Here is a 72,089-nt window from a genome sequence, read left to right as displayed (position 1 = left end):
TTTGTACGGAGCAAGCATTGGTGTAGAAGCCTCAATGCTTCGGTTCCGATTCACACATTCAGGTTGATGCATCGGATCCGAGCCTCTCAGTGTTAAAGGATCGGCACTATTTCGGTGTTAAACCTCACAGTCGGGACCTCTGTTGTTGTCGAATCGGCGCTGGGTCGAAGTTGGAGGGCACTATGTCTGTTCCGATCGGCTTAAATGGGTCACTGCATCGAATTTTGAAGAAAACAGGTGCAGAACCCACTTAAGAGGCCCAGGACTTGAGGATGTGGGGCAACAAGAGGCAATGGTAGGACTCATCAATGGCAGAGTGCATCAGCACCAGCAAAATTGCAAGAAGTGTTTTGTGTTCCTGAGACTTCAAAGAACAGGAGGCAAGCCAACTCACCCTTGGGGAAACTTGGGTTCAAGGATGCAGAGAGCTGGTTCAGTCCCTCTCATTCCCAGGCAAGAAGCAGCAGGTCAACACAGCAGAGCAGGTGGCAAAGTGGCAGTCCCTTTTACAGCACAGCAATCAGTAGGCAGTAGGCCAACACAGCAATGCAGTTAGCAAAGTGGCAGCCCCTCCTACAACACAGAAGCTCTTCTTCCATGCACAATGTCCTTGGTTCCAACATAGTTCTGATTTGGTGGTGTCAGGTGTCCAGTACTCATACCCAAATGCACCTTTGAAGTAGGGGAAACTTCAAAGAGGCCTTTGAGGATCACAAGGTCCCTGCTTTTTCTGCCATGGCTCCAGACTCACTATAGAGAGGTACGCAGCTTGTTGTATGGGGACAGGCACAGCCCTATTCAGGATTCAAATGTCACACCCCAGCTTCCTTTGTGTGTGACAGTCTACGGGGAATACAGAAAGCCCAGCTGTCACTCAAACTGGATGTGTATTCCGAGGCAAGCAGAGGCACAAAATGGTTAAAGAAAGAACATACCAACTTTCTAAAATTGGCATTTTCAGACTAACAGTTTAAAATCAGACTCCACCATAAGTTGTGATTTTAAATTGTGAGTCCAGAGACACTACATTCCAAATCTGTCTTGTCCAAATTAGAAATTACACTTAAAAGATATTTTAAGGCAATCCTAATGTTAACCTATTGGAGAGATAGACCTTGCAGTAGTGATAAACCACATTGAGCAGTTGTTAACTGCTAGGACATGTAAAACTCAAAAAAGTACATTCCCTACCTTTTAAATTTACTGCACCCTGCTCATAGTGTTTCCTAGAGTCTACATTTGGGGTGACTAATATGTAATAAAAGGGAAGGATTGGGACTAGCAAGTAAGTTAACTGGCCAGGTCGAAACCACAGTTTAAAACTTACACACAGCCATGTTTAAAGGCTACTGAAGTGGGTGGCACAATCAGTGCTGCAGGCCCACTAGTAGCATTTAATTTACAGGCCCTGGGCACATATAGTGCCCTTTAATATGGACTTACAAGTAAATTAAATATGTCAATTGTGGATAAGTCAACGCTACTATGTTTTGAGTACAGAGCATAAGCACTTTAGCACTGGTTAGCAGTGGTAAAGTGCCCAGAATCCTAGAGCCAACAAAAACGAATTCAGCAAAAAGGGGAGGAGGAAGGCTAAAGGTTTGGGGGTGATACAAAGGACCAAATTCAACACCTCTTTGCTCATATACATTTTTTAACATCATGTTACTTCTGATTTTTGGGTAGTTCATGGCTGAAATGGGCCACGTCATTGATCCAAAAGACAGGTTGTTCCCGTCCACATCTCTGAATGGTTCATTGAAATTTTCCTTATTGCCTACAATCCAGTTTTTGAAGCATACTTATTATCACAAAAATCTGTGGTTGTTCTGAAATCTATCCTCACGATCACTCCAGATACAGTTATTATCCAAATTTTAAGTTAATACACAAGATAGGTGGGGTGACAAAGTCTTCAAGGTGTTAGTCACTTGGTGTGAGTTGGAGTTCTTTCAGACAGCGGTGGCAATGTTCTAGTTGTCAATTGCTCCTTGAGTTAAGGCCGTACTGGGACAAAAAAAGGAAGGCACAATGTCCCAGCCTCTAGAAATGGTAAGAAAGACTTGATGGGGAGTCCCACGATGGTGTTCAGCTGTTTGGAGGTGAACAGTCCCTCATGCACTCCATCAATGCCTTTTGCACTGATATCAGTGAAAGTATTTCTTCAGGGGCATTGGCAGTGAAAATTGTAGAGTTAGAGTCTGTCGGGAAGGATGCAAACACCTGAGCAGCTGCTTGTATTCAACAGAGGACAGTATAGTAGTTTTGGAGACTGCCACTGCTGAGATTGCTATGGAAGTGAAAGATGTGCTGGCCTTCAGGAGAGATGTGGCAGATGCTAGGCCAAAGCTGGAGGGGAAATTAGAGGTCCATGTTAACCTGAGAAGGCTCATTCTATTGCAGGTGTTTGATTTACCGCCAGCTGTTCCCTCAAAGATATTGCAGGTCAAGGTGAATGCTGAGGTAGAGGACTTGCTAGCTGCTCCTCCTGGTGAGGTGGAGGGGCTAGTAAACATGTCCTCCAAATGACCTATGAAATGAATATAGTTTTAGGGGCGTTTGTACGGGAAACATACTTCCTTTTCAAAGAATTCGAGTGATGGTCATCTGAGTCTAGATTTATATACATTGTGTGACACAATCATCAATAGTTTCACAAGTTATTATATTTTGGTAGTCACTGTAAAAAATATACTTCACCAATCAGGAACGCCGCCATGCACAGCTGGGGAAACCATCCTGCTCACAACTTCTTCTAGAACACTTCTCATGTTTTTTTCCCCTCAAAGATCGCTGTGAAGAATAGTGCAGTAATGTAATTTAGTTTGAGCGAAGTCTAATATTTTACACCTTCTATATGGCGTACAGGGAACCTATCCAGCATTAATTTTGTTTTCTTATTAGTAACACTTACCTTCCCGGTATTAAGTACAGCTATGCTCACATGCCTATTAAATATCATCACCACATCAGCATACCCACTGTAAAAATACCTCACTGAAGAAGTAATTGAAGCCCAGCTTTTGAAACGGTAACATACACTCTTATCTTCCAGGCATTGTTCTGTAAATGGGCAGGTTACCTGACAACGTGAAATTGGCAATTTATGTTCATTTACACACTTCTCATTCGAATTCTGGAAACAAATCCCTAAAGACAGGTTCTTTATAGAGCTTTCAACTTTTGAAAGTTCGTATGAGTGTCTAGTTATGGCAGATCTGATGACATCTCAGGAATTAATGTCGCACTACATTTGACAGCTGTGATCAGAAGAGTGGTTAGAGAAATAAGCTAAAATGTTACTCATATCCTATTCTCAAAAATAAACTGCAAAGCATGATTCCACTATTCCTTTCTTCCTTTTCTTGCTTACGGATGTCACTGTACCTTAATCAAGAAGCGCATCCTTTCTTAAAGTGTGATGAAACTGCCAAAGTATGAGCCTGAGCTTACACTCACATATAAAAATGTATTGGTGACCAAAAAAAGTAAGAATCTAACTAGATGCATTTCGATGTATTAGATGAAGCTAAGTAAAGAGTCAATGTTTAAAAAACTCAAAAGGACAGGATGTGGAACCAGCATGGCAAATATATCATTTCATGAGTTTGTGGTTATCTGGTTTAGATACTTGTACTTTCGTTAGTGCTGCTGGGGGCTCCTGTCTGTAGTGCTGCTGGGGACTCCTGTCTTTAGTGCTGCTGGGGGCTCCTGTCTTTAGAGCTCCAGGGGGCTCCCTGTTGTAGTGTAGTTCCTATATCCCTGATAGGCTCTGCACATTGGAATAACATACACTATAGATTTGACATAGGACTAAGTTCAGTATGTCTCTATCGAGTATATTAAACTTAATTACTTGTGTGTGCCAGCTAACTCAGAGGTCACTAGAAACTGCTTGAATATACAAGAAGGGATTAGTCTCTGACAACCGCATAAACATGACAACTTTGTTTCCCTTTAGAATCGGAACAGTCTCAGAATCGTGGAAACAATAGATAAAAGTTTCACTCAGTCAATCGTGCATGCTTCGTTTCTATAGAGTTGCACAGAAATAGAGAGACGGGCGTTTCATTAAAAAAGTTTATTGAACAATCTTATTTCTAATGCAAGAGATATGAATTGCTACAATCGTAAGACAGACTGCGAAGTACAATATGTACGAGGTTAGCAGTAAGATAAAATAATACTGCAATAGCATGATTTGTAGCTATGACATATATTAATCAAAATACATACATAAATAACATAAGCTAAAATGTGATACTCATCTGATACTTCTAAATTGTTCTACCCCAGTGTACCTAACCCAAGTGCAGTACGAGGTTTGAAGTAGGTGCCGTTTATAAAGTATAGCTAGCTATATTTTAGTTTAGCCAAGAGTTGGCAAAAGTTTCTCTAAGTTCTAGTCAGCTCCATACCTTAGAATGAGAGAGGTTGGAATCTCTTTTCTAGACATGATAGTCTAACCCCCCGCAAGGGAAGTCAGAGAGCACTGGAGCTGGATTCTCTGCGACGAGGATAGCAGCGTCAGGTCAGTGCATCAGGCTGGAACTCGATCTCCTTCCGAACTTGCCATGGCGAACCTTGTAGTCTGGGTTGGATCGAGTCCTCCAGGAACCACAATTTGCCAGGGCAAGTGCTGGTATATTTATTTATACCTTGAAGGAGTCTAGGAATGCCAGTATTGACGTAAAAGTTGGGCAAAGGAACGTCCTGAATGAACCCCTAAGGAATAGATGTTCATGCATACTTAATGAGTTCTTGGAGAAATCAATATTCAAGCTGAGGGAAATTCCTAAAGGCTTAAGGGTCTGGTTTTCCAAGAATTCGTTGTGACGTGGATGGACGGATGTAGGTGGCCATGCCTGTATTTGGTTTGTACGGACAATGTCTAAATAAGGGCCGGATTGCTATGTCCAAATAAGGGCAATGTGAATTGTACCTATATAAGGGCATAAATCGGTAAACCTATATACGGAATCTAAATCTGCACACAACACTGTGCTCTATCTCCTGGTACGCCATATAGAGTGGCATGTCGCCCGGTCCTCAAGAGTGTAAGTGAGCCCTGCAAGGGCAGGCCCAAATCTGTGTGTCTCAAGCACTGCATGAGTTCTTTTCCAATACAACCGAGGTCACAGTCAGCCTTTATGTTTTCCAAGTTGCAGTGCTTCCTTTCTCATTCCGGTTGCACTTTTCAAGAAGTGGATGTCCTGCACGGATATACTTTAGCCCAGATTAATTCATAAATTGAATATTTACGGGTGTTATTTTAAACTGGTAATAATTTTACAAATTTGGGACATATTCCTAAAGGTAAATATACATTTGTAGATTTACTCACATGTATATTGACTATTTTGTTGTAGTAGCTTTGCATGTTTTTTTCTGATTCATCATTTCTGAGTGTAAAGATACTCCTATGTCTAGAGTTACATGACTCCACCCATTGGAGGAGTGTTCTACACCAGAAGTTACTGGGGCCAGATGTATGAAACCCTTTTCCCATTCGCAAATGGGCCGATTCTCAAAATCGGCCCGTTTGCGAACGGGAAAAAGCCTTTTGGGATGTATCATCCCAAAAGGCCCTTGTAAAATAGGGAATCACAAAATTTGCGATTCCCTACTTTGCAAATGCATTTAAGGAATCCTTAAATGCAATGCAGGAAGCACCCAAGTTGTGCGATTTTTCTTTACGAAATCCCATAATTACCACCAACTTCAAGTTGGTGGTAATTTGCAATTTCTTTGAAAACTGCACTATTTTTGATTTTTCAAAGTGCCATGTGGCGCACATACATGCCCTTATGACATGTATGTGTGCCACATGTGCATGCATACATATTTTAGGGGTGCTACAGAGTGTCCTTTTGACACTGTTGCACCATTGAAATTGCATTCGCACTTTGTGAGTACCTAATAGGTACTCGAAAATTGCGAAGTCTTTCCATTGATTCCTAGGCCCATAGGAATGAAAGGGAAGGTATTCCTTAATTGCGAATCGCAATTTGCGATTCACAATTAAGGAATAGTAAGGAATCGCAATTATTATTTTTTTTTTTTTAAACCGTTTATTACAAGACTCAAAAATATACAAATATGGGCCTACAACCTTCCGGCCGGCCGCTAGCAATGAAAGGAGCATACGATATACATTTATAAAACACATGGTGCTGCGGCTGAGCTTGCACAGGAGTTAACATCGTTGCGAGCCACACTATCCAGACCCCACTATACGGTTCCATTTTAAACTTAAAGAACAACAAATACAAACAAACCCACAAGGCAATCCTCAATCGGAAATAGCAACACGTGCTCCCCTAGAGGGGGGATCCTAGCCATCCATAGGAATCTCAAGAGGGGGGAGAGATCAGAACTAGGGCTGGGTACACCTAATGCCCAGGTACCGGGGGGATGAGTTGGCTAAGGGGACGGGGCCAGCGATGGATCAGGCAATAACGGTGGAGCACAGATTCCCCCGCGGTAGGCGTTCTAGGGGCCACATACTTTCACCCATGTCCCAGGCTTACCTCTCGCCACATACACCACCTTTTCCCGAAACATGCACCAATCCATATGTTCCTTCCAGGCCGAGACAGTCGGGGGCCTCTGGGATCCCCACAGTTGGGCAATATCACGCTTGGCAACCATATACCCCAGAGTCACCCACCACGTCTGCGGCACCGAGTAATCGGTAGGCTCCCACACATTCAACAGGCATCTCCTCGCTTCGGGTAACAGCGCCACATGCGTAACCACTCGCAGCACCTCATGCACACCACGCCAGAACCCCTCCACCTCCGGGCACTCCCACAAGATATGCAGAAAAGTCCCCAACGCACCACACCCACGCTTACACAAACCGTCCTCAGCATAGCCCATACGCAGGAGCTTTGGCCCCGTCATGTAGACCCTGTGGAGTATCTTGAGCTGGACGAAACGAAGGCGAGCCGGTATGGCCACCTCTTTCGGGGAAGCCACCGCGGAGATCCAGTCTTCGTTGTCCAGCTCCAGCCCGTCGGCTACCCAAGCCTCACGAAGGGCAGTCAACAAGTCTGAGCGGTCGTTGATCAGTTTTTTGTAGATCAGTGAGATCGTGCTGTCAGGGACGTGTCCATCCAGCACTCTATCCTCCAGGGGGGAACACTCCGGGATGGAGGCAACGTCCGGAAAGACGGAGCCCAGCGCATGCCGGACCTGCAAATACCGAAAGTACTCGCTGCCCTGCAACTGAAATTCCGTCTGCAGCATCTCGAACGTTTTAAATCCTCCCCTCGTCCAGAGATCCCCCACTTTGCTAATGCCTATTAAGTCCCACTTCTCAAAGCCCTTCGAGGTCCACAAGGAGCCCAACCGCTCAGACGCGTATAGTGGTGACGCCCGGGTCAAACGGTCCTTCCACCCCATAGCTGCATTGGCCGCGTGCCACACTCGCACCATGACACGCGTGGGGCCCGTTAGGCGAGCGTCGGGCGCGCTAGAGTAGAGCGCTCGATTATGGTCACCACCTGGAAGTAGCATCCTATCCATTTCAAACGCCGGGTTTAAGGAGGGCCCATATAGGCCCTGATTAATCGCAGCTAGCTGGGAGGCCTAATAGTACCGTTTAATATCCGGGAGGGCAATCCCCCCGTCATACCATGGGAGCGTCAGCTTAGCCAGGGCAATACGTGGCCTCCCGTCCCAGAACAGGCGGCGCTGCAAACTCTCCACTTCGCGGAAGTAGCGCGCTGGGACGAGGTCCATAGTGTTCTGCAACGCGTACAGGAAACGCGGCAGCGACATCATTTTAAACAATGCCGCCCGGCCGAGCGGCGAAAGCGGCAAACGCCGCCAGCGCGCGACATCCTCTTTCAGACGCTGGAGGGGGGGAAGCAAGTTCCGATCATACCGAGCCTCCGGGTCCAGAGTAATGAAGACACCCAGGTACCTAAATCCCTGCGGGGCGACCTGGATCGGACAGCCCCGCGGGTGGATAGGAGCCTCCCCGGAGAGAACATACACATACGATTTAGCCCAGTTGATGACCAGACCGGAGTTACGACCGAATGAATGCAAAACATCAACCAGTACTATGAGTGATTTACGTGGGGAAGCTAGGTACAAGAGGATGTCATCAGCGTATAGGGATACGCGGTCCTCATACTCAGGGGTCCAGCGGAGACCACGGATGGAAGGCTCCCACCGCAGCCACTCCGCCAGGGGCTCCAAGGCAAGTGCAAAGAGAAGCGGCGATAAGGGGCAGCCCTGCCGTGTGCCCCGGCCCAGCTCGAACGGAGCCGATACTCTTCCGTTCACCACCACCTGCGCCAATGGGCCCGAATACAGCAATTTGACCCAACTGATGAACCCTGGGCCAAATCCAAACTTCGCAAGCATCGCCCAGATATATGGCCATTCAAGCGTGTCAAACGCCATGGTGGCGTCTAAGGACGCCAAAATGGCCGGCTCCCGTATGAACGGGGCACGTGCGAGCACACCGTGCAAACGCCGCAGATCAAGGGCTGTGTTGCGATGGGGAATAAAGCCAGACTGGTCCTGATGAACCAAATCGCCCACCACGCCGACCAGCCGATTGGCCAGTACCTTGGCGAGAATCTTGGGCTCCGCATTCAGTAGCGAAATGGGCCGATAGGATGTAACCCGGTCCCGAGGTCTCCCCTCCTTGTGGATGACCACGATTGTAGCCAGACGCCGGTCCAGCGGGAGGGAGCCCACCGAGTGTGCCGCCAGGAACATAGCCCGGAGGTGGGGTGCCAGCGTATCCGGTCGCAACTTGTACAACTCGATAGGGAGACCATTCGGACCCATGGCCTTGCCGGAAGCGACCGAGCGTATGGCGAGGGCGATCTCGTCGGAGGTGGGAGCGGCGTCCAGCGACACCCTGTCATCCCCGGAAAGGGACGGCAGCGCGATATCACTGAGCAGGGCACGGGAATCCTCTTCCGAGCAGGGAGACACCGGGGAATACACCCCACGGAAATAATCCGCGAAACAGGAGACGATTTCTTCTGGCTCAGTTACACACACACCATCCGTTTTCTCAATCAGCGGGACCACACGATTCGCTCTCTCTTTTTTGTCCAACCACGCTATAAGTTTACCAGCCTTATCACCCACATCATACAGTCGCCCCTGTTGCTCTCTACTGAGGCCCCTGGCCGCCTCCGTGACGAGGGCCCTATAGGCCGCTTGCTTGAGTTGGAGGACATGTAATGCGGCATCCGTCACCCCACCTTCTAAATTACCCTCCAACTCGGCTATTTCAGCCTCCATCCGGGTCACCTCCTCTCGCTCGCGCCTCCGGGCGTGGGAAATAAGGGATAGGGCCTCCCCTCGGAGTACTGTCTTGAAGGCCTCCCATAGCGGTACAGCCGAAGGCACGGACCCCACATTCTCATCAAAATATCGCTGAAGGGATTTGATCAATTCAGCGCGAATGGTGTGGTCGCGCAGGTACCAAGGATTGATTGGGACCACCCTACCCTCACCCCTCGGAAAGACATCAAAGTGCAGTAGGAGCGGGGAGTGGTCCGAAATACCCCGTGGCAAATGGCGCACCTCTCCCACCCTCCCAACATAGGCCGCCGGGACAAGGACATAGTCTAGTCATGAGAGACTACCATGGGCTCCCGAGTGGAAAGTGTACTGCAGCTGCGTGGGGTGTTTTAAATGCCAGCAGTCCACTAATCCAAATGTATCCAAGAGGCCGGGTAGCCACGCCTGTGCCCGGGGGAGGTCCCTAGGGGGGTGACGATCCACAGTCCCAGATACCACCGCATTAAAATCCCCCCCCCACAACTAAAAGCCCCCCCGGAAGGCCAAGGAGAAGGCGCCCCAGGTCCGCAAAGGTGGTCGACTGCAGCCCCGGTGGGATGTATACTGACACAAAGACAACCACTTTGCCCTCCAGTCTTCCCACCAAGACCGTGTAACGTCCCCTGTCATCGTGGAGCACCTCATCAATCTCCAACGGGAGCGAGTTCTTCACCATGATGCCCACACCCCTTGAGCCAGACGTGAAGCCCGAGTGAGCCACTAGGCGATAGCCACGCCGATTCATGGCGCAGAAGGAGTTGCCAATGAGGTGTGTCTCCTGCAGAAAGACTACATCGGGCGAGATTCGCTTCAAAAACTGCAGGACCACACCTCGTTTGATCCTGTCCCCCAGTCCATTCACATTCCAAGACAACAAAGTTAATTCCCTACCCCCCATCATATACAGAAGCCATCATTCGTCCCCCGGAGAGCACTTTAGAACTAACACAAAAATACGTTTGCCTTGTGATAAAAACGAACAACACCCCATCCCTACCCACCCACCCCAACAGAACTCCCCCCTCCCTGCACCCCTGCATGAGCCCGAACAGCCCCCCCAACGTGCAGTGTGCCTGTCGCCCCATATATAGTTAAACTAACTAGACCCCCTAGAGGAGGAGGGAGAACCCCCAATAGACCCAACACAACCTCCATAGGAGGGGAACTTACAAAAACTGATGCAGAATCGAAAGTGGCATCATTTTCGTCCAGAGTGAGGCCCAATATTAAACCCTCAGTCCCGATCCAGCGTGCCGTCTCCCCCCGCCGCCCCCCCCCCCGCCCCCCCGATCACGATCCCCGGGCAGAGTATCCAGCCAGTCCCTGGCCACTTCGGGACGATCAAAGAAGTGCGTGCGACCATCCACCTCCACTCGCAGCTTGGCTGGGAAGAGCATGGCGTATTTGAGGTTTAGGTCCCGAAGACGGCGTTTGACGCCTAGGAAGCTCAGTCTCTGCTTCTGGACCGCTGGGGTGAAATCAGGATAAAAATTTACCTCCATATTGTCAAGCTTGACCGGTCCATGCAGTCTGGAGGTTTGCAGGATAGCGTCTCTGTCCCGAAAATTGAAAATCCGGGTGATGAGAGGTCTCGGAGGGGCTCCGACCTTCGGCCTTCCCCCGGGAACCCTGTGGGCCCTCTCCACAGCGAAGAGTTGGCTCAGCCCCCGTGGCTGGAGATGGGTAGCAATCAGGTCCTCCACAAAGAGATCCGCCGCCGCCTCCTCGCGTCCCTCGGGCACCCCGATAATGCGGATGTTGTTCCTCCGTGCCCGACTCTCGGAGTCCTCCAGGCGTCGATCCATAAGCGCACTCGCCTGACTAAGCCGGCGCACCTCTGTTTGCAAGACCGCCACATCTGTCGTTAGGCCCGATGCGGTGTGGGCCAAAGAATCTACTCGGTCGTTGGTTTTGGAAAGATCGGCCCTCACCAGGCCAACATCCACGAGGACCGAGTCGATCTTCTGCGCCAGTGTATCAAACCGCTGGCCCACCGAGGCCTTCATCTCGGCAATGGCGCCCATGACATCTCGCAGAGTCAGATCTGCGGGCAGGTCCGGGGCATCAGGAGGGCTCTCAGGGGACTTGCGCGGTCCATCGGGAGATCCCTTCTGGAGGGTATAGCGATCCATACTGTTGGCCTGATGGACGGCGCCACGCCGGGTCGATTTGGTCTTTGCCCGGTCTCCATCTTGTTTCGTGGCCATGGCCACCAGTCTCCCAGTCGCACCAGCCACGTCGTGTAGGGCAGGAAAGCAGGGCCACGAGCTCCGGGGGGGGCCCCCTCAGAGCAGCGGGGTGGATCACAGCCCGCAGGCAGGCAGGGTCTCCCAGCAAGGCCACACCAACACCGAGGGCTCCGCGACCCAACCTCGCAGAGACGACAAGGGGGTGTGAAAGCGAAAGCGAAAGTGCGGGGTACGCGAGTCGCCAGGCCCTGCCTGCCGCTGTTGTTCACTTTGTCACTGGATCACCCCACAGCGCAAATCCGGGGTCCGGCGAGGGGAAGGCCGCAAACCTCAATCGGTGCTCACTCCGGTGTCCGAGGTCCGAATCGGAAGCGGGAAACGGGTGCCACCTCAGCTCAGGTTCACCAACATAGTCCCCTCATCCAGGGCAGGATAATTTCAGGATAATCGTAGGAGGTTGCGGAGGTCCTCGGGAGCCTCGCACCTACGCGGCCATCTTGGTTGCGCGCTAGGCTCCTCCTCGGAATCGCAATTATTATTGCGATTCCTACATACATAACATTTTGCGAGTCCTTAATAGCGATTCGCTAAAAATTGCCATTAATAGCTCGCAAACTGCTAGGATGATACATCTGCCCCTAGATCTTAAACACCTGCTATTCTGCAAGATGGGCAATAGCCACAGTGACAAGCAAAGTTACATAAAATGTAACTCTGTAGTTTAGTGCTGTATGTTAGTGTTAGTACAAATATGTCCTCCCATTAAGTTTTTGCATGAAGATGCATGTTGCTGTAAAAAACTAAATAGCACGAAAAACATAATTGCTGTGAACAGCAGCCGTTCATGCACTGGGTGTTTGGGTTATTCCTGTGCTACAATTTTTCATGAAGGCAGCGTAATCACACAACATGGCATAACGGCATATTTTTGTGAATTTCACAAAACAATCATAATGCAAAATCCCTAACATCAGCATAACTTAAATTTCACCCAGACAGTATCTAACCTCGATAAATATCATCACCAGTGGAGAATTAAATTAAAAGAATAGGTTAATGAGTGTTACAGTATATATATTGAAATGAGAGTTTTTTCAATTGCTTAACATTTATCTTTTTTATTAAATATGCATGAATTCTTGCAGGAAATGTTGGTTTTTACTTGTTTTGTGAGCACTATTTATAACTTTTCACTATTTTCATTTTTCAGTATAGGGATTGTTGTTCTTGCCTAAATAGTTTTTCAGAATATCTATTTTTTAATTTAACTCACATTGAGCAAATCTTGGGGTTATACTTTGAAAGCTTCTTTCATACTAATTTATTGTTTCTGATGCTCTGGAGAGATATTATTTGTGCTGTCCTAGTCAGTCTAATTTGATTAACAATTTCTTACAACATCTTTAAAACCCTAGAAAAATACAAATGACAATCTAACCTTTTTAACTCGATACAGTGGTTGCCTACAGACTGTGATGAGGGGCCCCTGAGTCTTTCATATCACACAGCTGTTCATTAGCCCTGTGCCGAACAGGCCCCATGATGAGTTAGAGTACTTCCTGTGCCAGAGGGGCCAGTGTTATTCTCCGGCTTGACACATGGAACTTGTTTTTAAAACCTTTTGGGAGGAGTTGCATAAGAGCCTGGAAGATACGTGGGTGCAGCTGTGCTGTGCTGTTGGTGCCTTTCTTTCTGAAATGGAATATATTTACTTGGAGAAATCATATGAAGTAGTTGGAATAATGTTTAATTGGGATTTTGAAATTAATCAATCAGCATTTGTATAGTGCAGCATTGTCACCCCAGGGGTATTTGGACGATGAGAGTGCTGTGTTTCCGTTGAAAAGACAGGGCTTGAGTTTGTTTTCTGAACTTTCCCAGGAAGGATGCCACTCGGAGGTAGAGGGGTAGGTCATTCCAGGACTTGGCAATTATGTAGGAGAAGGAGTGGCCACCACTGTTGTTTCGAGAGGTGCTGGAGGTGCGTGCAAGGGCGAGTGAGAAGGAGCACAGATGTCTTGTGGGCAGGTGGAAATTCAATCACTGGCTGATGTAGGATGGTCCTTGGTTGTGTAGGGCTTTGTATGCATGTGTGAGGATCTTGAACTGGCATCCTTTCTGGATGGAGAGCCATTGGAGGTTTCAGAGGTAAGAGGTGATATGGGTCTGTTTGGGAAGCTCCAGGATGAGTCTAGCAGTGGTATTCTGTATGATCTGGAGTTTTCTGAGGTGCCTGGTGGAGATTCCAGCATAGAGTGCTTTGTCGTAGTCAAGGCAGATGGTGATGAGGGCCTGTGTAGCGGTCTTCTTGGGGTTGATTGGGGTCCATCTGAAAATTCTGCAGAGCTCGCAAAGGACTTGGAAGCAGGAGGAGATGACTGCATTGACTTGTCATTTCATGGTCAGTTGGCTGTTGAGGAGGATGCCCAGGTTGCGTGCATGGTTTTTGGTGTGGGTGTTGGTCCGAGTTCTGCTGGCCACCAGCCATGGTCCCATATGGCGGTGTTCTTCCCACAGAAAATGACCTTTACAACACCGTCAAAACACCACAATACACTTACATCGCTGTTTTTACAACTCAAGTCATTACAACGACTTGCGCTGGATGGCACTCTAGACTAAGGAATAGTGTGATTTACTATTCCAACACCTTCCCTACTGTTACGTAGGCTGGAGTTGGAATAGTAAATCATACAATTCGTAAGTCCAGCGCCCTCCAGCGCAAATCGTTGTAATGACTTGTGTTGTAAAAACAGCGATGGAATGTACCGCGATCTAAATCATCATACATCCTCTTCCCACAGATCAGTTGTACAAAAAATGCTTAAGCAACTTTGTATTAGAACGTTATTTTTGCAGCGGGGGCATCTATGAAAGATTACCTGAACCCGAAGGAAATGTTAGATTTCAATAATTAATTGTACTGAAAATAGAAAATTCATAAAAATACATACACTTCAATTATGATCTATAGTTCAATTAATTCAAGCATAGTTTAGTCATAACATTATACCGTAACATCCCTATTGCTCATTCATCCATCATCATTCATCCTATATTTTGAGTTAGATGTTTTTCTTTTGTGCAAACTTGCTGTATTGTTTTTAATATGTAAACATTTACTATTTTAAATCTTGCAATAGTGGCATATTCTTCTGAAATACATGTACTAAAAATACATTTCAACAAGATCAATATTTCAATGTTCTTGGTCCTCAGTCTATACAGTATTGTCTCAAATTATAAAAATTGTATAAATCCTTTCTTATCCATTCCCATCTATGCGCGTTTCGGCTATCCCGCCTTCATCAGGAAGCCATGAATGATGGACAAAAATCCTGGATTATATATGTTTTTGCACCAGTTCAGCTCTCTCTAATTAATCATCAATAAGGAAAAGGAGCAGGAAACTGGATGCACTGAGAAATTACAGGTAGGACCCATTCATAATTCTGGTCAATACAATAGCATGAGGTGAGCACCTAACGGTGAAGGATGGCAGGAAAGAATGGAACTGGTGCATCCGTTCGCGGTTCCTATTATCCCACCGGAAGTAGACCTTCACGCTTGTTATTGAAGTTCCGTCGTTATCGGACCGGTCACGATGATAATGTTCCCTCGTATTCCTTCGCATAATGCACTATTGAGGATGCGATGTTCAAATAAATTGTGTTTATGATCAGTACTTCTGTTTTGTCAGAGTTAAGTTTGAGGCAGTTGTCACTCATCCACTTGGCCATATTGGTCAAGGCGTTGCAGAAGTTGGCTTTGGCGGGGTCCTTGGTGAGTGAGAGTATAATTTGAGTGTCATTTGAATAAGAGATCATGTTGAGTACATTGGATCTGACAACATCTGCGAGGGGGAGTCATGTTGCTGTTGAACAGGGTGGGGATAAGTGTGAACCTGAGGTAATCCGCAAATGATGTCATTGGGTGAGGAGGTGAAGGGGGGCAGTCAGATGCTCTATGTGCGTCCTGTGAGAAAGATGCAATCCACTGCGGGTGTTCTGCTTCATGGCTATGTTATAGAGTCTGTTGATAAAGGTCCGGTGGGAGATGGTGTTGAATGCAGCAGAGAAGTCTAGGACAATCATAGCCACAGTTTCTCCACAGTTGAGGAGAGTTCTGATGTTTTCAGTGGCGGCAGTCAGGGCGGTCTCAGTGCTGTGTCTGTTCCAGAATCCTGATTGTGAGGCATCGAGTAGGTGGTTTTGTTCCAAGTATTCGGTGAACTGTTGTTGATGGATTTCTCAAGAATTTTGTCTGTAGAGAGATTAGTGGTAGATTGTGAGGTGGTTGGGGTCAGCGGAGGTTTTCATTAGAAAGGGTCTGACCTCTGCATGTTTCCATCTGTCTGGGAATGTTGCTGTGCAGATGTCGGTGTTCAGGATGCTGGTGAGTTTCATGTCTATTGAGTTGGCTCCAAGGTTAAAGAGATGGGGGAGCAGAGGTTGGTGGGCACCCCGGAGTGGATGGACAACATGACGGTTGTTGTGGTCTGAGTAGTGAGCAGAGATCAGGTGGCTGGTGTTCGCTGGTTGATTGAGGCTGTCAAGGCTGAGGGTCGAAGGTGTTGTAGATGGTGGCTATCTTGCTGTGGAAGTAGTCTGAGAGGGTGTCACAGAGTTCTTTGGAGGGATGGATGGTGTTCTCTGTGGTTGCCGGGTTGGGGAATTCCTTGACAATTATTAAGAGCTCCTTTGTGTGGTCGCCTGCAATGTTGATGCGGTCGGTGATGGCTGCTCTCTTGGCTTCCTTAATGCGCAGGTGGTAGTCACTGAGGGCTGCTTTGAAAGTGGGTCTGTCAGAGTGATTCTTGGTGATGCGCCATTGCTTCTGGAGTTGGTAGCAGTTATGCTTGGTGGCATTGGAGTGTACCAACTAGCTTGTTTTGAGGTTTTGTTGGCTTTTGCTTTTTTCAGTGGAGCAACTCTGTTGCCGCACTTGGTAATCCAGGCGGAGAAGTTCTGAACGGACTGGTCATGGTTTGCTGATGTTTCTGGTAGTGTGGTGCTGAGGGCCCGTGTCCACTGAGCATCGGTTACCTTGCCTCACCTGCGGTGGGTGGCGCGGTGATGTTTGGTGATGGTATGCTGGGCATCGGAGATGGTGAAGTTAATGATGGCATGGTTGGTCCAGGGGAGTTCTGTGACGTGGACGAATTTGATTCTGTCGCTAGAGGCGAAGATCACATTGAGTGTGCATCTGGTTTTGTTCGTGGGTCTGGTGGCCAGTTGGGTGAGAACAATGATGTTCATGTTCTCCAGGAGGGTGGTGGAGTTGACGTTGTTGATGTGGAAATTGAAGTCATGGGAAGGATGTAGAGGTGGGAGCCGATAGCTAGGGGGGGCATGAGATTGGAGATGGTGCAGCAGAAGGCATTTCCGGTCCCAAGGGGTCTGTAGGCGAGGGTGCCTCATATCATGGCCTTAGCATTGGTCTGTAGTCAGAAGTTGAGGTGCTCCATGAAAGGTGTTAATTCGTCGTTGGTGATGAGATGTTGGATTGATTCCTTGAAAATGATGATGATGCCCCTGTCATGTTTGTTGGTACGGTCACGGTGAATCATCTTGTAGCCATCGGGGGTGGAGGTGATGATGTCAGGGTTCGGGGACAGGTTGAGCCACGTTTCATGATGAAGGCCAAGTCAGGGGAGAGGGGGTGATGGTGTCCCAGATTTCTATGGCGTGTTTGCAGAGAGAGCAGGCACTAGGCATGATGCTTGGACTTCTGAGCAGAGGTGCTGTGGGAGTCATTGAGGGCAGTGTCACAGGAGAAGTGGCAGTGGAGGCAGGTGAGGTGAGGGAAGGAAGTGAAACAGCTGTTGCTTCGGTGTCTGGAGTCCAGCTCCAAGAGCTCCTTCGGGGTGTATCAATTGGTCGTGGGAGTCTTGGCACTGGGTGTGGTCCAGGCGCAGATGGACTTGCCTTTGGTGCATCTGCGGTGCACCAGCGGCGTGGCCATGAATTGGCCTCAATAAGTTGTCCTGGGAGGTAGGAGGGGCTGGCAAGGTGGCGCAGGGTGGGAACCAGCAGGAAGCAGGATCGAAAAGAAAACAGTAGTAGTGGGTGGGCCGAAGAACCTATACAGCAATAAACCAAAGTGGCCTGAGCTACAAAAAACAGACAAAGCAAGTAAAAGTCAGTGAGATGCACTAGAAATGTGCCCCAATGTGCCCCAAAAAACAAACAATAAAATTACACTTAACCAACATAATCAGGGGAATGAAGCCCTCAGCAGGCAGGCTCCAACCGGGGGGTCCTCCATGGCAGGAACCGAGGCGTCATCCTAGAGCTTGCAGAGCTAGACAGTGGTGTGGGGAAGCGGCGCACAAGACCAAGGGTCAATAGTACACCTATCATAAAACAATGTGCAGTACATCAAAATCAAAGTTTCCAAAGCAAGTGCTTATTCTGTAGATACTTTATTTTTATGTAGCATTTACATCCTGCCTGGTCTGAAGTACAATTCTCTGTTGAATGTGATATTTTAATTATTAAAGTCGATCTGTGAGTCCAGTGAAAATTTTCAAATGAAAATGATGGGTGACTTTAATGTAAAAATCTCAAACGCCTCAATAAAAGCCCATAAAATAAGGATTGGGGTAAAGCCTGGTCTAACCCCATCTCGGGCTTGCTGTCTAAGGCAAAGGCATATAAACGAGGAAGAAGGATTTTGGAAATGCTGCACGGAATAAGTGTTGTGATCCTAAATGGAAAGATTGATTGGGATGTTCCGGCAGCTTAAACAAACAAGCATTTGCAATGCAATAGGTCTTGCATTTGTTGCAGTTGGAGCTACTGGCATTGTAAATGGCAGTGTTTTTTATCAATGTTTTTGTTTGCAGTGGAGTGATTATTTAAAAATTACACACTATAACATATTATAAGCTATTCTAGCAACTGTACAGTAAAGCTATGGCTATTTTAACATAAAGGAGTGTGAATGGATGAATAAAAATACAAAAAACAGGATCTAAAAATTTACGATGGAATGTATAGCAGGGGACAGGGACTACCGATCACAACAAATGTACTTGAAGTGATTGGGGCATCATATGCAATAAAAAAATCAGTAGTACGGGGTGTCAGCGACGCTTGTGCAAATGTTGTTCAGCTGGTGAAGTGGTCAGCTCTGTTTGCAGATGCAAAGTGGTGAAAGGTGAAGTATTCAGCTCTGTTTGCAGGCACAAAGGGATGAATGGTGAAGTGGTCACTCTCTTCAGCGGTGAACATGCTCTTTACTGTTGCTCATGGACATCAAGAGACTCTGCCAGGTCTAAGGCATTCCAGAGACCTTATATGATGGCTGGGGTTTGTAAATGAACCTACATTAAACACCACTAAGAGATGAAGCGATTTCTGCAACATCACATTGGATTCCTGGGTTGCTCTGGCATAAAATTCCCGGTTCCACCATGATTCATTTGGTACAGTAAATAAACACAATAACCAAAAATACTCTCAAACTGCAGTTTAACGGAGACGTGGTTTTCTGTGTAACAGACAAACGCCTGACCATGGTCCCAGCAGGGGCACGTGCCACCTAATCTAGAGACACTTCTATCACAGGAGTTGCGCCAGCTCACCTGCAGCCAAAGCTATGGGTCACGGGAAAATGGGATGGAGAGTAAGGGAGGTACAGGGAGAGAGAAAGGGGGCACAGGGAGAGAGAAATGTGGGCATGGTGAGAAATGTTGGACCGAGAGAGAACGGGGGAAGAGAGGCTGGAAGGGTGAAAACGAAAGGGAGAGAGGGCACTAGTGAGGGGGGTACCGGAAGGGGAAGGAGGTGGACAGGTGATATACATTTTAAAAAGCAGGTCTTTGGCAGTAGGTGATGACTGCTGGCAAGGACCAACACCTAGAAAGGAGGTTTGACATCCGAGCCCCCACTATTATAATGTGAAACTATCATGCAACTACAATTTTACAAAAAGGTGCTAGTTTTCCAAAGACACATGACCCGCCTGATGTACACACTACAAGATTCTTATAAGTCCCAAGAACATGAACGACAAATTCATCTGGCACATTGGAAAAAAATTATACTTTTCAAATAGCCCTCCGTATTAAATTTGCTCCATTTCTACGCTCGGTTAACAGATATAACTACTACCCAATCAATGGTATTCAATTGATCCACCTCGGAAGAATGAAGGCTGAGGCAGACTTGCCGGGAGTGTAACCTCTGCCCCTTACAAGTGTACGTCTCACTGAGCCCTTCTGCCGGTATTGTGTTGGACAGCAGGTTACAATTCGATCAGTTAAGCCCCTTATGTGTAGCCTTTAAACAGAAACACAGCAAAGCCCGCTTTTGTATTCGCCAGATAACTAGGAAAACCAGCTATACACGAGGCGCGAGCAGCAACCGGAGTCACAGAGGTAGAGAGACCAGCCTTGGCTCCGCCGGTTATGAATAACTTAATATCCACGTACCTACCAAACTTGAATGTGTCCTTCTATAATGGATGTGGTATACATGTAAAGTGCTCCAATACCTACGGATTGAGTTTGCGCTAAATTAAAAAAACAAAAAAATAAATACAAACACCTAACAGATCTGTTCCAGGTCAGGCAGCGGAGTCATAGTTTGCCCGTCCCTTGTAAAGACAGAGCAGTCGTCCCTGAAAATCAGCAGGGCAAGGGCGAGGATGTGGTCCGTGGGCTAAACTGCCGACTTTGGTGCTGGAAACCAGAGTTTGAGCCCCGAGGTCGCATCAACATCCTGTGATTCTGGGCAAATCACTTAATCTCCCCGTGCCTGAATGTGTAATGTAAATACGGTGCTCGTGTAAAGCGCTCCAATAGACTTCGGGTCGAGTTCGTGCTATATATATATATGCAAAAAAAAACAAGTGCAAAGGCAAGTAACAGTACAAGGACATGTCGCCAGCTAGTCACATGCACTCATAACCACACCTACAGGTGACGCAACAGCACAGTGAACCCATCCGCCCAACACCGGACATTTTGCAACTTGCATTTATATGGTGTACGCATAATTATACATTTGCCACACTTGCCTCATACCATCATCTCCTGCATATTTTTCCTTTTCTCGCATAATTTAGCCAACCCTGCCAGTTATACTATAATAAAGTAAACAAACTAAACAGTTCACAGAACTTACCTCAGTAAAACAAGCGTCTTCAAATAGGTCGTGTCTCCAATGAATGTCGCTGATTCGCCTTCTTTGAAAATGTTCATTGCTGCACGTTTAAATAGAGCATTGGATGCACGAAAGATATCACTAATAGCACTAAGTAAACAAAGTAATTGCTAAAAATGTCCTAAAACATGCCGCCCTAATTATAGCTTGCCATGCAGCTTTTATGACTAATGAAGGCGTGGTGGTGGCGCCAGTAATATGCCTGCTCCCGATCACAACACAGAAAGTGAGAATTATCACAGCATGAGACCCCACAGTAATCATTAGCACAGCATGTCGACAGGCACCCCAGGCTGCTGGAGCACTCAACTATAATTAATGCGCAGCACGTCTTCTGGAGACGAGCACTCAACTGGAATTAACGCGCACAAGCTGTTCCACTGTGAAGCGCGTTCACAGACCAGAATCGGCTTGTGCCCAGACCAGAATCGGCTCGTGCCCAGGTCTGTCTCCCTTGGGAGTAAACACTGCAACAATAGTCTCGTTGGCGGCAGCGCTTCGCGCTGCAACGCCAGCGAGACCTAAAAAGGGGGTTACCAGCTCCTCAATTATTGATTATAATAGAATTAGTTATGATTTATTTCAGAAATGTTCCTTTTTTTACTCTGGGTTTGTTCAAGGCAGTTGTCATGCAATACTTAATACAAAGCTTGAACTGCAATTACAACAAAAGCCTTTCTTGTCTTCAACAGGGGTAAACGGAGAAGCGATGATAGACAGTAAGCAGGGTGGAATGATCTGGAATTCTAACAACTAAATTAGGATGTATTCACTAGTCAAGTCTCTGTGGACTAAACATACATTATACCATATATACCATGGATATAAGGCTCCCTTTAACGCTACACTTAGGGTGAAAGGAGCCTGCAATGGGTGTTGTGGTGGGTTCACCGCCTGAACACCCTTTGGCCTTGTCACTGTCCCTATTTGCAAGGGTGATGCAGCGCCAAAATTACAACCAGAGAAAACCTGGTCTTAACATGGTGAAACGAGGAGAAATGCTTTATTTCTCCTCGTTTATGCTGTTTCTATGTGTGCTGCATTGTGCAGCACACATAGAAACATCAAATTGCCATAAATTATTGTTTATGTGCAGGAAGGTGCTGCTTCCTTCACATAAACTTCACATTGCAACTTCTTTGTGTGCTGCACATTGCAGCACACATAGAAGTTACAAATCACCATTCTGGATTATTTATGTGCAGTAAGGGACACCTTCCTGCACATTAACAATCTTTCCCTCAATGCAGGCACTATCGTGCAAGGGTGCCTGCTTTGGCACTAGGCAGCTGAATTTAGCGTTAGCGCAGGAGAAATGCAGGGGTGCGCCGTATCCCTGGAAATCAGGCGCATCCCTGCGTTTCTAAAGTGACAGGGAGCAATTTTGGAACTAACCCACACTCTGTCACTTTCTAATACTTATGCCTCTTAGTCTCAGATGCTATGCAAGAGATTCAGAGGCGGTGAAAACCTCGACCGGAAATGGTACCTCTCACTGAAGTTCCAAAGGATGCCTATCTCTCGGGAAAGATAAATAAGCTTATTTGATGCCAATTGATTGGCTTTCCTGTTACCAGGGACAACGCAATTCAAGTCCTGTGAAGGAAAAGGAAACAAAATCGCTTTGCAATCATTCAAAGGCAGTAGGAAAAATCCTACCTCGATACCCACCCTTCAAGCGAAATGGATTAACTATCTTTCTGAACTTTCTGCTAATAACTTCACCCCGAAAAACTGTGAGAAACCCCTAAAGCCATTTTATGCACTAGATTGGCATATAATACCACCAATGGGAAAAGAAATCGAGATGTACATAAAAAAAGCAACATTTTACATAGCATGGGCCTGATAAATTAATGTAGACCAGCCCAGAAGGCTGACTAAACTTCTCAGCCACTTTTCTCCTATTGTTTTGTTGCAGGGCAAATTCCAAGCTCGTGGACAGAAAGTATAATTATCTTCTTACATAAAAAAGGCTCTCACCTTTCTCCCAGTAATTATCAAATCGACGTACTTGAAGCACCTGGGAAGAATTTTGCCTCGCGCATTCTGGATCATCTCAAGGAATAGGCATACTTCATGGGTGTGATCCCGTTAGTTCAGGCGGTATTTAGACCCAAACACTCAGTAGCTGATGAAATTGCAGTAGTTCAAACTGTTATTGATAAATACATTGGGGCAGATTTACAAGGTCTGGCGCATCTCTGCAAATCAGCAGGGATGCGCCAGAACACTTGTGACCCGCAAAACCACCCATGCTCCACCACTGATGTGACCCCTTTACAATGCGGCGCACCGTGGCGCATGGATGGGCAGATGCATGTCGCATCCCCCGGCGGAAATGCGGCGCATTGCTGGAGTCGTGTTGCAAGCGTGACGCGGCTCCAGCAAGGCTCGGGGGTGCACTATGCCTAACATGCTGAGTCAATCCTTACGCCTGCTTCAAGCAGGCGCAGGGTTTTGACGCAGCATGGACGTAAAAGTCACTTTTAGGAGGCGTACCTGCGAGCGAACGCCCACCCTACGCTGGAACGGCCACATGAAACTGTTTCATGTGGCGCAGGGGTTTACAATGTGACGCATCTGCCTAGATGCGTCATGTTGTAAATACGGCGCAACATGGCGCATGATTTACGCCGCTGCTGCGTCACAGAAGTGACGCAACGGTGGCGTAAATGTGTCGCAAGGGGCTTGTAAATCTGCCCCATTGTGTTTAAATTGCAAGTTATATACTCTGTTTTGTTGACTTCTCTTAAGCATTTGATATGGTCTATAGACCTACCCTCTGGAGAAAACCGGTGAGTCTGGGGATGCCTAGTGATTTGTTAAGACCTATTATAGTACTTCCTACATCCACCTGTAAAGTTTTAATGGAGGGAACAAAGCCTGGCTCCTAAGATTTTGACACAGAACGGACTGAAACAGGGATATATTTCAGCTCCTCTTTTGTTTTCAATTTATCTTAGTGATTTACCAGCCTGTTTTATTAATATTAATCATTTTTCTCCATGAATCGCACTTCACAATTTGCATGTATTATTGTATGCTGATGACGTAGTCATCTTTGACCTCACACCGATTGGACTTCTGAAGAATCTCGATGCCCTTTATAAGTATGTGGAGGATAATTTTCTGAAAATAAATGTCAGTAAGACTAAGGTGTTACCTTTTAGAGGCGGTATTGCCCTTCTGATTGGTGGTTGGGTGGAAGGCCCCTAGACATAGTAACATCATACACATACTTAGGAAGGGTCTTCTCCCAGTCTCTTGAAAATACATCTTCTCTCTCCCACATATGCCTTAAGGCAGTAGCTCATATAGGTTCCATAAAAATATTTTACTGTTCTTCTGGTTGGCAACATTTTATAACCATCTTGGATTTGTATTGGGCAAAGATACCACCCATTTTATCTTATGCTCTGGAATTTATTCCCATAAGCAAATACTCTGTTTTAAATGTATTCAAAGGGAAGCATCTTCTGAAGATAATATTCCTAAACCAAGCAATTCCAGTGCAAGCGCTTAGAACATTCCCTTTTTACCACCTAGTTAACATCTTTAGTGAATGTAATTAGAAGGGACTACAATTTATTAAACACACCAGAAGGCACAGTAAGAGACTTCCTATGGCAGGAAACTTTTTATGGAAAAGTTGAAACTTATACTTTTGATAACAATCTTAAGGTTGCATTAGCACAGTTCCTATGTACTACTGACAACTTGCAGACATAGACACCAGCACAACTTGAAGTGTTTAAAAGAAATATGGCAGCCAGAATAAGCTGCACTTGTGACATTACACACTGTTCCCTGCTTGTAACATACAAGGCCTATTCTGACAGTATATCTTTTAAACAGAAACAAGAATTTTTAACATTTTCATATTCATATATGGGTGATTTTTACTCATATTAAGATTGGGCACTTTACCTCTAAATAATTTAAAAAGTGCTGGTCTGCCAAAGGACATGAGACTGAAGCATGTGACCTCTGTAATGGTGGGATTCAAGGCATTAAGCACATTCTCTTCGTTTGTCCCTGTATGCCGGTTAAGGGAGCCAGAAATTGATCGTTTAAAACATTTGTGTTTTAAATATAACAAATTCAAAACCAACAAAATGATTGCCTTAGCAAACTCACCTCCCAATGAATTTGTTTGTTATAATTTGTACATATGTTTGTTAAAATATTGTTACCAATGTATTAATTGTTAGGTATGTATTGAGAATGTCTGGCCACTTTCTTTCTGTTCTTTACCATTTTTCTTTTTCTTTTAATCATAATTATTTATAATTGTAAATATTGTTGATCTCTGATAATTTCTGTATCAATACATGTGATTTGATCTGGATTCATGTTTACATACATTTCACCCATCCATCCTTCTCTACATTGTTTTTTGCCTTTTTCCTTCCTTCATGTATTCATCCATCCTTTTTGGCATCCACCCATCTTTCTCTCCATCCAGCATACCATCCGTATTCCATCACTCTACCTTTTATCACTATACATTCATCCTTCCCTACTTGTAATCAATCACTCATCTATCCATACCTCTCTCCATTCATCATTCTCCCCATCCATGTCATCCACCAAATTCTACATCCATCCATCTCTCCAACCATCTATACGATTTCCACAAATCCCTCTACCCTCCTCTCCAACCATCTCTGCGTTCATACATCCATCTTGCTCTTCCTCCACTTATCCTGTCACCTTTCCTTCTTCCCTTCATTCCTCCTTCACTTCTATTACATGAGGTGGCATTTGTGATCATTTCTGTGGAAACCAGAGTACAAATCAAAGTCAGAAGAGTCATAAATAACAATTTAAATGTTTCGTGTTACACAGAACTGCCAAGTGATACCCCACACTTCTCAAGTTGCTAGAGTAGGGGATTAATGACACCACTGCAACTGTGCATTGAGTAAACATCGTACAGCTGAATATTTGCTAAATAATCAGTAGCAGCCCATCCCATGCCAAAGTGGCGGGGTGGGCTGGGCCGGAAAAGGGAGGAGCAAGGTGGGGAGGAGGGAGGTCTCTCTTTCCAAAGAGATCCTGAGAATTGCACATTTTCTGCCTGAATATCAACTCCTAATTGAGAAACAGCAATTAATATTGCTATTCTTAAATACATTCATTGTGATGATCTTAGACGTATAAAAGTCCAAGCTGGTCTGACAGAAATGCAAACCTATGATCTGCATGTCTTGTAGGGATATGAGCAGAAAGCGAAATCTCTGAACATGTAAATATGTGGACGTTATTCCACATTTTAAATATATATGTGCATTAGCATAGAGCTATTACCATTGAAACAAAATCACTATGATGTGTTTTAATGTGTTATTCTGGCTTAGGCTAGACTAGACCTCATTTAGGTCTCGAACCTTTGTAAACATGGGTAACGACTTTATAATAATGAAAGTGTGTTTCAGTTGTCATTGAAACCACACGTGGCCAAACATGCACTGCTTATTTTGTATGACACATTGTTCTCAAATTATTCTCTGGAGGAAACCTTCTGCTACTTCCCTTGGCTCTTCCTGTTAGCCCACTGTATTCCATTCATTCATATCTTTCACTGGATATATAATTAGTTTGTTCTATCACCTCCAGCCGACAAAACACTATACTGTTATTTGTCAATAAGTACATACTTTTACTAGCACAATGCTGATGTTGCAGTGTCTGTGATTTTCTATGGCGAAATTTGTTATATAAGCCCCCATATTTAGAGATGAGCCAGATACTTTTTGGTACCTACTAGGGATGCTCCCTGATTATTTATTGATTTGCTGTACCTTTGAGAACAAGTTTATTTGTCAGATTTTGCTAAGTTTGCAAATAAATGATGTCCTTCATGGCAATTGACTTCTTTGTACCTTAACTGATTCAAAGACTCCTGAAGCATTTGCATGTTTTCATTTTTTTCTCTGTACACTTTCACATTTTAATAACCTCTTCCTGGTTTTTCTAAAATTCTGATCTCAAACTCCCTTTTATTAGATAATCCTTTCTTATTGAATGTAGTTTAAAGGTCTGCTTTGAATCTTGTCTCTAGGGACATATTAACTCATAGTTCTAGAGGTCAACACAGTCCCCACAATTTGGGTATCATTATAACTAAGTGATAGGGCACCTAAACGTTACCTGTAAGTTGCAAGTAGATCTGTGAAAAACTCATTTTACATCCAACTTTCAGGTTAAATTAGTTCTTGCATAAGATCTATAACAACATACTGTGTGGAGATCATCTAGCTGGAAGATTTCACTCAACTAAGCTCCTTTTCAGGGAGTTGGAAACATATCTACTGCCAGGTTACATAAACATCCTGTTTAGAAGATGCGTAAGTCAGGTCTCTAACTCACCTTAGTAACAGAGTTCAACTTACAGGTTCCATCCAAGCACACAGGCTATCAATCCGGCATGGGGCCATGTAACATTGAGGTTACATATTTCTGGAACAGGTACATTAATCATCCTAGCAACATAGGTGCCATTAGAACATTAGAATGTTGAGCTTCTCATTGAAAACAATGGAGTGGTCCGTGCTTAGATTTGCTGGTAGAAGCCCAGAGAATCAAAATTCCAATGTTTTTCTTTCACAGCTGTTCGTGGGAACACAGGCCTCACGGAGCCCAAGGGAATATCAAACACCTGGGGCTCAGAGAAGCCTTTGTTTTACTAATTAGAACATTCTACACTCTAGGGGCGGAATTTTCTAATAGCCTTATAGCCCTCCACAGCGGGCTTTACCGGTCATTAATGGCCCACTCCTTTGTTAAAGGCCCTTGCCATCGGCTCATGCCTTTTTATGCCTGGTATTGCCTGCTACTGGAGGCTCTAAGGCTATATTTGAATCTGTGATCTGCAGGTAAGAAACACATGTATGAACCAAACCTTTTGCCTACTGCTGTTAGGTCATAACCAAATTCCAGACTGCTCTGGCTGGGCTATCGGAGAACCTATCAGAATAGTGCTGGAGATCAGGCTTCTGGAGATATTGGGAGGAGAGAGCGCACAGAGAATGGTGAATGGCATGAGGCCAGGGTTTTCTTTTATAAATTTAGGATGTGGAGAACAGACCTTTTATGTATAGCCCCCCATTACTTTTCACCCTTAGGTGATTTTGGATGCCAAACATAGCATAAAATAATACTTGGTTAAAAAGTGAATAACTGGCATGGTTTTCACCTCGGGGTTCCGAGTGACTTCATAGACAACTTGAGCCTCACTTCTGTTTCTATTTGATGTCACTCAGAACCCTGCAGTGAAAAATCTCCCTATTATTTACTGCTGCCCATATACATTTCTATATATGTAGTGAATCACGCACAGAGGTATCCACCAAACTGTAGAAGATGGAGGTTTATTGATAAAACACCCCAGCCAACCCAAGCCAACACCTCTTCTTATTTATAAAAATGCAGGTTCTCCACTTAAACACAGTTACGGTCTAGAAAAGAATATTATGAAAGTGTGGTGTCAAGAAGACACCAATAACTAAAGACAAGGAAGACTGAAAAATACCACACATCTTCCTCTTTCCAGCAAAGCAAAATGAATAAACAAAAAAAAGAAAAGTTGCTATACCAAACACATTGACACAAATGTTGACATGAATCACTTGATAACATTAGATCATGCACTGAGAAAGATACAAGTTACAACACCAATTGTCAATCAGACTTCTTTTTTTTTATTGGTTATTCCGTATTTTCAACATTCGTCAGAAATTCCTCTTCATTGTTCACAAACGCTGTGGCCTCCTTCCAATAAAAAGCAGTGATCACTGCTTTTTATTGGAAGGAGGCTACAGTGTTTGTGCATCGTTGGGAAAAATACTGCAAGGAATATTGATCTTGGCAGTGACTAAATAGAATCAGGAATCTTTCTAACATTCCATTGTTTGTGCACTCAAAGCCCTGAAGAAGTGAATTTTTTCATGAAATGAGTGTTGGCTTGGCTGTTTTTCCTTTTTTTGTCAATGAAGATGTTGTATCAAGTTGATGTTTGAGAACAATGAAGAGGAATTTCCTACGAATGTTGAAAATATGGAATAACCAATAAGATTAAAAAAATGACTGATGGACAATTGTAACTTGTATCTTTCTCAGTGCATGATCTGTTGTACTGTATTACCTGAGAGGAAATCGGGGATCTGAGAAGTGGCGCTGGACAATTTTCTCTACTTTTCCTAAGGTTTGAAATTCACTTTATAACATAGTCTCTTAAAAGGAGAATGAGATGCGCACCACTGAAGCTACACACATTAGAGCGTTGCCTAATTCATTCTAAATCTTGCTGGTCCCTACTAAGCTTAGTTTCTTTCCAAAATTCCAGCATCTTCAAGAGAAATTATATAATTATCACAATACCATCAATATACTTTTAGCCACTCTTCCCAAGTTCCAAATTCTTTTAAGTCTTGAAATCATTAAGAAAAGGTTTTAGAAATTTCATGAGTTTAGAGAGCTTTGACCATTTGTTGCATCCAGTTGGGACTTAGATTTTAACCCACCACTGACATTGACTCCCACACAGCCAGTCTTATTCCTCACATCACACTCCTTAATGCATTTTTCTGAATACAATTATTATCTCTCAAAGAGTCATTATTATCCACCCTCACCCATCACTTCTGTCATCTCATTCATCCTGGAAACAGTCTAGAGTTAGGTTTACTGCCTCTAAACATCTCATAAGGAGGCTTACTGCCAACTTGATGAGAAGTTAATTTATAGGCTGTATGGTGTTCTCATCCTTTCAAGGCAACTCACTTCTTTAGACTAGCTGAATCCGCTTTTCAAGCACCCTGAAGGTGTTCTATACTATTATGCTTAAGATTCAATTGCATCTCTAATGTGTAGAACTATACCCCGTTGTCAGTTAAAATTGAGGTGGAAAACCCTTTCCTCAGAAGCACTTGCTTTAAAATATTTCCACACTTTTTGTGCTATTGTCACAAACACATTTTACTTCAGGAAGTCTTGAAAACAAATTAATCAATGCAATCAGAAAAAGAGTACTGCCTTCACCGTTTAATGGCCTTAAAATGTCCCATTGTCATCTTTACACACGGCCCACTTGAGACTTTGCAGAAGTACATTGGTGGTTTCTCAGTATACAAAATTTTATCACTACTGTAGCATTCCATACAATTTCTGACTTATCTTTCCACTAACAAATAAATCATAGGTCTCCAAAAGTCCTTTCTCAGTCTGTCTTTGGTTTTACTGATACCAAAATGTCTTTAGGGTTGATAGTGTAATACTTTTTTCCCTGTCACTGCGAGGAAAAGTCTATTGTTGAGGGACAGGAAAAAAACAATAATGACCCCACCAGACACCCTGGGTGAAAACTCCCAGGGTGTGGGGGTCATGCATTTTTTCTTCTTCAGAAATAAACTCCTACTTCGGATGTGCTTGGTGTACCATTGTAAAAACCGACAGCAGTCAGACTCCAAATGTTTAGTAGCCGTAACAGCAGTTCCTTTCAACGTACATATCTGACCATAGGGTTGGCGGTTACCTCTAAATTTGGTCAGTGAAGTACCATTGGGATGGTGGAAGAAATGCCTTCCCCATCCCAATGGACCCTACTCCAACTTCTACACACTAAATCAGGCCTTTATTGTTTATAATGAATCAAGGACCTTAGATACCATACTGAAAAGTAAAATGAATGATTGGGAAGAGTTACTTATTGCACTTGTCAGGGATCATCTCAGCAGGGAACAGGAGCCTCTATATTACATAGAGAGGAATGGTAAAAGACAGGGAAATGGAGGGATTGTCAACAACATTTTCACTGCGCAGGTTATGCATCTTTGGCATGAATGGCTCACCTATTATCAGATACCACTGTGGATTCTACTACTTGTAGTTTGTTTGTTTAAAGGACTATGGTCACTTCAGTGTTTCTGATGACTAGAAACTTGACAATTGCTGTGATGTCGATCTGTTTGGCAGGGCACTTTTGCAGCCCTTGCAACAGTTGCCAGTTCAAGCCATTACTCTCCAGCTCCTCTGCCAGTTCATTGTCCCCCCCAATCAGTCCTGGATCCCAGCCATCTGAGACTACAAACCAGCATGGCCCCCACTGGGCCAGTGTGCGTGCTTGGGGCAGGGGTGAAACAAATGCTTCATGGCTTTGAAGCTTCCGGGACAGATACCCACATGTGTAACACCTGACTAAATTAAACCCTCAGGCTCAATCTTCAGCCTGTCGTTTTTTTAGGCTTCAAACACTACTATGGATCACAGTAAGTAGGCTGTGGGTTCAGCGGAAGCTTCGTCTAGCAGCAACCTGAAATAGCATGGACACGCACAGCTTACGACATCCTCTCAGGTCTGACTCTTTGAGGAGTATAAAGCAGAAAAAAAAGCAGTGTGGAGTTGACCCGGTGAACAAATCTCGCTAACTCTCAAAGGGGAAGAAAAAAATCACCTTCAGTAAAAAAATGATCAGCCATCGGTAGGCCACTAACATAGTAAATCATCGCAAACACATTTAATCGTAATAGTTACAGATAAACAAACACCCATTGTCACTGCCTGCTACAACATGAATCAACTCAACACACTCTCAAACAACAATCGCTCTGCATGCAATGCATGCCATTTACCTGTTCTTCTAATTCGGGCGTGGTGACTGTGGTACATTGCCAATCCATTGTTCAGGAAACAGACAATGAACAATCTTGTAACACATCAAATGATGTGGGGCAGTCCAGCTAGGGGAATAAACTAGGAAAGGATAGATAGTCACACATTTGTATCTCCAATGTCCTTGAGGAAAATGGATTGAAGGGGCTTCTTCAGTGCACACTGGTGCAACTCCAATCTGACAATAATATGTGTCTAAGATGGTGGGGCTGAATTAGTCATCCAGACACAAACAAATAAATTAAATTAACGTTCCCCAGCTATATATATTTTTGGGGTGTCAAAGCAGATCAGCTACAGCTAGAGAGTTCTATGGTTGTTGGCCCAGGCCTAGAAGTCAGAAAAGTAGAGCCCGTCCTCAAACCCAGGTGGTTTACCAAGAAGCAGATCAGCTAACACACTACTTTCATGACTTGATTATCCCTCATCTTCTTTCTTTCGCACTTCAGGTATGGAGTAATCTAATAGTATAAAGTGCTGATTAATTTTGATCATGGTTCATCTCTCCACATTTTGGGGCAAGAGACTGGTCAGTCTCACTGTGACAACAGCACCAACAGCACTGAAAACATCCTCAGCAGAAACACTGGCTACTGAGCAAGCAAGGTAGTTTATTGCTAGCCTGTTGAGCACTGGCCATTGGCGCCTCTTCTCATACCAATTCACCAATGGGTTGTGATCAAGATAGACCTCTGTTGAATCATCCAGATAGGCCTGGAGCATTTGCCTGATGGACATTGGTACCCCACCTTGCTCTGCCTTTTTTTCCAGATGTTATTTTTCTAGCTCATCAGTTTGCTCAGCAAGCCATGTTTTGCAATTTTCAACATCCCTGTCTGAAAAAAAAACTGAATGTGGACAGCAATGGTTTGTACCTTGGATCAAGAATTGTGGCACAGTTGTAATGCTTAGATGAAACAATGTGTCTTTGCACCCGTGTATTAACATATACGCAAATAATTAAGCTCCCTACCAACTCATATGCAGCTTTTCTTTCTTCCACACCTGCGTACATTGTAGGCACCTCATTTAGCTGTTCCTGTAGCATGTGCAACAATGGAATAGCTGGGCCCATTGTCCTGTCCTCATTGCTGACTTCCCATGTGAAAACCTCAAAAGTAAGCAGAATCTATAACAGGCATTTGACTAGGCCCCATTGGTCCATCTCAATGATCATGCCTTTCTCAGTTGCAGCCCCTCTTTGCATGACATATTCATTGATTAGTCTTAACTACTCAAACAGACATTGCAACATATAATAAGTTGAGTTCCAATGTGTTGACACCTCCTGTATGAGTGCTTTAACTGGCATTCTATTATCATGATGAATGACCCTGAAATTAGTGCAGATTCTTCTGCAGGTGGACAGTGAGTTGCTTACTTGGTCTTCTTTTTTTAGAAAGTCCTGTACAAGATGCTGTTGCAGTGCGCCAAACATGCACGGTTGCAGCAGTGATGGAAGCATCTTATTTGAAAGGAGTGAGGTCAGCTCAAGTAGCTGAACTTGTTGCTTTGACCAGAGCATGCAAAATCGGGAAAAGTGTGAGAGTGACTGTGATAACTAACAGCCAGTATGGTTTCGGGGTTGTCCATGATTTTGGCCAGCTTTGGCTACAAAGAGGTTTCCTGACCTCAAGTGGAACCCCTATTAAGAATGCTGAAGTGGTTGGAAAATTGATTGAGGCGATACAGCTGCCTAAACAATTGGCTGTGGTAAAATGTGCTGCTCATAGTCAAGGTAGTGATTACATCACTACCGGAAACAGGTATGCTAACGATATGGCACAGTATTGTGCACGAAATCAGAATTCGGTCAATCGGGCCAAAGAAAGAGAAATGTCTTCTTGCTCAATAATGTGTACTAACACTGTGGGAACTTGGGAAGAAGTGAGACAATTGCAGGAAGAATCAGGAGATGAGGAAATGCAGGGTGTGCACCAAGAGAAAATGACCGTGTGTGGGTTTATCGAGATGGAAGACCAGTGATGCCTGATAGCATGATGTCTACCATGGCACGGATGTATCATGGCCAGGGACACATAGGGAGAGACGCCATGATTAGGTCCTTTAAGCAGACCTGGTACAACCCAAAATTCAGACTTGTAGCAGAAAGTCTATGTCAGAGATGCCTAATATGTCAGCAATACAATCCTGGGAGAAAGACAGTGGTGAGTCTAGGAACCATAGGCCGAGAAGGAGGGCCTTTTACCAGAATGCAGGTTGACTTCATTGAAATGCCTCCATGTAACAGACTGAGGTATGTTCTGGTTATAGTTGCCTGTTTTCCAGGTGGGTGGAAGCATTCCCAACAAGAAGAAATGATGGGATGACAGTGGCAAAGCTACTTTTGAGAGAGTTCATCCCGAGGTTTGGGTTTCCCGTGACTCTTGAATCAGACAGAGGAGGACATTTCCATAACGAGATTGTAAAATTGATTTGTGAAGCATTGAATGTACAACAGAAACCACATTGTGCCTACCGACCAGAGGCTTCTGGTGTGGTTGAACAGATGAATGGTACAATCAAAAACAGAATTGGGAAAATGTGTTTAGCCACTGGTATGAAATGGCCTGATGTCTTGCCTCTAGTATTAATGACAATTCGAGCAATACCAGACAGAACCACAGGGTTAAGTCCTCATGAAATAGTCATGGAACTAGCGATGAGGCATGTGTACATTCCAGTCAATAAGCTGATGACAATAACTGATGACATGGTGTTGGAATACTGTAAAGGCCTGGCTGACGCAGTTCATTCTGTGTTTCATCAGGTTGGAGCGGATGCCACTCTTGAAAGGAAGCCAGCCCATGATCTGAGCCCAGGAGACTGGGTAAGGATAAAAGTCCACAGAAGAAGAAATTGTTTGGTTCCAAGTTGGGGAAAACCAAGACAAGTCATTCTGACCACAACAACAGCTGTGAAGTGTGCTGGAGTGAAAAATTGGATCCATGCCAGCCATACTTTGTGGATACCAAATCCAGTTGACAGCAAAGGAAAAGAGTACTATGACGAATCAGAGTCAAGTACTGAATCAGATAACGAAGAGCCAAAAACACAAGAAAATCCTGAAAGGGGGGAAAAAGAATCTGATCAAATATTAGTCCCCAGAAGTATCTCTCTGAGAAGACGATTGCAGATTTCGGATACCAGTTCAGATTCTGAAGACGAACAAAAGAGACAAGGTCCCAGAAAAGAACACAGAAAGAAAAAAGGAAAAGACAACGAAGAAGCAGTAAAAGAAATTCCTGAGAAGGAAGTTTCAGATGAAAGACCAAGAGAAATTCCACCTGAAATAATAGATCAAAGTGAAAAAGGGACAGGTACAGGTACAGAGAGAGAGGGACAGATTGTGGAAGACCCCCGAGGAAGTGTAGGGAACTGCAACATCCAGGTAGGTGAAGGGACAAGTAGCCAGCAGGAAGATTGCGTGTCGGAGACCCGAGGAGGGACGCAAATAGGGAAAACAGTGGTGGAAAAAGAAGTTGTTGAAAAGAAAAAGCAAGTTGAAACCGAATCTGAAGAGAGTGTAAATGAAATACCAGAAGGTCGAGTTCTAAGAAAAAGGGCTTGGAAAACGGCTTTAAAGAAGGTAAACAGAAAAGAGTTAAAAAGGACGAAGTGTGGCCAAACAAAATAAAGAGATTGAGATATCGGCTGACACGAGTGAAATCACCAAGGGCAGATCAGGTGAATGAAGTGACAAGCCAAGAAAAATCGAAAGAAGAAGAAACTAATCAAAATAAGGAAGAAGGAAAAAGAACAAGGAAACCTAACCAGAAGTATAAGTCACCAGAATGGACGTATGTGGCTCTGCCTGAAAAGGAGGAAGAGGCAGATAGTCAAGGAAATCCAGAGGAGGCTGTACTGAAAGTGGTTGAAGAAGAAGAAGCAGGAATCCTGAGAGTTATCTTATCCGATATCGGAGAAGAAGAAACAGAAGATCAGGAAATTCTGTATTTGGATGAACAGAAAGAAGTGAAAAATGATGAAATGCCAAACTAAGAAAATCTAGAAAACTATTGATGAAGGAATAACAATTGAATCCAACGATAGATACTGGTAGAACTAAGTAGGGCCTTAGAGGCCTAAGATTTGAAAACTAGTTGCGAAATAAGAGAGGCTAAGTCAAAAGACACAGTCCAAATTAACAAAGATGGCTAACATAGATAGTAGCAAAAGTAGATGTACATTCATGAAGAGATGGTGTAAAATGTGTTGTTGTTGTTGTACAGGATTATTAATGCTTCTATGGAGCATACTTGCTCTTTTGATTTCTTTTAAGGTTACTATAGATACACTAGAAGGAGATTGAAAATGCAAAGAAAGGCATCTGAAGGAAAAGGGGAGAAAACAGTCTGGGATGTAGAAATGGAAAAACATATGAAGGGAGAGTCTAATCCAACTTTGGCTTTAGATTGGCCACAGGAAGGGAAACTGTGTATAAGAAGGAATCAAACGGCGTATGACAATCATTTTCTAGGGAATAGTGAGTGCCATGATACATACCGAATCATGGGTGGATGGGGATTTAAAGGTGGAAGAGATCCAGTTTTCCCTGGACTTTATTTTATCTGTGGGAATAGGGCATATTATTGTTTGCCAGACCATTGGTATGGCACATGTTACGTAGGCCTGGTTTTTCCAAAAATCTTTCACATGGACAGAGGTAAAGATGGTGTACATAGTTTAGGTAATCATTTAGTACGTAGTAAAAGAGAATCTTGGGCAGAAATTGTAGGTGACATTTTTGGAGCATTGATACCAGCAGTGGGAATATCTCTGAATGCGAACAATATTAGAAGATTATCAACAGTAGTGGATCGCTTGTCAACAAGCACCGCTGGAGGATTCTTATTGGTTAATAATGAAATGGTTGCCATGCGTGCTATGGTAATGCAAAATCGACTTGCCATTGATATTTTATTGGCAAAAGAGGGTGGAGTCTGTGGAATGCTAAAAGTCCAACATTGTTGCACTTACATTCCAGATGAAAGCAAAGATCTGAAAGTTTACATTAAAAATATTACTGAATTGCATGACGAAATTGTACCACTGGAGGTTGAAGGTGTTTGGGAAAAGATTGGGAAGAAAATAGCTGCTATTAAAAACTTTTTAGTGAAAATAGGTAGTACATTTATAGGTAAAATATTATTTCCATTAACATGTGTGATGTTCATATTATTAATATTAAGATTAGGATGTATGTGCTGTAAAAGCAAGAAAACAAAGAATAAAATAAAAAGAGAAAAACAAAAAAGTAAAGAAAAGGATCCAGATAGAGACTTAACAGAGATAAGTTTGGAAGAATGGAAAGAGAGTATGTATAAAAAGGCAAAAAGAGATGAAGAAGAAACTGAATTATGAATAAGAGCGAGAATACATTTACATTTTTCGTAAAAGGGTGAATAAATTTTGTGTTGTTGTGGTGATAAAATCACCAAAGGGGGGATTGCTGGAGCGGGTTTTATTTAAAAAAAAATGTGTATACCCTCTCCATTTTGCATGTTTCTATTAATAAGAATAATTATTTAATAATAATTGTATTAATTGGATTGCTGTGGAATTTAACCAACCTTACTAATAAGAATACATGTGGGAATTGCATTTGCATGGCCTAACTAATGCGTAAACTAATTTCTGTACGCATATTAATGATAGACAAATAGAATTTGCATGAATAAATGTTGCTTTCGTGATGTATTCGCGATTTGTGCTTTATTAATGTGAATATAACGTGCATTAAGTGTTGCTTCTGCTAGATAAATACACACACATAAGGGTATTAGTAAGGGGATAACATTTGATTAGTCATTTCCATGTATTAATTACCTTTTTGTGTTTGTTTGCTTAAGTTGATCATTTGGTGGCCTCAAAATGGCCGACATCCCTATTTGACGAACACAACTCTATTGTGAAGGTCTCTGGGTGAAGTGCGCATGCGTCACCATCAGCAGCAGTGGCCTCTGGACGACCCTAAACTCGATTGTGCCCACCAAGGACACTCTGGGCTAACAGCCAGCTGCCCCAAAAAGGAACAATAAAAGATACTTCAACATGAAATTATGAACTATATCTAAAGAAACATTTTCCGTGTGAGAAAGTGGTGGAACTGATCTCATCAACCAATCACGAATATTCAAAATATTACTTGTAACTTTTTGGAATGTAAATTTTACTATAAAAGATGGTGGAATAGAGAGGTTGAGAGCGAGACCCTTCAGAAGATTTTCGATTTCCTGACGTTATGCTGACGGAGAGGACGGTGGCACTGCAGGACAGCTGTTTCCTAAGACTCTGATAGTATGAACTGATGACCAAGATTTTGACTTAGAGGACGACTTTTAGCCAGAATAGGTAAATATGATGGTCTACTGCTTGATTAAATCAAAGATTCGATTTGCAATTATTTAGATAAAGATTTAAGATTTATTACAAGAATTGTGTTGGGTCGTTATTATGAAAAGTGTATTTATGTAAATAAAGTTAAAGATGTTATTATCACTCCAACCAGCAGCTAGCTGATTCATGGCCTATTCATGGGAGGAGTATTAAAAGGTGAAGTTTAGGCCTTAATAAATAGGGATATATGAGTAGTTCCTTCCATTACAGCGAATGAAACAATCGCCTCCTTGGAAACAGGTTAATAGAGGATGAATATTGGTGTTATGGGCCCCACCAGCGAATGTAGTGATTGAGTGTGATCTATGATCTGTGACGAAGGAGGTATTTTGCATTCCGCGCTGCATCAGCCCCAGAACCAAAGACGGCAACAAGCTCCCGGGGAGCAGGTATGCATTAATCCAGAAATGATTGGCCCAGGTGACCATAGTAGAGTGAAATACATATACCTGACACCCACAAGATTAACAAATAAAGAGCACGATGATAAATGGGCTTCTCACCAGCGATATGACGATTGCTTTCTAGTGACACACAGGTGTTCTTGTTTGGTTGGGGAACCGGTGGGATCCAGGTGGGAGACTACTTGACTTCACACCCATGGCTATAATGTATACAGGCTTTACACACATCAAGATGTGGACAAATATACTCAATATGCAAACAGAGAACAGAATGTATTTTACACTGTATGCTACTAGGATAAATATCATACTCCTGAATTTCAGACTGTTTCTTATGATAAAATGCAATAAAGTTTGTTGGAAATAAAAATATTGCTTCCCAGTGTTTCTCCATGGGCCAGCCAGCCAGCCAGCTATGGTACACTGACAAAATATAGACAATCAAAATATCCCCATACAAAAATATTGTGACCAAAATATCAATGTCAAATATATCTACATCCTATACATATAATGATAAGTACAAAAATATAATAAAGATATCGATGTCATAAATATATACAAAAAATTGTATATACATATTACCTACTGGCAGTCGCCAGTAGGTAGTTATAGTTAGGACCACGTTTCCATAGGAAAACCTCAACATTCTATTTTGAATAACTTTGGCGCCGGTCGACGAATCCTCGCGAATTTCTCAAAATAGGTGGGGCGCTACGCTCCGCTCCTACCCTGAAAGTCTCGGGGGGATCCGTCAAGCGGGGGCTGAGATAAAAGGGGGGTCCCAAAACGCGTTTTTCCCATGCATTTTTCCATAGGACCTTTAGAACGAGCTACAGCCCGAACGGCTGAACAGAATTACTCAAAATTTGGCAGAGAGGTAGTCCCTAGGTCAAGGAAGTGCCTTTTGTAGGTTTGGTGTAAATCTGTTCAGTAGATTCTGAGAAAATAGCCTTTAAATCAATATATATATCTGAGCCCGCTTACGGTACGCTTACCGTACGCTTACAGTAAGCGTACGGTGGCGTGCGCGAGCGCGATTCTGATTGGCTCTTAGATCTTAGTAAACATTCGAATCGGCCGAAACCAGGAAGCGGCGGCCGCCATTTTGTGTATTTCACTCTGAAAAAAAAGAGTGAAAACAAGGAAAGGGGGCAATGAGGAGAGTTACAGACCCCCTAACATTTGTAAGGGGGTCAAAGAAGGACAGAAAAGTACAAAAAAAACATTTATTGATTTTAAAAAAAATCACGGGGTACGCGTACGGTAAGCTTACGGTAAGCGTACGGTAGAAAAAAAAAAAAAAAAAAAATGAAAATCAGATTTAAGTGTTTAGATATTAGGGGGCTCTAAAAAGAGCCAGACCCCCTAACATTTGTAAGGGGGTCAAAGAAGGACAGAAAAGTACAAAAAAAACATTTATTGATTTTAAAAAAAATCACGGGGTACGCGTACGGTAAGCTTACGGTAAGCGTACGGTAGAAAAAAAAAAAAAAAAATGAAAATCAGATTTAAGTGTTTAGATATTAGGGGGCTCTAAAAAGAGCCGTTGTGTTTATGAAATGATTTTTTAGTGGTACCTACAAGTAAGTACCGATGCAGAGTCTAAGGTTCAAGAGGAAGACTCTGTTCCCTTCATCATTGAAGTGCACACCATCTCCTCTATAAATGTCTTGCATGTCATAACGCAAGTTGTTGTGGTAAATGGCACCCATACCATAGTCACGGAGGAAAGCAGAAACAGATTTGTTGACGTGCTTTCTTGCTTTGTCATCGCACCGCGTGCCCACCGTGCGTGCACGGCACTAACTGCGTAAAGTGGGCGCGCGGTGCGCGAAGCGCACCGCGTGCTCACTGTGCGCGCACGGTGCGCGAAGCGCACCGTGCGCGCACGGAACGAACTGCGTTAAGTGGGCGCGCACGCCACGAATGGCGTAAAGTAACTTAGCATTTAAAAAAACGTACAAATTCACTGAAAAAACCATAGGTTTCACACACGTTATAGTTAGGAATTAGCATTTAAAAAACCTTGCAAATTCACTGAAAAAACCATAGGTTTCACACATGTTATAGTTAGCGGAAATTTTACTGATAAAAAACCAATGAAATTCCCCCGTTATAGTTAGTGCAGGCAACTATAACTCACGCGACCGCAATCTTCTGCTGATGACATATGTGTCTTTATGAAAAAAAAATATTTGTAATATATGTATAGCTAAAAATGTATGGAAGAAGACATGGGCAAATAAGTGTCTAAATACAGTATTAGCATCAGCAGAGGATTGCGGTCGTGTGAGTTATAGTTGCCTGCACTAACTATAACGGGGGAATTTCATTGGTTTTTTATCAGTAAAATTTCCGCTAACTATAACATGTGTGAAACCTATGGTTTTTTCAGTGAATATATATACATATATATATATATGTTTCAAAAGATTGTGGCCCCTGCTTAGAGACGCACTCAATGAAGAAGCAGGGCCCCGTTCTTGATAACAGAGTCCTTTATTTAAGCACGAAGCCGGCATGCATTTCCAGATACAATCCAAATTAAGCCCTACACGTTTCGCAGCTCCTGCCGCTTGTTCACGGGCTGGCATGTAGATTCAGGCAGATTTGCGAGAGTGCGTGCAAACAATTCATTAAATACCCAATTATCGTCCCCAGGTGGGTTGAAAGCAGTGTTTTCATCGCAATGACATCTGGGATTTGCAGTTTACTCTCGCATAAGTGTACACTCTTCAGTGGGTTCCGCCCTTCACAATATTAACGTGCATATTTAACCTGCCTGAATCTACACGCCAGCCCGTGAACAAGCGGCAGGAGCTGCGAAACGCGTAGGGCTTAATTTGGATTGTATATGGAAATGCATGCCTGTGTCAAGAACTCGATTACAGCTGTTCTCACCTCCTCCTCTATCCAAAGAAGATGCAAAATGGTTCCTCGTTCCAGATTCAGAAGAGCGCGACAGCACTTGTGGTTCCTAATGCAGAAATTGCTGCGTTTGATTGCGGAAACCGGCTCCGAGGAAATCTAAGATGGCGGCCGCCATCGATTGATATCTGAGCGCTCTAGTCTTTTGACTAAGGTCTCGAGCCTAGGTAAACCTCTAGCGCGAGCTCCCTATGAGCCGCGCACTTCAACTGACATTTTGAGACGAAAGCAACGTTCGACTTCAGCACCAGCGCTGAAGAGACTTTCAACTTCGTTTTCACCCTGATTTTTTCTCCGCTTTTAGCGGTAGGATGTGCACATCGGGAACGCTGTTCCCAAATCTTGAGTTCCGTACCTTTTTCCCCTTCCTGAGAGAAGTTCTCGTCAGGATTCACAGAAGACCTAGAATTTGAAGAGTTTTTTCCTGAAGAGATTCTTGTTATCAGTTCAGCATCAACTATCCAGCAAGACATCACAGAAACTGTATCCTTTGAAGTATTCTTGAACTTGTCCTGCCTTTTCCTCTCAAGAAAGAAGGACTTCAGACTTGTATTGCTCTGGTTGTTTGGAAATTTCGAACATTAACTTGATAATCAACTTTCTCCACACACTAAGAGAGGGGCAAGTCTGCTGTGTTATTCAGGTAGTTACAGTGTCAGAGGGAGGTTACCAGTGTTAGAGGGTGGTTGGTGGAGATGTTGAGTAGAGCTTAGAGACATAAGTTTGTTCTTCCGCCCTCTGCAGGTCCAGCCCTTTCACTTCACGAGTCAATAGACAGATGTGGGAGTCAACACTAGAAGATTCCAAATAGAAGATGTTGGGCAGTTCCTAAACACGCAGCCAGTCTCTCTTTCTTTTCCAATTCCCCTATCCCCCCCGTGAGTGCAAAATTCAGTGTTCTGATTTGGCAACCACGTCGGGGATTTGGGAGCTATCATCTGCTTCTGTGGAAGATTCAGGCACAAGGTAAGAGGATTCTGACAGATTGAAGTGCCGCTTATTCCACCCAAGCAGGATGACGGAGGCATTAGATGTAAATGCTTTAGCCACCCTAATTGGAAACATGCAGCAACAATTGACCTCAGTGATAGAAGAAAATAAAGAATTAAAGGAAGGAATGAAAAGATCTCAGGTAGAGAATCAGCAGCTGATACAGAAGTTAAATGCTTACATCCCCGGGCCCTCATCTCAGACTAGAGGACCCGAAAGGAAAGATTTCCCTAGCCCCACTTCCGAGATAACCACTCAAGTCATACATTCCATTTCCCCCATAATTCCTTTAGCCCCTCCAGAGCGCTTTAATGGGGACCCTCAGAAGGCGCAAATTTTTCTAACTCAATGCTCGTTGCACTTCCTTTGTAGACCAATAATTTTTGCTGAAGACCAGTCTAAAACAGCCTTTGTATTGTCTTACTTGAGCGGTGACGCAGCCTCTTGGTCCTTGCCAATTGTTTCCCGTAATGATCCTGTGCTGTACAACTTTGAAGATTTCAAAAGAGAATTTCTTCGGATCTTCGACCGTCGAGCCATCTCTCAAGCAACAGATAACGAGTTACTTGAATTAAGACAGGGGAACCGAGATCTAATTTCCTATTTGGCCCAATTCAATAAATTAATTGTTGAGACGGAATGGCCAGAAGCCAAAAGAGCTGCAATTTTCTACAGAGGGTTGAAGGAAGAATTAAAAGACGCCCTGGCCCAAATCCCGGATAGACCCACCGAAGTCTCCAAATTAATAGATCTTGTATTACAAATTGATCAAAGACTATTTGAAAGAAGATCAGAACGAAAGAGAGAATTTCGACCCATTCCTCCACGATTTGATCGGGGTAGAACCGAAAATGCTAAGATTCCAGAATCGCACTCTCCAGAAGAACCCATGCAGATTGGAAGTGTCCGAGGGCCCCTTTCCAAGGAAGAAAAAGAAAAAAGAAGGTCCGGAAATTTATGTTTGTATTGTGGTCAGTCGGGGCACTTTGTGAAAGAATGTCCTAAAAAACCCAAGACGAATAATCCGTTAAAAGAGAAGCTCCATCAGTGAAAAGAGTTGCCCTGATGGATGTTCAAACAAAGCCGACTCTTGGATTTCAACATTTGGCGAACACTCTACAATCAACTTCTCCGCATCTTACAGTACCCTTTGATCTGAGTTTTGGAACTAACGAATTGAAGGATGTTCCTGTGATGTTAGATTCTGGGGCTACAGGCAACTTTTGCGACATAAAATATGCCAAAAGAATTGGAATGAACTTTGTTAAAAAGAAAATCGCTGAACCAGTTCGAGCAGTGGACGGGACCAACTTGACCTCAGGCCCAATTACTAATGAAACCGAATCGGTGGAGTTGAGGCATCATCAGGGACATCTCGAGAAAATTTCCTTCAATCTTATTGACGCTCCCCAATTCCAGTTGATCCTAGGTTTACCTTGGCTTACAGAGCACAATCCGGAAATAAATTGGGAGACCACAACCGTGAAACTTAGCTCGGACTATTGCCACAAGCATTGTTATAACCTTTCAGAAACTCAACATCAGACGTCTCCTGCTAAGTCTTTAGCCTTCAAACCAAACACGATTGGAGCTATAGAAACCATAACTATTCCCCAAGAATATGAGGATTTAAGGGCCGTGTTTGACAAGTCCAAGGCTGAAGAACTCCCTCCACATAGACCATACGATTGCAAGATAGATTTGCAACCTGGATCCAATCTGCCATGTAGCAGGATTTACGCACTCACGGAAAAAGAAAATCAGTTCTTGAAGGAATACTTAGACCAGTATTTGGCTAATGGCTTCATTCGTCCCTCCCAATCGCCTGTCTCCTCTCCCTTATTCTTCGTTCCCAAAAAGAAGAATGAAGAGTTAAGAACGTGCATTGACTATAGGGCATTGAATCAAGTTACGGTAAAAAACAGATATCCATTGCCACTCATCTCTGTGCTTCTCGATCAGGTGAAAGAAGCGAAGATCTTCACTAAATTAGATCTTCGTGGAGCTTACCATTTGATCAGAGTTGCTGAAGGGGATGAGTGGAAAACTGCCTTCCGGACTAGATTCGGGTTATTCGAATACCAAGTAATGCCCTATGGTTTATGCAATGCCCCAGCGGCATTTCAACATTTTGTCAATGACGTCCTGAGAGAATTCCTTGATCACATTGCCGTGGTCTATATTGATGACATTTTGATTTTTTCCAAGAGCCAAGAGGAACATGTACTGCATGTTAGAGCAATTCTACAACGGTTATTGGAGAATAATCTGTACGTGAAGCTAGAAAAATGCGCCTTTCACGTAAAGGAGGTGGAGTTCTTGGGGTTCGTCTTATCTGAAAAAGGAATTTCCATGGATACTGCAAAGATTCAGGCAATTTTGGATTGGCCCTCCCCCAAGAGTGTGAAGGAAGTCCAAAGCTTTCTTGGATTCGCCAATTTTTACCGCCGTTTCATTCAAGAATTTTCAAAACTTGTAACTCCCATCACCAAACTTCTAAGAAAAGGAGTAACCTTTCATTGGTCCAGCATGGCAGAGGCAGCCTTCAAGTTTCTCAAAAATGCCTTCACTTCAGCACCAATTCTCCTTCACCCTGATACAGAAGAACCTTTCTATGTTGAAGCGGATGCCTCAGACCTGGCTATTGGTGGTATATTGTCCCAAAGACACAAGGATACAGGACAACTCCATCCAGTGACATTCAGATCCAGAAAATTGACTCCTCCCGAAATTAATTACTCAATAGCAGACAAGGAGCTATTGCAGTAAGAGACGCCTTCGTAGAATGGCGTCATTATTTGCTGGGCGCTCGACATGTGGTTACTGTATTTACTGACCATAAAAATCTTCAATTCTTGAAGTCAGCAAAAACCCTCACTGCCAGACAATTAAGATGGTCGCTTTTTTTTGCCGATTTCAACTTCACGATCACTTACCGGCCCGGAGCAGCAAATGGAAAAGCTGATGCCTTATCCAGATTGGGAACTGTTTCAAAAATTGAGGAAAACCAGAAAAAATCAATTATACCAGCTGAAAAATGTATATGTGTCTTACAATTTTCCGAGATAAAAAAGAAAATTCGAGAGTCAATGTCTGATGAAGAAATTCAGAATTGGGCTAAAGAAGACGAAGAAAGAACCGTGATTAACAATCTTCCTTATGTGAAAGAGACTTTGTATCTGCCAACAGAAGAAATTCGAGAGTCTGCTCTGCAAGCTTGTCATGATGATCCTTTAGCTGGGCACAAAGGAGTCTTAAAGACTACGGAATTGCTAAAAAGATACTTCTGGTGGCCCACTATGATCCCTCAAGTGAGACAATACATCCGCTCTTGTGATAAGTGCATTAGGGGAAAATCCAATAGACAGGCTCCTGAGGGAAAACTCCAACCTCTTCCCATAGCTCCTCATCCCTGGCACACTGTCACTATGGACCTTATTGTAGATTTGCCAACCAGTCAGGGTTTTAGTACCATTCTGGTATTTGTAGATACCTATTCCAAAATGAGCCATTTTATCCCTTTAAAGAAGCTTCCCACAGCCCCCCAATTGGCCCAGCTGTTTTCTCAACACATAGTTCGAGCACATGGAATTCCAGTAGTTGTAATTTCTGACCGTGGAACCCAGTTTGTCTCTCGTTTTTGGAGAGCCTTTATGCGGCAGTTAGGAATAGATTCCCGATTCTCGACAAGCTATCATCCAGAAACTGACGGTCAGACGGAGAGGGTAAATCAAGAAATTGAACAATACCTTCGTCTGTACCTACTAGATCAAGAAGGTGAATGGCCAGACCTCATTTGGACTGCCGAGTTTGCTTATAACAATGCTGTTCACGCCTCCACTGGGTTTTCACCATTTTATTTGAACTCAGGTAGGCATCCGAACATAATTTTGGGAAGATCAGAAGATAAGGTCCCAGCAGTCAAAGGTCTTAAAGAAAAGATCTTAGAAACTTATCAATCTGCTAGAAAAAATTTAAATTTGGCAAAAGAAACTTACAAGAAGTATGCTGATCAAAAAAGAAGGTCAAACCCAAATTATTCTAGGGGGGATTTGGTCTGGTTGTCCACTAGGCATTTACATCTCAAGGGGAACAGGAAGTTTTCACCTAGATTTCTGGGCCCCTTTAAGATAAACAAGATTGTGAATCCAGTCACAGTAAAACTTACCTTGCCTCCTCAAATGAAAATCCACCCGGTCTTTCATGTTTCTCTCCTAAAAAAGAGCCCAACTAACGTCAGATTAACTACCCCACCAAACCCAGTCACAATCGATTCACACCCAGAATACGAAGTTAAAAGAATTTTAGACTCAAGAGTTAAGAGAGGAAGATTGCATTACCTCATAGACTGGAAAGGTTATGGCCCAGAAGAAAGGTCTTGGGAACCAGCAGATAATGTCCACGCAGCTAGATTAGTGAAACAATTTCATGACATTCACCCAAACAAGCCAAGGTTGGTAGGGGGGTCTTTAGAGGGAGGTACTGTCAAGAACTCGATTACAGCTGATCTCACCTCCTCCTCTATCCAAAGAAGATGCAAAATGGTTCCTCGTTCCAGATTCAGAAGAGCGCGACAGCACTTGTGGTTCCTAATGCAGAAATTGCTGCGTTTGATTGCGGAAACCGGCTCCGAGGAAATCTAAGATGGCGGCCGCCATCGATTGAGATCTGAGCGCTCTAGTCTTTTGACTAAGGTCTCGAGCCTAGGTAAACCTCTAGCGCGAGCTCCCTATGAGCCGCGCACTTCAACTGACATTTTGAGACGAAAGCAACGTTCGACTTCAGCACCAGCGCTGAAGAGACTTTCAACTTCGTTTTCACCCTGATTTTTTCTCCGCTTTTAGCGGTAGGATGTGCACATCGGGAACGCTGTTCCCAAATCTTGAGTTCCGTACCTTTTTCCCCTTCCTGAGAGAAGTTCTCGTCAGGATTCACAGAAGACCTAGAATTTGAAGAGTTTTTTCCTGAAGAGATTCTTGTTATCAGTTCAGCATCAACTATCCAGCAAGACATCACAGAAACTGTATCCTTTGAAGTATTCTTGAACTTGTCCTGCCTTTTCCTCTCAAGAAAGAAGGACTTCAGACTTTTATTGCTCTGGTTGTTTGGAAATTTCGAACATTAACTTGATTATCAACTTTCTCCACACACTAAGAGAGGGGCAAGTCTGCTGTGTTATTCAGGTAGTTACAGTGTCAGAGGGAGGTTACCAGTGTTAGAGGGTGGTTGGTGGAGATGTTGAGTAGAGCTTAGAGACATAAGTTTGTTCTTCCGCCCTCTGCAGGTCCAGCCCTTTCACTTCACGAGTCAATAGACAGATGTGGGAGTCAACACTAGAAGATTCCAAATAGAAGATGTTGGGCAGTTCCTAAACACGCAGCCAGTCTCTCTTTCTTTTCCAGTTCCCCTTTCCCCCCCGTGAGTGCAAAATTCAGTGTTCTGATTTGGCAACCACGTCGGGGATTTGGGAGCTATCATCTGCTTCTGTGGAAGATTCAGGCACAAGGTAAGAGGATTCTGACAGCCGGCTTCGTGCTTAATAAAGGACTCTGTTAACAAGAACGGGGCCCTGCTTCTTCATTGAGTGCGTCTCTAAGCAGGGGACACAATCTTTTGAAACAATATTACGGCCAGTCCTGGTCGGGGAGACCGTACCACCACGAAACTGTGGACTGCTGTGAGGTACTGGTACTATCGCAATGGCAGACTGAGAAGTTACAGCGTAATTTAAAACCGGCTGTGTTATACAGAGACCTACTGGAGGTTAAATATGCACGTTAATATTGTGAAGGGCGGAACCCACTGAAGGGTGTACACTTATGCGAGAGTAAACTGCAAATCCCAGATGTCATTGCGATGAAAACACTGCTTTCAACCCACCTGGGGACGATAATTGGGTATTTAATTAATTGTTTGCACGCACTCTCGCAAATCTGCCTGAATCTACACGCCAGCCCGTGAACAAGCGGCAGGAGCTGCGAAACGCATAGGGCTTAATTTGGATTGTATCTGGAAATGCTTGCCGGCTTCGTGCTTAATAAAGGACTCTGTTATCAAGAACGGGGCCCTGCTTCTTCATTGAGTGCGTCTCTAAGCAGGGGACACAATCTTTTGAAACAATATATATATATATATATATATATATATATATATATATATATATATATATATATATATATATATATATATATATATATATATATATATATATATATATATATATATATATATATATATATATATATATATATATATATTACCTACTGGCGGTCGCCAGTAGGTAGTTATAGTTAGGACCCCTTTTCCATAGGAAAACCTCAACATTCTATTTTGAATAACTTTGGCGCCGGTCGATAAATCCTCGCGAATTTCTCAAAATAGGTGGGGCGCTACGCTCCGCTCCTACCCTGAAAGTCTCGGGGGGATTCGTCAAGCGGGGGCTGGGATAAAAGGGGGGTCCCAAAACGCGTTTTCCCCATGCATTTTTCCATAGGACCTTTAGAACGAGCTACAGCCCGAACGGCTGAACAGAATTACTCGAAATTTGGCAGAGAGGTAGTCCCTAGGTCAAGGAAGTGCCTTTTGTAGGTTTGGTGTAAATCTGTTCAGTAGATTCTGAGAAAATAGCCTTTAAATCAATATATATATCTGAGCCCGCTTACGGTACGCTTACCGTACGCTTACCGTAAGTGTACGGTGGCGTGCGCGAGCGCGATTCTGATTGGCTCTTAGATCTTAGTAAACATTCGAATCGGCCGAAACCAGGAAGCGGCGGCCGCCATTTTGTGTATTTCACTCAGAAAAAAAAGAGTGAAAACAAGAAAAGGGGGCAATGAGGAGAGTTACAGACCCCCTTACATTTGTGAGGGGGTCAAAGAAGGACTGTAAAGTACAAAGAAAACATTTATTGATTTTAAAAAAAATCACGGGGTACGCGTACGGTAAGCTTACGGTAAGCGTACGGTAGAAAAAAAAAAAAAAAAAATGAAAATCAGATTTAAGTGTTTAGATATTAGGGGGCTCTAAAAAGAGCCGTTGTGTTTATGAAATGATTTTTTAGTGGTACCTACAAGTAAGTACCGATGCAGAGTCTAAGGTTCAAGAGGAAGACTCTGTTCCCTTCATCATTGAAGTGCACACCATCTCCTCTATAAATGTCTTGCATGTCATAACGCAAGTTGTTGTGGTAAATGGCACCCATACCATAGTCACGGAGGAAAGCAGAAACAGATTTGTTGACGTGCTTTCTTGCTTTGTCATCGCACCGCGTGCCCACCGTGTGTGCACGGCACTAACTGCGTAAAGTGGGCGCGCGGTGCGCGAAGCGCACCGCGTGCTCACTGTGCGCGCACGGTGCGCGAAGCGCACCGTGCGCGCACGGAACGAACTGCGTTAAGTGGGCGCGCACGCCACGAATGGCGTAAAGTAACTTAGCATTTAAAAAAACGTACAAATTCACTGAAAAAACCATAGGTTTCACACACGTTATAGTTAGGAATTAGCATTTAAAAAACCTTGCAAATTCACTGAAAAAACCATAGGTTTCACACATGTTATAGTTAGCGGAAATTTTACTGATAAAAAACCAATGAAATTCCCCCGTTATAGTTAGTGCAGGCAACTATAACTCACGCGACCGCAATCTTCTGCTGATGACATATGTGTCTTTATGAAAAAAAAATATTTGTAATATATGTATAGCTAAAAATGTATGGAAGAAGACATGGGCAAATAAGTGTCTAAATACAGTATTAGCATCAGCAGAGGATTGCGGTCGCGTGAGTTATAGTTGCCTGCACTAACTATAACGGGGGAATTTCATTGGTTTTTTATCAGTAAAATTTCCGCTAACTATAACATGTGTGAAACCTATGGTTTTTTCAGTGAATATATATATATATATAAATACATTTTAAATATATTGAAGAATAAAATAATGTATTTTTTTTTACTTAGATTTAATATACAGTTTACAAATATAACAAATGAATATATTATTGAACGAATAATTTTCATGTATTTTATAATTTTAAAATTACATAAAATGTAACAAATATATATATTTTTACTGAAAAAACCATAGGTTTCAGGGACATTGTAGTTAGAAATTAGCATTTAAAAAACCTAAGAAATTCACTGAAAAAACCATAGGTTTCAGGCATGTTATAGTTAGAAACTAGCATTTAAAAAACCTAAGAAATTCACTGAAAAAACCATAGGTTTCATTGACATTATAGTTAGTTGGACATTTTACTCGTACAAAACCAGAGAAATTCCACATATTCATATTCAATTCAATTTATTATGTTTTGGCACTCCGAAGAGGTCCACATAAAAACAAAATACACAAATACAAATACACATTCTCAAAATAAAAATGACAATTACAACATTTTCCAACGAACAAGATAATCAGCGACACATACCTCCATGTTTCATCAATAAATAGCTAAAAAACCTTTAAAAAAGTTAAAAATATTGAAGCAAAACATTTCATTTGGAGGAGTATATAAGGCCTGCAAAAAAGAATTAACATTGAGGATACCCAATTGCAAGCATATTGATCTTAACCACTTCAAACGAAGTGGACGCAATGCAGGACATATAAACAGTACATGAGAACGATCCTGAGCAGACATATTACAAAAGTTACATGTGGGAGAGGACCCATGCCATTTTGCCAGAAGAGTATTTAGGGACAGCAAGTACTGCCTTAGGAGGAACCAAAATCTCCGAACACCATGTGGTAGATTCCAGGTGACATAGGGTTGTGCAAGCTTCATTGAGTATGTGTTTACAAGAAGATCACCTCCCCTCTTTACTAGCAAGGACTTCTTGTCCAACATGAAGCAAAGAGCCCAAGAAGCCTGTTTCAAAAGAGACTTTAGCTGGGAAGGGGAAATAGTAAAAAGGGTACTCTCTTCCCATTCAAGAACTGCCACAGCCTTTCTAAAGTTCTTAACAATTAGGGAGTACTCTCTTAAGCTACCCAATAATTCCCCCTTGAGAAGGGATCTCAAAGTCCCTGTTTCTCCTCTAGCCAGGCTGGCAACCCATCGTACTAGAGCGGACAGGCCCTGCACCCAACTACTGCGGAGACCGAATTCAAGTCTACAGGCGGCCACAGAACAGGCGGGGTTGAGAGAAGTTATAGACCTTAATAATGTTCCTTCTACCATCTGTAGAAAACCCCAGTGCTTTAAGTCAACCAGTTCCATTCCGTATAAGAGGGTTGATTGAATTTTTGCCCTATAGACCTCCAGTAAACAAGCAAAGTGTCTTCTCCCTGTGGCAGAATAAAGGGCACTCAGACTTTTGCCTTGGGACAGGGCTTTACGGGAATTATTATCGATATGAGGCTTCTCGCTCAGGTTGGCAGAAATTATTTTTCCTAAGAAGGTATATGCCTTAACCACCTCCAATTTCTGACCACCAACTGACCAACCAAAATTCTCTGATTTAGATTTTTTCTTCCCTGTAATGCACATCATTTTGCTTTTTGTGGCATTTATCCTCTTGTAGTGGGTCTCTGCAAAAAGATGTAAAGCCTGCAGACGATTAGCTAATCCCTTAGGTGTTAAATCTAGGATAAGGATGTTGTCTGCATATAGGAGGCAGGAAATAGAAGATCCCCCCACTACCGGGGCTATGCCAACACAAAATGAAAGCGAAGCTGGAAGGTCAGCAATGTACAGGGAGAACAGTAATGGGGCCAGTAGACAACCCTGTTTTAATCCATTAATGGAGGGAATAACCCGCGATAAGCCCCTTTCTCCACCTTGTAACACTCGGCACCAAGTGTCCGTGTGTAAAGACCGCACCAGATCTAATAGAAGAGGGGGCATGCCCAAGTCAGATAGCTTTCTCCACAGCAAGGGACGATCAACTTTGTCGAATGCTGTGGAGAAATCAATAAAAGCCGCATACACTCCTCCTCCCCGAACTCTTATATATTTGTCCGAAATAACCTGAAGGGCTGTAAGGTTATCCAATGTACCATGCCCCTTTCGGAAGCCGGTTTGTTCAAGGGGTAATATCTGATTCGCATCAACCCAATCAGTAATTAGCGATAGGAGACATTTGGAAAAAACTTTTCCAATGGCATCGAGAAGGGCTATCTGGCGATAATTCATTGGCTTATCCCTATCGCCCTTCTTGAATAATGGAACTAATATGCTCCCCTTCCAAGAAGAGGGCACAGTTTTACTGATGAAGCAAGATCTAAATAATGGAAAAAGAATCTTGCTCCATAGAACAGGGTCCTGCTTCAATACCGATATGGGAAGTTCATCAGGCCCCATTGCTCCAGAAGAGCGCATGTCCTTAATGGCCATTTCAATGGTTTTCTCCGAAGGGGCGTCAATAGAAAACTCATCTTCTTTAGTAGACCCCTTACATTCTACCCTTACGCCGTTCCCAGCATACAGGTTGGAAATGAAAGTGACCCATGACAATTCAGCAATGGGAATAGGGAGGGGGCTAACTCTTACTCCACAACCCTCCCCAATGAGTGACCAGAATTGTCTAACTTTGCCATGAACTGCGGCCTCCCGTAGACTTATCCAGAGTGAATCTTCTTTTTCTTTTTTAAGTTTCTTCCTAATTCTGCTTCTCCTTCTTTTTAACAGGTATATTTTATTATTTATTTCAATAGATCTACGCAAAAATTGCTCCCGCACTAATTTATTTATTTCCTTATTTAGGAGGGTAATCGGTCTAGAAACATAAATCTTTTTTACAGAAGAGCTAGACCTTTTGGCAACACGGATGACCTCCTTCATAAAACTTTCAAAGTGAATTATTTCAGAACCCTGCCAATCATTCAATTCTAGAATTGTTTTACCTAGAATACACTCCAGGCCCTTCTTGGCTTTAAAGTTCCAAAAACATCTTCCATAGTCCTTATGAAAGTTAACTACATCACTGTTAAGGGACCATGAATCGGAATTAGGAGGTTGTAATGAGAGGCTTATAGTAATCACATTGTGGTCACTAAATGATGTCGGAGAGACCACCAAATCCTTCACTAAGGAGAAAATCCAATAGTCGGTGATTACATAGTCCAGAATTGACTCACTTTGGGAGGATCTATGAGTATATTTTGCAGGGACATCAGAGGGAAGCCTACCGTCCACTATTAACCCCTCCGCCGCTGAAAGTTCTTCTAGCAACAGCTTCCCTCTCTTATTAGTTTTAATTTTATTAGGGAAGAGAGATTGAGGAATAAGATAGGCTTCTTCTTTAAATTTGTTTCTGAATAGCACTAAACTAGAGTTAGAAACTTTACAATTAAAATCACCTACTAACAACACATAGGGGGGAGGGTCTAACTCTTTAATCTGTTTAATGTACGAAAAGACTTGCTTCAATAGAATATTAAAACATTCATCTGGGGGGATGTATGCGTTTATTATTACTAGGGGATTATTGTTTCCCATACAGGTTAGACTACAAAGGGTCACCGCCTGAAAGAGGTTGCTTGGGTCAGCATAATGGGTGAAGTTCCACTTTAATCTATTGGACAGAAGGCACGCAATTCCCCCTTTTGCATGCCCTTTCTTCGAAGGAGAGGCCATTGCCTCAAGGACAAAATAATCTCTCCCTGCACACAATCTACTGGCACACCAAGTCTCTTGGATGCAAATCACACTCGCGTTCAGAGAGAACAAGTACTGTAATTTCTCGGGACTATTATTTAACCCGGCAGCGTTCCAAGAGAGAACTTTTAAATTACTGTTGAAAAAAGTTTGGGGTTGTCTATGGATTTACTAGACAAAGCACCGGGCAGCCAATTCCACAGCTGGTTATCTTCTATTGGGAGGGTGTTCTGAATTAACGGGGCAGGCATTACATGCGTCACCAAACGTGTGCTTTTCGAAACCCAAATCTTTAAATCATCAAATGAGGGAGGGGGAACATCTTGGCCCGTGCCCTGCTGAGAGAGTCTATTATAAGGGAAACTATCTCTTCCAGAAGACAAAACAGGTAATACATCAATTCCCCTACACTGGAAGTTCTCAGCCTGCAGCAATATAAGATTTACTATAAGTTTGGAATAGAACTTTACCCTGATATAGGGCGCGGCAACTGTTCCTGATATGGAGACTAAATCAATATTGTTAGATTGAATTAATTTTAGACTCTCTATGTCTTTGAAATACTTAAGTAACCATGCTCTATTTAAAGGCAGATCAAAATCAAATAACGATAGAAAATCCACAGTCAATGCGTCTACAAAAACCTCTGGTACTTTTATAGGCAAATGATGAGGCCATAGAACGCCATCACCTGGGGCATGAAAAGTAGGAGCAGAAGGATTAAGAGCCACAGATACAATAGGGACTGACCTAGTCATCTCTGCTACGGGGAGAGGGATCGTCAATCCTCCTACATCTAATAGGGGGCCTCCCACAGGAGAGATTGAACAATTGGAAGAAATTTTAATACCTAATGCAGAGGGATTCAAATTATCGGAAGAATGAGTGGTCGCTTCCTGACTCAAAGACCCATTCACAGATTCTCCAGTGATAGGTTTGTTGATATCAGGGACTTGGGGATCCTCAAACATTATTTGTCTCTGCCTTTTCTTCCTGTATCTGCGGATTGGTTTCCTCTTTTTTCCTTTGTTCTTTCTTTGTTTTCCAGTTTTTTCTTTTTCTTCCCCCCCTATCCCCTTCATTTCAGGCACAAAAATTGGGAATAGCTCTTTTTCAGATTTTGGGGCGGTAACATCAACACTTTCTTCTTCAATTTCGAGGACAGAATTCCTTACACAGTTAGATGCGGGAAGTGTGGGTACTAAAGATTGCTCATTTTTAAGAATAGCCACAGGTTTATTTTGAACTGAATTAACATTTGCAGCTAGATGGTCACTACCCGACTCAGGCCCCTGCAATCCTGCCTTAGGAACTAAGTCAGGAACCTTTTCCGGGAGCTTTAACAGTAAGACATTTAGTATCTGAGTGACTGATTCCAAAATACAATCAGAGCTTCCCACAAATTTACCCAATAACTGTAAAATAGATGCCAGCAAATGTTCCAATGCAATCAGGGATTCAGAGATAGGTTTTTCCGATTTATCAAAACCTGGAGGACCCATGGGACCTATGCCAGATATATTAAACAGTGGGCTCTTTAAGATGTTATACTGTGAGGAAATATCTAACGATTTTAAAGAGGGGGTACTGCTATAAAGCAGAAGACCAGATGGAGTAGCGCCGATCGGGGACTTAATAGCTTCAGAAGATTTCAGAGTACCATCAGCTAGGTATCGACCACAAAGCTCCAGGTCAATACTCGACAACTGTGAGTCCCCCTTACCGTCCACCTTTGGCTGTAAGCCTCCCATGGGATCATTGGATAAGAACACTTTATGGTTTGCAGACACATTATTTTGTTGCCCACACTCAGAATTGGAAGCAAAACACTTAATGACACTAGTCATTTCAGTCATTTCAGGGGGCGCTGGGCAAGATTCCTCAGTAATCAGAGAGCCCGAATATTCTTCATTCACCAAAGGAAGGACCTTCTTGAGCACCATAAGGGCTGTGCCAGATGGAGAAGGTATGTCAAAGGCTTTATTTGCAACATTTAACAATTCCTTATCCTTGGGTTTTTCCCACAATTGCAGCAGCTGGCGTTGACCCTTTAATAACAAATTACTGGCAGCCTTGTTTCTAAGGGGATTGGATCTTGTCTTCATGCAAGACCTTCCCCCCAATAGTCTCCCCGAACGTAATTTTTTAGCCGTCATCCTTATACGTGGAGAGCAGGAGAGACCGTGACCCCGACGAATACAATTAATAACAGTTAGTCAATAAAAGATTGAATATTTGGAGGTAAGTTACGGTAAGGGTTTAGCCCCCGCGCGTGATCCCTGCGTCTCGGGAGAAGTGCCACTCCTTTTCTGCGCCTCCGGGCGCAGGCGCTGGTGTCAGGGGGGGGCAGAACCACAGAGGATTGTGGGGCCTGTAGTCCCCCCGCTCTGCGGTCGCGGTATAGAGTGCGACCAGGCAGCAGGAACACACAGGTAATATCCCCCAAGCGCTCCGCGAGTCCAATCGCTACACAGCGCACACTACACGCTGCTCAGAGGATGCCGTTCGGGACTTGGTTGAGGAACATGGCGGCAGCAGGTTAGCTGCCGCGGTACTCCGCCCCTAAACCTCCGGAGTGAGGAATGTTGCATCGGCGTTTTTTTACGGTTCCTCCGTGCTAAACAGTGTGGAAAGAATAGTTCTACCTGATTCTCTTCTAGTCACGCTCTTTTTTTTTTTCCTCCATGTGTCTGTTGCTTGTGGGCGCCGAGGAATCCGAGGAATCTGTGCTGGCGTTTTCGAGTTGGCAGAGGCGGAACATTGCGCCTGGAGTCCGGCGCTGGAGTGAAGCGGCTCTGGAGCTACGGCGTGGAAAGCGAAGTCAGTGGCGGGGAAGGCGAAATCAGTTGCCGTTAGCTTCTCCATCCGGTTCCAGTGGTGGTTTGATTCTCTCCAGCGCCGAGGTGGCGGCTCCCGAAGCACTCACAGCATCAGTGGAGACGGCGCCTGACGGCGAAGTCAGCTCATCGGCTTCGGGAGTTGCTACGAGAACAAAATCCGCATTAGAGAAGCGAAGACCTCAGGTGAAGGGGTGCAAGTCGGGGGGAGGCTTGAACAAATTGCCTGAGGGAGAGGAGTTGGGTGGTCTGCCGGGGTGTCAGCCTGGAGCCTTGGAGGTTTTGTCTTCGGAGAGCAGTCGTACAGGCGGGAATAAGTGTCAAGGAAAGGAAGGTTGGGAGGACAAGTGTGCAAAGGGCCACCCGCCTTCTGAAAGCAACGTGGCTAGTAGGAGTGTGAAGATACAAAAGACCCCAAAGTCTTATCAGTCTACTAAAAACTTGCCACTAAGGTCACAATACACAGTTAAAGCTTCTTCTTTCCTAGCGAATGAGGTGAAGGGTAAGAGTAAGAGAGCTTATAAGGCTGATAGGGTTGTAAGGTCAGGGAAGTCAGGAAAGTCTGTTCTAGATTCGAATTCAAAGATTACATCCTCATTGCGCTCTTACTTCAAAGCGGTCCCCCAACTGCTTAACATTGGGAAAAGCCCTGATATACTATTTGCCACTACCCTCCAACCTGAAGGTGAGGACATCCATGTGGGTAGTCAAGATTATTCTTCAGCACCGTCACCGTCACTAGAGCCTATTCCCGTTTCAGTCTCCGACCTTTCCTCTCCGCCCCTAATAACCAGACAAATTTTACCCCGTCTCTCCTCCGATTCTCCTGCAATTTTCCTCTCCGCAGCCTATAATGGGTGATTTGGTCTATACTCCCTGCCCTGGTCCCTTGCCCTCTGTCCCTGTACATGCCCATACACATGCCCCTACACTTTCCCCTGAGCTTATGAGGTCCTCCATCTCTGAATCGCAGATTTTGTCTGTTGACTCGACTTGGTTGGAAGCCCCCCCATTATCCTGTGTCACCTCATCTGGTAACATTGGATCTGCCTTAGTTCCCGTCCCCCCCTTATTGTTAGAGCACGGGGGGTCAGGCGGTAATCTTCAAGTACCCCCTGGAGTAGTGGGTGATGGGCAGCCCCCGCATCAAACACATACAGTCCTATCGGCTCAGGTGCAGAGCCCGACTCGGGGGGGGGTAGAAGTAACACTGATTGGCAGCCATCAACAGGCCTCGCATGTTTTGGGAGCCGGACCACCTCAAGAGTCCCCAGTTGTCCTTGCCTCATCTCTACCTTTTTTACCTGCTCCCTCTCTGGAGCAAATGTTTCGGTCTCTCTCAGCTGATATTAAACGTGGCTTTGAAGAATCAGCTGCAATTCAGAGAGAGATCAAAAGCTATTGTGAGGCATTGGCTAGTAAAGTTGATGGGCTCACCACGAGAACTATTGCGCTAGAAGAAGCGGTTGGCGGCTTATCTTTGAATCTAGATATTGCGAGGGATGAGATAGTGAGTCTCAAGAAGGAAGACGTTTCAATTGCTGAGAGGATGGAGACTTTGGAAAACCATGCCAGGCGTAACAACATCCGGCTTTTGAATATTCCTGAGGGAATTGAAGGTTCTGACGTCAAAGGTTTTATTGTTCCCCTGTTAGTTTCTTCTTTATCGCTGGGGCTATCTGAAGAAGAAATAGCTAATGATATTCAACGGGTCCATAGGGATCCTTTTAGACGAAATGCCCAAAGATCAAAACCGAGGCGGATCCTTGTGAATTTCCACACATACACTATAAAGGAGCAGATTCTTAGTGCAGCTTTAAAGCTGAAGTCCCTGGTCTATAAAGGTTTCACATTTCAGGTACGATCTGACTTATCTAGAGTGACACTTGAAAAGCAGTGGGAGTTGGGCAAAAGGATGGATGCATTTCGGAAACATGGTGCCACCGTTCAGCTAAGTTTTCCTGCGATATTGAAGGTCATGTTGAATAACAAAATGTACAATATCCGCACTGCGCAGGCTGCTGATGAATTGTTATCTACCCTCCAAAGTGACAGGGGCGCAACGGGTGGCCCTTCCTGAGCACATATCTATAGTTGATCTCCTTCTGATTCGTAATATAATATAACCCACTACCAGGAAAACAATAAAAAGAGATAAATGGAAGGTTAAATAAAAAATAAAAATAAAAATAAATAAATAATAAATAAAAGGGAGGTGAGAGAGAAAAGAAAAAGGGAGAGGGAAGGAATGAGAGAAGGAATGAGAGAAGAAGAGATAAATTAAAAAAAAAAGAGCGGGTAAATAAAGGGTTTAAACTTATGGAGGGGGGAGGAAAAAGAAAAAAAAAAAAAATAAAAATAATAAATAAAAAAAACAAAAAAAAAGAGAGGAAAAAAAAAAAAAAGAAAGAAAAAGAAAAAAAAAGTTTCTTCTCTATTAAAGATATAGCACAATTCGCACGTATGGAACCACGTTTTGTTGTTTGTGCACTCACTCCGGGGGGTGGGGTTGGGTAAGGGGTACCACAAACCGGTTTCCGGTTGGTCCTTACAAGGGTTCCTCAGGGGGCGGGGGGGGTGAGGTTAGGTCACAGGGGTGTAGGGGATCGGTTAAGGGTGTGGGTTGGTGTTATTGGAAAAATTTCCTCATTTTCAGTCTGGTCTCAGATTCAGTGGTGTAAATTTATATGTAGTCACGTTTTTTCTTTTTGTGTTAGACAGGATGATTACTTTAGGAGTATGTTTAGGTTCCTGGTTCTTGAGCTTAAATTTCACCTTACTCTCTCTAATGTGAATTTGTCCCATGAGTAATCTTAGGATTCTCTCTTGGAATGTCAATGGTCTGCGCACCAAACCAAGGGCTTATAGAATTTTACAGTATCTTCGTGATATTGATGCGCAGATCATTGTACTCCAGGAGACTCATCTCATTGAGGAGGAGATGCTCGATTTGGTGAAAAGGAATAGGTGGATCGATCTTTCGGTATCCACCTCCCAGTCGCTTAATACGAGGGGTGTTTCTATCCTGTTTAAAAAATCCATCAATACAAGAATTTTAACTCAGCAGGTCGACCAGGGAGGTAGGTGGGCGATCACCTTGGTGGTTATTGGTGGGGTAAAACTAACATTGGCAGGTTTTTATGGTCCTAACCTGGACGATTCATCTCCCTTGGAGTCTCTCTTTTCAAGTCTGTTGCACTTTCCAGATCCCATAATTCTTACAGGGGATTTTAATATAGTGCTGGATCCAATGTTAGATAAGACCCCCCGTAGTAGACAGTTGACCCCCTCTAAAGCTAGAGCTTTTTTATTGAGTTCCATTAAGCAATATGGGTTCACCGACATTTGGCGGGCAAGAGCAGGTACAAAACCAGGTTTTTCATTTCACAATTATAAGTACCACCATCAATCTAGAATTGATTACTTCCTGATAAGTCACGCCTTGGTTGATTCTGTTAAAGATATTTCTTACTATCCATCACACCTTTCAGATCATTCTGCTGTTCTTCTTGAGATAGTCGGGGTTATTAAACCTCTTACTACTTCCTGGTCATTTGACAGATCTCTACTCTCTTGTCCCCAAGATGTCCTGTCTATTAGAGCTGACACTCTTGAGTTTATGCGTATCAATTTTGGATCCTTAGACCCTCCGGTCGTTTGGGACGCATTCAAGTGTTGTCTTCGAGGATTAATTAAAAATAAGGTAGTATATCGAAGGAGGCAATACACGCAGAAGATATCATCCATTGAAGCTGCACTTCTTCAAGTGCAAGCGGAAATTAATTTTACTAGTCAAGACTCTACAGATAGATGTCTTGCTCTCCATGAGAAACTTGCTTCCCTTAAAGCTGATCTGGCATCTGTATTAAACGAACGTATTTTGCATAAATGGGAAGCGAGTAAATTATCGCACTTTGAATATGGAGAAGGGGCAGGCAAGCTGTTGGCCTGGAAAACCAAATCTGATAGGGCGCGTAATATAATAACCGCTGTAACATCTCCCCAGGGCATTGTCTTCTCGGATTTGGAGATTAGAACCACTTTTAAAAACTTCTTCCAGAACATCTATCAGGAGGATAATAACATAGACTCATCAGCTATTGAGAGTTGGTTAGCGGGTATTTCTCTTCCGAGATTATCGGATCTGCAATCTGAAATACTGGAAAGGGAGATAACCAAGGAAGAGGTAGAGGAGGCTGTGCGAGCTGCCAAGGCAGGGAAAGCTGCTGGTCCGGATGGTTTACCGGTAGAGCTATATAAGATCCTAGTTGAAGAAATTTCTCCTTCTCTTACATCATTGTTTAATCAAATCTTAGTAGGAGGGGTTACACCACCAGCAACTTGGAATGACGCTTCCATTACCCTTATATTAAAACCTGGCAAACCCCCTACCGATTGTGGCTCTTACCGCCCTATATCTATATTAAATGCTGATTATAAAATTTTTGCATCTCTGTTGGCAAGAAGGCTGGGTCGAGTCATTCCAACATTAGTACATCCCAACCAAAAGGGTTTCATTGCAGGCCGTCAGCTCTTCGAGCTAACATACGACCTAATAGGGGCTATCGACATGGCCACTTTGAGTGCAGCTCCACTGGCCATTTTAACACTCGATGCGACTAAGGCCTTCAACAGGGTCAATTGGTTGTACCTGTCGGGGGCCTTGACCAAGTTTGGTCTGGGAGGAAATTTTCGAAGGGCTGTACGTTTGCTATACAATCGCCCAACAGCTCGGGTACTTGTTAACGGAGGTCTTTCTGATGCATTTGTTATCTCCAGAGGGACCCGTCAGGGTTGTCCTCTTTCCCCCCTCCTATTTGATCTCTATATTGAGCCTCTCGCTCAAAAAATACGCGAAGAACACTCCATCATACCTTTCGCATGTAGGGGATGGGAGAAGAAGGTTGCGTTATATGCGGATGATCTCATGGTTATGACCTCTGACATCGATTCTGCCTTCCCGGCTGTCATCGGGCTGGCTGTGGAATTTGGAAATGTTTCTGGTTATGAGGTAAACGCAGCCAAAACAGAAACATTGGTGTGGAACGATGTCGGTAGCAGCTGTGGTAATGGCTCAAATAAGACTCTTCGCTATTTGGGCTTAAACATTACTAAGGATATCTCTCAGATCGTCCCTACCAACTTTGCGAGAATTGCAAAAGAATGTCGCAAATTGATGAGAGCTTGGCTTCACCTTCCCCTTACTGTAATTGGTAGAGTTAACCTGGTGAAAATGTCTATTCTCCCTAGGGTTTCTTTCTTGTTTAATACAATTCCTCTTTACTTTGAACCCGTTTTGTTGGCTAAACTCCAGAGCGAGATAAGCTCTTTTATTTGGTGTAATAAAAACCCAAGGATAGCCTGGAAAAAGATAAGGCGTCGGAGAGAGAAGGGGGGCTTGGCCGGGCCTGACCTACAGGTTTATCTCTGGGCATTCCAGCTTTCCCACTCACGTATGCTTTTAAAAACACCTTCTGGCGTCGGGAACGGCAATTTGTTTGCCACTCTGTTGAAGTGCGAAGGAGTTGGGCAGTCTGGTTTTCTGTTTAAATTCGGAGACCCCAAATTCTTCAAAAAGGTCAAGTTGAAGATCCTACAGGGTCTGGCAAGAACTTGGGCAAAAATAAAATCCCGTATTAACTTGGGGTATTATTCTAGCAGAGCTCCTCTACGGGACCTCCCTGAGGCGCCAACCTGGCTAAATGACGCACTGGCTTTACCACTCAGGGAATCTGGGTTGGTTGTTTGGGGGGATCTCTTTGTGGAAGGGACTTTGCTCCCCTGGGAGGACCTAGTTCGTAAAGTTGGGCCCAATCTTTCGAGATTTAAATATCTACAAATAGCAAGTTGGGCCCAAGCGGTAAGAATGCGACATACGCGTTCTATTAAGTTCATTCTAGGGGGAGGAAGTCAGTTGGAAACCCTCTTAGTTGATCAGCCTGCTGTAAAAAAAGAGGTCTCGCTATGGTACTCCTTAATAATGGATGAAATGGACGGCGATTTTCTTCTCCCGGAACAGCTGTGGAGTTCCCTGGTACCGACCCCCAATCTTGTAGATCTTTGGTTGTTTTCCTGTAAACTGCTGTGGGAATTAGTGAAACCAGCTAGGCTACGCAGGAATCACTTGTTTACATTACATAGGGCTTACTACTCTCCACATAGACTTTCGAAATTCGCGGCTGGTGGTCTGGTGGCTTGTCCGAGATGTGGACTTATGGAGGCTACTGATGCTCACATGTTTTTTGAATGCCCTCACTTAACTCCATTTTGGGACGCAATTAGTAGCAAACTCTCGGCCTGGCTAGGTCGTCCGCTATTAATAGATCTGAAGCTAGTAATTTTTGGAACATCAGATTGCACACGATCAACGGCTGGTAATCTTCTATTCTACGCAATGTTGGTGGCTCGTAGAGAAATCTGTAAACGTTGGAAAGAGCCCACTGTACCATCTTTCTTTGAGTGGCGTAGATCCCTGCTTCAGTTCTCTATATTAGATATCGCCAGGGCTGGTAATCGTGACAGGAGAAACTTTTGGAGGTTACTGGATGGCCTGGTTTGAATTTGTTGTGCTGGCTGGGGTTTTTTTTTTTTTTTTTTTTTTCCCCCAGCTCCGATGATTATCCTGCCTTGGTACTATCTTGCTGTTCTTCTCTTTTTCCGATGGTCCAGGCTCGTAGGTCTCTACGGTAACAGCACATATAACCTTAAAGTTGGTTAACTTCTGTCTGTTGACTAGTAAGGGTTGGGCTGCTGGGGTGACCATGGCAGCTGTAGGGCTCCTGTATTTGACTTGTCACCTACTGCCCTTCCAGCATCAGCTGTGACAGCGCATTGGTATACTCGCAACTTTCGCCACCCATACAGTTGGCTCTCAGTAGTCTGGAACCATGGCAGTAAATGAGGAACAAAAAAAAAAAAAAAAAAAAAAAAAAAAAAAAATTACTGGCAGCCTTGTTTCTAAGGGGATTGGATCTTGTCTTCATGCAAGACCTTCCCCCCAATAGTCTCCCCGAACGTAATTTTTTAGCCGTCATCCTTATACGTGGAGAGCAGGAGAGACCGTGACCCCGACGAATACAATTAATAACAGTTAGTCAATAAAAGATTGAATATTTGGAGGTAAGTTACGGTAAGGGTTTAGCCCCCGCGCGTGATCCCTGCGTCTCGGGAGAAGTGCCACTCCTTTTCTGCGCCTCCGGGCGCAGGCGCTGGTGTCAGGGGGGGCAGAACCACAGAGGATTGTGGGGCCTGTAGTCCCCCCGCTCTGCGGTCGCGGTATAGAGTGCGACCAGGCAGCAGGAACACACAGGTAATATCCCCCAAGCTCTCCGCGAGTCCAATCGCTACACAGCGCACACTACACGCTGCTCAGAGGATGCCGTTCGGGACTTGGTCCACTTCAAAGTCCCCCCGGAGATTGGAGAATGGACACCCGGTCGGCGTTTTTTCAGAACAGAACAGCTCAGACCGCTCGTGGCCGCTGTGCTGCTACTGCTGCCGCACACACGGCTCACACCTCACTACTGCTGTGGCGGCTCACTGGAGCTGGAGCTCTGGTGCTCTCTGCTGCTCTCTGATGTTCAAAACGCTAAAGTGAAAGTAATTGTCCACAGAGCAACCTATGGCTACTTTTCTGTGGCTCTCTAGGCCCCCCTGTCCCCCACCGCTTGAGCACTCACGGAAACTTTCAGGATGCCAAAGGGTGCAGGTGGGGCCCAGCGGCTCTTTCCGGACGGCTCTTCTGCAGCTGCGACCACGCTCTGCACCTCCGCCGCTGCCGCCACCACTGCCGCCGCTCCTCTGCTACCTCACGTTGCTCCTCTTGGATTGTGCAGAAAACCGGGAGCTGGTGGTGGTGCTGGGCAGATGATAATGGCAGCGGTAGTAGTAGGGGAATCGCGCCGGTATCGGGAGTCCGGCAGTCCGACGATCCGCCGGCTAGCTCGCTGACTCGCAACTCACAGCTCCGCAGCAACGTCAGCTCTGATTGGCTCACGGGCGAAATTCCACCATTATAGTTAGTTCAGCTAACTATAACTTGCGCCCCCGCAATGCACTGCTAATGACGTCACATATTACATCATTCATGACATGGTCAGTGACATCACTGATGACATCATGCACGTGAAAATCTGATGCACCTCTTCAACCTCTAATATAACCTTTGATACACCCACTGTTAAATACAGACTACCATTTTCAAAACGGTCCCCATGACCCCATCCCCCGGGGCCAGCCTGCCTTTTATTTTTTAAATTTTTAATTTTATTGGGGAGGGGGGCCACTTCTGGCCCCAGGGATCCCATCCCCTGGGGCCTGGCCACTTCGATGGAGCCCGTGGGAGGAGCCCCAATTTCCCCACAGTCCCTCCGGCATTCCGCCTCCTGAGGGAGCCGGCATTGCTTTTCCACACGGGGAGCTGCTGACATGCAGCTCCCCGTGTGGAAAAGCAATATGCTTTGCTGCATTGTAGCGAGAGCAGGTTTCCCTGCTCTTGCTACAATGAACCAAAGCGGAGTTTGCAAAGACAGGGTGGGAGCCGCACGGCTCCTACCCTGTCTTTGCAAACAGCAGTATCCCGGGGGTGGGCACCCCGGGACACTGCAGGAGCCGGCCCTGGGGGGGTGGCGGTCCCTAGGGCTATCAAGGGCTCCAGGAGGGGGGCCGCGCAGCCCCCCTCCCTTCAATTGCAAAGCCCTGGGGAGGTGGTGGTCCCCGGGGCTCGGGGGTCCGTAACAGATCCCCGCATTTGCATTTTAGTGCCCCGGGGAGGTGGCGGCCCCCGGGGTGTGTGGGCAGGGCTCTAGCCCCCCCCCACACAGGTGTTTTTATTTTTTTAAGCAAGCCCCAGGGTGTGGCAGTTCCCGAGGCAGCAGAGGGGCTGTGTGCCCACCCTAAAATGTTAGAAAAGCCCCGGGGTTGGCGGTCCCCGGGGCTGCGGGAGGGCCGTGTGCCCTCCCGCATATCATTAAAATAGCCCCGGGAAGGTGGCGGTCGCCGGGGCTCCGGGGGCCCCCGCGGGCCCCCGCAGTTATAAATTATAATGTGGGCAATGCCCCCGGGACCTGGCCCACCTGGCTCATTTAAATGAAGCACGGGAGCCCACGCTTCATTTTAAAAAAAATATTTTGGTGGGATTCGCGACCCCAGTGCGAATTCCGCCAAAATGCTTTTTTTGGCGAGCAGGCCTAGGGTGTCAGGGGGTTTCTACCATGCCGCCTTTTCTTTTTTATTCACCTTTGTTTCACTGTTTTCTTGTGACTCGGATCTACCGAGTCACAAGATGGCTGCCAACACTTCCTGGTTTGTAGTGTTGGCAGCCAATCACAGTGAAGTTCATGGTCGTGGACGCCAATCACAGTGAAGCGCGTGGTCAGGAGGGTGCGCAAACCCACCGCTGCCCCAGATATCGAAACTTTTGTTTTTCAAATTCCTCAGCAACTACTGAACAGATTTACACCATTTTAAAAAAAAGACGCTTTCTGAATCCAGCACTACCTTTTTGCCAAATTTGTTGTAATTCCGTTCAGCAGTTCGGGCTGTAACCTTGGCTAAAGTTTCCTTTGGGAAATTGATTTTTTGACTTTTCTTTGTTGAATTTCTCAACAACTACTGAACGGATTTACACCCTTTAAAAAAATGTTGCTTTCTTAACCAGGATCTACCTTTTTGCCAAATTTGGTGTAATTCCGTTCAGCAGTTTGGGCTGTAGCCTGTAATAGGATATCAGCGGGCCCCCAGGGTGTTGGGGGTGCACATGGGGGTACCTACGGTACCCCCCAGCATTTGCATGCAGAAGGTGGCAGGCACCGCGCGGTGCCTGTCACGTTGTGCATTTAAATGCACAACATGCTTTTTTTACCTTGCAGCGGGTGCTGCTTGCAGCACCCCCCGCCGCAATGTAAAAAATGCGGGATGCGCCCAGCAGTGTGGCAGGCGCATCCCAATGCCAACTGCGGGACCGCCGCACCTATGGTGTGTGGTTCCTTTAGCCGTTGCATTGCCCGCCATCGCAATAGACCCCATAATTTTTGCAAACGATATTAATGACTTCTATATTTTTTTAATCGATATTTCTTACCTTAAAGTCGATATTCTTGACCACAATATTCTTGCTGTCGATATGTATGTATCACAATATTTGAAACTCGATATTAGTGTAAGTCAACATTTCCAACTCAATATTTTGACTGATTACCCTTTTAAATACCTTGCACCCTACTTTATCAACTCTAATACCTACATAGGGGTGACTTCATGATATTTAAAAGGGATGTTTCTCTTTTCAGAAAGAATCATTTTGACAGGACGAGCAACAGTTTTAAAACTGCAGCAGCCAGACTATAGTGGATAGGTCTGAAGTCATGTTTGTCTTGTCACACTAGTGCATTGCACAGTAGTGTTGTACTTCATAGGTCACATTTACCTTTCCATGCCATTGATGTATTTTCAGACTCCGTATACTATGGCCTGATAGGAGAGTTAAATAAGCCAAGCAGGAGTAAGCCAAATTGTACATGTTTTGGGGGTTAGAGCACAAGCACTGGTCTCTGGTTAGAATATATACATGTATTTATTTTTTGTGTGTATCTCTGTGTGAGCTAGGTATTATATTTTCCAGTGATGGCCACACAAACCACAGAAAACGGCAGCATCATGGACCTCCTTTTACCATGGAGAAACACAAGAAGTACAAGTCACATAATATGCGTATTTTTTATGTTCCTGCTATGGAGACTGGCAAATATTCAGTGGAATGGAGTGAGTTTTTATTTACTTTTACAGCCAAATTTTCTTTACAGAATAATTGATTAATAGAGTAGATTTTTTTTAATTCATAATTAAGCAAGATAGGCCACCCCTCATAATGACATCACTTTCTTTGTGAGTTTGATTACATGGCAGTTATTAGCAATCACAATAAACTCCAACATAGGTTACACTGTGTAAACTGAGGAGCATGTTTACTTACATTTCGCACAACGCAGGGAAGCAAGCAAAGTTGCAGTGTTGCATGCAAGAAAGGGAGACATCAGAAATGCCCCATATCAACTAAGATGTAGTGTCTTTCTGCAGTTTCCTAATGCTGACATTCTTTGTGCTGTCTAGCGCCAACGCAGACACCCTTGCACCATGGTACAAGGGTGCCTGCATTATAGACATGATTGTTTTTGTGCAGGAGGGGAAGGGATAATGCAGTACACACAGAATGAGGAAGTAACAAGGAGAAATAAATATATTTCTCGTCGTTACACCTGGTTCAGTGAGGCGTACCCTTTTGACACTAGCTTTAGTGAATCTGGGAATGGCCCAAAGTTCATGGGTGAATGCACAAGAACGCCCATGCTCCACCCATGGAACGCCTCCCTAACACAAAGCAAGGGAGGACATTTCTATGTGCGGTCTGACGTTACTTATTGGGGAAAATCCCATGCAAAGCCAAGAGAATCTGATTTGCATGGTTTTGTAAATAACAAATAACATCATTTAGCGCTGTGGCTGCGACAAAAAGTGGCGCATCCACAACACAAAATGTTATTAAGTCTGCCCCTGAAAGTCTATATACTATGTAGTCACCAATCGGATTTCACGCACCAATGGGAATTTTCTGTAAACTCTCAACTGGGTGTATATAATTCCTGAAACATACATTGCTATTCAGACTATAACCACCATCCACAGTAACTGAGCTCTGTGTTTTTTTAATATGTGCACTGCCCATTATTTAATAAATGGCAAGAATGCTTCAGCCAAATCCACGTGAGGTCCCCTGACTGCCAGAGGATAACCTTAAATTATAGTTGTAGGTTTCCCAATCCCCCTGAAACTAATCAATACGTCAAAACAAAATGCTGAAGTGGTGTCACTGAATATAACTCAAGAAATTATGTCAACCTTTTTCAGTATTAGCGCAAAACGTGATTGTTTATCGCTGTCAACTGTCTGCCTCATTAGCGGAAGATCCCAACCTCAGCAACCGAAATAGGTATACACAACAAAGAAATGCACATTATGTGATAGCATTGGCCCCTTGGAGTTGTTTCCTGCAGTGGCTTGATTCGCTCTCTTGTATAAGATGTAGTAACCTCTGCTGTATTTTTTATATCCGGATAATAAAATTGTAACACTGTCAATTATTATCATAATCGAAAAAAAGATAAGAGAAATGTTAATCTATCCTAGTTTGCCATTTGCTAAAAAAACAAAGTTGTAGGATTTATTTTCATTTGACATTCAAATTAACGTTTTGTTTCAACTAATCCTGATAGTGGTGTGATAAGCTCTTTGCAGAATCTTTTAACATCACAGGTAATCTTAATACCAACACCCCACCAAGCTTGCTGTCAAGAACCTTAAGATCTACCATCCGGAGCTATGTTATTCATTAAAAAGAGTTGCTGCTTAGAAACAATGGCACTGTATCTGTTGAGACACATGGAAGTTAGAATAAAATCAAGATTGCAGCAAACACAATAATATGTCAAAAACATCGACATGAATTGATAATATGAATAAATAATTGATATGACTAGTGAGCAAGGAGTAAAAAACAGCCATCACTGAGGAAATGCATGTATTGCCATAGCTCATTGCCAACTAATCTTAAAAATGCTGCAACTTGTACATTTTACAAATACACGGTTCAGTATTCATTGTTTTTTGCCCACAGATGGTTGATCGATAAAGCCAGAAAATGAACCTTCTTTGACTCGTGAATTGATATTAAAAAAGGGAATAGAAATAGAAATACGGCCTGGGTAGCACTTTAAATTTCACTGATATTTGTGAAAAACCAGGGAGGTTATTTCGAGCACTGCTAAAACTCGACGGCAGCATTATAATTCGCCAAAATACCCATGTTCGCATTTTTCTGAAAGAATTAGGTATGACGTGTGCCACTCCCAGTAATATCTCTAATTTATTTTGTAAACGTGTAGAATCCTGCAGGGCTTGCATGTTGCGTCTATGTCATGCAGTTCCTATCGCTTTGAGAATGCTGTAAAACATTTGCAATTTTAGAATCGTTATTGGTATGTGATTGAAAGCCGGCTCAGGCATTTTTTGTAGAAGAATGATGGTGAATTTTCAAAAACTACAACTGTTTTTTTAATCTCATTGGAATGTGGGACTTCTGAGTCGATAAACATTAATCTTCCAAAAGGTTGAGGTTGTATGTGCGGTGTGTAGTAGTATGTTATGTTGTATTGATTTGCATAGCACACTACACTCAAGAGGGTATCCAGGCGTTTCGGCAGGTGTGTAGGTTTGTGGTCCCCAAGATGCATATATGAAGAGCCAGGTCTTCAGCGTCTAGTGAAACTCAAGAAGTGAGGAGGAGGTTCTGATGTGTTGAAAAGGTCATTCTGTGCAATGTTTACATGTCCACTGTTCATATGTGTGTGTGTTCGTGTGGGTGTGTGTGTGTGAGAATGTGTATCTGAGGTGTGTTGCGCATGTGTATTTATCTGTGTCTGCGTGTGGTGTGCATGTGACATTTCTGTGTGTGGGTGTGGAACATTTGTTCATGTCTAAGGCTTGAGAGTTTGGTTCTTTTACACGTCTCTATGGACTGTAAGTGTGTAGGATATGTGCAATCTCTCAACGTAAGTGTGTTTGTGTATATGTGTATATTGACTAAGTAAACTGCATGCATATGTATGTTTGTGATTGGATAGTTTCTGTGTATTGTGGGTGTTAGACCTGTCAGCCTTAGGGTGATCCTCCCCCAAAGGTTTTGCCTTCTTCCCTCTGGTTTTGCTGACTTAGGTTAGGTTAAGCTTAACATGTCTTGGTAGTGAAAAACGAATTCATTTGTTTTTTACTACTGTAAGGCCCACCTCTCCGATAGGATAGCATTGGATTACATTATTACATTTAATAGGTGTTAACGTTTGTTTGGAAGCAGGAAGGAATGTCATGTGTGGTGTCTAGGGTATTGTAAATTAAAATCCTCTTTAATATCATTATTATTTTAAGTCACTATTCTGAAAACGCTGCTTTAAGAAAGTTGGCATTTTCTTTTCCTTACCATTTGGTTCCTGCAGCCTGTCTCTTGGATCACATGACTAGGTGAGGTTGTCAGTTGGCCTTTGTGTATTCCTCCCAGACAGCCATCATCGTTGGCATGATGGGCCAATCTGACAAGATGGGAGTGGTGGATCTATACACAGCCCTAATTGCGCTGCAAAAACACTTCCTCAGCTCACATAGCAATAACTTCATTCTAGCCTTTTGTGACTCCAGACATCCTGGGATGAAGGCTGGAAGGCAGGAGGTTCCAGACACTTCTGTGTGGGGAAAACTCCAAAAGTTTCTTCCATTGCAAAGCTGGCACTAGATATGGATTAGGAGCCTCAGACCCACTCTTCAGTACACTCCTGTCCCTGTGCATACTACAGAAATAGGACTGTCTTGGTGCCAGAGGAATGCCTTGCTGCTTGAGGCCTGCCCTTCCATCTGAGAAGGTAAAATGGACCTGCTCCTTTCATCCCAGGCTACTTAAAGTGACTCCAAGAGTCAGCTTTCTATCCTCCTGTTCAGAGCTACAGGGACATAACAAGCTCCCGAGGCCTCCCAGTAGCTTGCCCAACTGACTTGCTGCAGCAGACCAGCCTGGACCTGCAACTAGACTTTCCAGAGCCCTGCTGGCCTCTGTGAGAGTGAGTCCGAGATCCCCAAGAGGCACCTCCCCAGGTTCTGGGCCCTTGCTTGGCATCAGAGTGCTTACCGCTGAACTTAAGGGAGAAATCTGGAGGTTTTGCGCTCTTAGCTACCATGAACAGGCCTGCCAAGACCTCATCGCTCATGCCGACTGCCAATGCAAAGCTCCACTGAAACCAACTCTTTGAGCTACATATATGACCGGCAATGCTTATCTGCACTTTGAGCTACAGTGACATCAGCCCGCGATGACCGTCAATGCAAAGCTGTAGCAATGATCGACCGCGACACTCAACAGGATCTTCATCCTACAGCGATGACAATCCGTGATGCCCAGCCTGCCCTTCATGCTACAGCAACCACCATCCTCCTCCACTGCGAACTGGACTCATCGCACCAGACTTTGAGAAAGTAACTTTTTCAGGTGTACTAACCTGGTCCCTGTATCTGGCCCATGCTCCATCATGATCGGCCTGAACTTGTGACTTTTCCACGGTCTAGCGTGACCGAATAACCGCATTTGGCGATTTGTGCTTTTAGGTACTACACTTGACTTAAATCTTTGAAATTGTATAGGTCTACTGATGAGATTGTTGACATTATGGTGTCAAATACATTATTACATTTTAATGTACCTTTCTAAATTGGTGAGGGATTTCACTTGTGTTGTGTTTTCACTTTATTACTTTTTATTAACAGATTTCAAGTATTTGACAAAAAAATGTAGAGTTTTGACCTTAAGAGCTCTCACATCATAAAATTGGATCATATGAGACATGTGAGTACATCTGTGGTTCCTTGGTTCCTTTCTACACAGTAAATAAAAAAATGTATTTTGGTTAAGCTTGGGAATGGTTTACAGGCGAATGAGGTTTGAAATCCTTTGCTAAGAGTATTCAGCACATTTGCACTGACAGTA

The sequence above is a fragment of the Triturus cristatus genome, chromosome 10 (assembly GCF_964204655.1).
Source record: "Triturus cristatus chromosome 10, aTriCri1.1, whole genome shotgun sequence".
In the NCBI taxonomy this organism is placed as follows: domain Eukaryota; kingdom Metazoa; phylum Chordata; class Amphibia; order Caudata; family Salamandridae; genus Triturus; species Triturus cristatus.
This window is presented reverse-complemented; position numbering follows the sequence as displayed.